This window comes from Lampetra planeri, chromosome 71 (assembly GCF_965212315.1).
Source record: "Lampetra planeri chromosome 71, kcLamPlan1.2.h2, whole genome shotgun sequence".
NCBI classification, from domain to species: domain Eukaryota; kingdom Metazoa; phylum Chordata; class Hyperoartia; order Petromyzontiformes; family Petromyzontidae; genus Lampetra; species Lampetra planeri.
The window spans coordinates 1,191,834-1,263,541 of NC_136176.1; the positions used below are offsets into that span (position 1 = coordinate 1,191,834).

At 51.4% G+C, this 71,708-nt stretch overlaps 2 protein-coding genes and 1 pseudogene across 8 annotated transcripts; 1 reads left to right on the forward strand and 2 right to left on the reverse strand.

The window, feature by feature from the left end:
- Positions 1–2,510: 2,510 nt before the first annotated feature.
- Positions 2,511–7,454, reverse strand: OST4 (oligosaccharyltransferase complex subunit 4, non-catalytic). Of its 7 annotated transcripts, none has more exons than XM_078620286.1 (3): positions 7,313–7,454; positions 4,440–4,610; positions 2,511–2,693 (listed from the first exon to the last, which is right to left on the reverse strand). In XM_078620286.1, exon 2 carries the CDS (start codon positions 4,555–4,557, stop codon positions 4,444–4,446), a length of 114 nt encoding a protein of 37 aa, XP_078476412.1. In that variant the 5' UTR covers positions 4,558–4,610; positions 7,313–7,454; the 3' UTR covers positions 2,511–2,693; positions 4,440–4,443. The 7 variants fall into 7 exon arrangements, with proteins under 7 accessions (XP_078476412.1, XP_078476409.1, XP_078476415.1 ...); XM_078620283.1 differs by having other exon boundaries at positions 2,511–2,640; positions 7,313–7,453; XM_078620289.1 differs by having other exon boundaries at positions 4,440–4,607; positions 7,313–7,428.
- A 730-nt stretch (positions 7,455–8,184) lies between these two features.
- ODR4 (odr-4 GPCR localization factor homolog) lies at positions 8,185–20,192 on the forward strand. The gene is made up of 4 exons (XM_078620260.1): positions 8,185–8,452; positions 14,748–16,085; positions 18,911–19,076; positions 19,956–20,192. Exons 2-4 carry the CDS (start codon positions 14,754–14,756, stop codon positions 20,078–20,080), a joined length of 1,623 nt encoding a protein of 540 aa, XP_078476386.1. The 5' UTR covers positions 8,185–8,452; positions 14,748–14,753; the 3' UTR covers positions 20,081–20,192.
- A 29,040-nt stretch (positions 20,193–49,232) lies between these two features.
- Positions 49,233–51,049, reverse strand: LOC144737527 (trace amine-associated receptor 365 pseudogene; annotated as a pseudogene).
- Between the last annotated feature and the right edge of the window lie 20,659 nt (positions 51,050–71,708).

Genomic DNA, 71,708 nt, shown 5'->3' on the forward strand with positions numbered 1-71,708 from the left:
CCAAGTCACATGACTCGAGTCCACATCTCATAGGTGGGACAAAGTCATTGTTATGCAAGTCCAAGTCGAGTCGCAAGTCATCAAATTCATGACTCGAGTCTGACTCGAGTCCAAGTCACATGACTCGAGTCCACACCTCTGCGTCTCTGTGCTCTGGGTCTGATTCTGCTTGGGCATGATGTGGCTGGGCATGCAGGCTGCTACGTAACCCAGCCAACGCAGCCTCACCTGCCGAAGGAGCTCGCTGATGATGGGGACTGTGTCCAGATCTACGAAATATCTGTAGGCGACTCGCACACTCGTGATTGGTTGGATAGCAAGGGCAGTCCATCTCTTCTCCATTCCCCCCCCACCACTCCATCCACCACCCCAATCACGACGACTCCTCTGAGACCCCCTGAGGGCCATGGGCTATTGCAGCTCTCCACTTTGCGAGTCTCCCTGTCTCTCTGTGTGAATCTCTGTGCGAGTCTGTGGCTCTGTGTGAATCTCTGTGTGAGTCTGTGTCTCTGTGGCTCTCTGTGAATCTCTCTGTGTGAGTCTGTGTATCTCTGTGCGAGTCTGTGGCTCTCTGTGAATCTCTGTGTGAGTCTGTGTCTCTGTGCGAGTCTGTGGCTCTCTGTGTGAATCTCTCTGTGCGAGTCTGTGGGTCACCGTGCGAGTCTGTGGCTCTCTGTGTGTGAATCTATCTGTGTGAGTCTTCGTGCGAGTCTGTGGCTCTCTGTGTGCGAATCTCTCTGTGTGAGTCTGTGTCTCTGTGCGAGTCTGTGGCTTTCTGTGTGAGTCTGTGTCTCTGTGTGAAAATCTCTGTGTGAGTCTGTCTCTGTGTGAATCTCTCTGTGTGAGTCTGTCTGTGCGAGTCTGTGACACTGTGTGATTCTGTGAGTCCGTGTCTTTCTGTGTGCGTGAAACGGCAAAAATTCACGAGTGGCCACGTGGAATGCTCAAACGCTCACTCCGTGGTATTCACAAAGTGAGCTTTGAAAATGTTTGATACTCCGACTGATGCTCCTGCTGTTGTGGAGTGACTCATGCAGCCAGCTATGGCTGCAGGGTTTGGTGGTACATGTTGTTTGTCGTTTATTGTGAAATTTCGGTCACAGTTCATATGATTACTGTTACATTGCTTTCATGGCTTTATTTTGGTGATTTCAAAGACGTTTTTTGGTTTGGCCATGTTTGTTTGTTGTAGTACGGAGTTAGACTGATGGCTTTAATCTAAGTTTTCTTGTGGGTGTTGTTGTTGTTTAATTTGCATCCCATTGGGATTTTTGCACACAGCGTTGGTGTACGGTGCTTTTTCTGGAAGATTTTTGCTGCTATTTCCTGGATTTTTCTGTTTGCGCATATTCACTTTAAAATGTTTTCTTGTTTTTTGTTTGTTGCGGTTGCACCCGATTCAAGAGCCGAATGGCTCACGGCTATACCAAATAAATAAAACTGAAAACTGAATTCAGGTGGTCCGCTGGACTGGTTCTGGCTCCTGTCACCATAAGAGGTGGACAGTCCTCTACTCGGAACAGGAGACTGCCGAACAAAACAATGAAGGGGGTGTGGTGAGGCGTGGGAAGCTGTAAGCCCCAGGTTACTGTGGGCTCACCTCCCCATCAACGAGAGGTGATGAATTGTAGTGGCTTACACCCCCCACCGAAGATGAACATCAGTGGAGGGATGCAAGCAAGACCGATGAGTCAGGTGCCTTCTCTAACCTCTTGTCAGAGGTGCTGGCTAAAGTGGCCCCTCGGGATAGTCATCATGTTGAGTGACTTTAATGTCCGAGTCGGTCACGATGCTGGCACCTGGGCTGGAGTGATTGGGAAGCATGGGCAACATCAGCTCAATAACAATGGGAGGCTGCTCGACTTCTGTGCAGCCCGTTGTGACCGCCACAAACTTCCCGGTGACGTCATCATGGCGCCTGTGCCAGGCTAAGTGCACTTTGAGGCCACATGAAGTGTTGACGGCTCAGGTGGTACCATAGGTTGACTGAGATGACTGGCTGCCCATTGTGCCAACTCGCTGTGTTTTAGCCGCCCGGCGCTCCGCTTGTTGTTGTGAGCGTCGCTCCTCCGCCCTCCGTTGTTGCTGGAGGGCGACTGCCCCCAACTGCCCAGCAGCGTCCTTCACGAGCCTCCTCCACAGAGGCCGATCTTGACACCGCTGGTATCGGTATTTGGCAAATCCACTCAGCTCCACATCCTCCCATACCGCATCAGTCCATCTCCTCTCTCGCCCGTGTCATGTCTGAGAATAAGTTTTCCCCTTTTATCTGGCAACAAAATAGGTGTTAAGTTGTTAAAACACCAAACTGAAACCTTTTACAAGGAATCATGTCTGCATTAACCACAAATACTTACTAACCACACCTTTGTCTCCCCAGTGGCGATGTTCACTACAACATACTGCTGCATCAGGGGAGGCTCAAAACCGGTTCAGATAATCGCTGTCACTGGTGTTGGTGGCCGTGAGCACACACACACGCACACACACACACGCACGCACACGCTGTGTCATATCACTCGTGTTTATTGAGGTCACGGTGAGTGGGCGTCACGAGCAGTGGAGTCCAACTCCTCCTCCTCCTGCTCCTCGTCATCCCTCCGAGTGGCTCGCCCTCGCGGCCGCTCACCCACACACGGCCTGCCACACAGGAGAGCAGCAATGACAGCAGCAGCAGTAGCCGCCATTCACCACTTAAGTGGAGGTGACATCAGCACGGCGCCTGTGCCAGGCCAGGTGCACTTCAAAGGCCACGTGAAGTGTCGAACGCCCAGCCGGGGACAGACTCAGCAGGCGCCATGGGTTGACTGTCTGAGGTGACTTGAAGGTGCACCCCATCTGTGCCAACTTGCTACGTTTTAGCAGCAGACAAAGATCCCCCGTATAGCCTTAATAGACTGTAGGGGCAAGTGCTGTTAGAAAGCACCTATAAAGGCCAGCACGGCACACGAGGGGGTGGGTGGCCAACACCACGCCCGGCCGCCTTTGTCTCCCTAGTGGCGATGTTTACACATCACACCAGGTACTCATTTGAGGCCGAGTCGACCTAGGGGAGGCCCTGGACCGATTTAGATCATCGACACTGGTAATGGCCGTGAGCGGGAATCGAACTCGGGTCGCCAGGTTTGTAGCGCAGCATAACACTAACCGCTACACTACCGCAGACACACACAGGTACACATACATAGGTACACATACCGACGGACAGTGACGCACACACAGTGACACACACACAGTGAGACACACATGCACAGCGACACACTGACACAGAGACACACACAGTGACACGACACACAGACACACACGCAGTGGCACAGAGAGACGCAAACTGCAAATTACAGCAGCAGGCGTCAGGGTCACAGGATCGAACCCACGACCTCCTGTGTACCTGGCGAGGTAGTAAACATCTCTCCATGGAGAGAGGGAGAGAGAGATACATGCAAACTCCAAATATAAAGCAGCAGTCGTCAGGGTCACGGGATAGAACCCACGACCTCCTGCGTACCAGGCGATGAAGATAACATCTCCAAGCCACAGCGGTGCCCCCTTTAATAAATAAATGAAGTTGATCAATTCGAATTCCGTCATCAGAAGCGGTGGCCTGCGCAGAATATTGGGGAGAGACCAAGTATAGGTGGGACAGGAGACACTCCAAGGTAGACGGGACAGACCCAGCAGGTGCCATGGGTTTACTGACTGAGCTGACTGGAAGATGCACCATTGCTGTACCCCCTACTGTGCCAGGCTAGGTGCAGGAGGTCACGGGACAGACCCAGCAGGTGCCATGGATTGCCTGAGATGACTGGAAGATGCACCACCAGCTGTACCCCCTACTGTGCCAGGCTAGGTGCAGGAGGTCACGGGACAGACCCAACAGGTGCCATGGATTGCCTGAGATGACCGGAAAATGCACCACCAGCTGTACCCCCTACTGTGCCAGGCTAGGTGCAGGTCACGGGACAGACCCAGCAGGTGCCATGGATTGCCTGAGATGACCGGAAGATGCACCACCAGCTGTACCCCCTACTGTGCCAGGCTAGGAGAGCACCCAACCACTCGCCCACATGGTATCCCTCACCCCACGTGCCCCCTCCTCAGCCCCTTACCCACTCCTCACCCCGCACCTCACTCCCCCACTTCCTCACCCCCCTAGCTCACTCTCCCATCTCCTGAACCCCCCCTCCTCAGCACCCTCTTCATCTCCTCACATCCCTCTTCACCCCCCATTCTCAAAATCCTCCTCACCTCCACTCATCATCCCCCACCTCACTCCCCCACCTCCTCACCCCCCAACCTCACCCACCTCCTCACCATCCTCCTCACCCCCACTCGTCATCCCCCACCTCACTCCCCCATCTCCTCACCCCCCTCCTCGCCCCCCCTCCTCACCCCCCTCCTCACCCCCCTCCTCACCCCACCTCCTCACCCCCACTGCTCACCTCCTCAGGCGCTGCGCTTGGGGTTGTTCACGGCCACGTAGTGGTACAGAACCACGAGGAGGAAGAGCGACACTCCCAGAACATTCGCAAAGATCGCGAGCTGCACGTCCGTGATCATCGCCGCAACTGATGCTGATACTGCTACTGCTGATGCTGCTGCTGATGCTGCTGCTGAACAGAGGGAACAACGGGGGGAGAGAGGCAGAGGGAGGGAGCGAGACACACGCACAATTATCTTCACTCTGTGGCGAGTCTACGGGTCTGTGTGCGATGAGTCTATTGGTGCCTGTGCCACTTCTGGCAATAAAAACAGGAGGTGTTAAGATGTCCCAACACGAAATAGAAACCTTTTGGTCAGGAATCACGTCTGCATTTACCACAGACAGTACTTGTGGTGAACATGCAGACAAAACATGGCTCTGACAATATATGATGCATTGTCCTTCTCTGTTCTGACACTGGTTAGTGAGACCAGGCCCTGTTTCTGGTGTAGCCCGATCCGTTTCAAAGACAATGCCATCAAATATTAACTAGAGCATGTTTTATTTGCATGTTCACATAAAAAAGTGCTGCGTGTGGTTAATGCAGTGACTCGATTCCTTGGAAAAGGTTGTCAATTTGGTGTTTGAACATTCTTGAACACACTTTCTGTTTTACTGCCAGAAAGGGTGAAACCCATTCTTGTTTTTCACACTTTGATACTGCCAACAAGGCTTCCCATGACAGAGTTGCTACTCACCCCGACCTATAAATGCACCGATACGTGTAGCATTGTCCTTGTACTGTTCGTCCTGTGGCGGTGTTCTCTCGGCGGTAGTGAGACGAGGCCATACAGAACAAGGCTCTCAAAGACAATGCCACACCACACTATTATCGGAACCATGTTTCCCATAACAGAGTTTTTTTTTGGGTTAGATCGCTTATAAATATATAAATGTGTCCATACTCTTTGGTTCTGTCGGTAAAGTCACGTGTGGTGTAGTCGTACCTGGCAGATATGATAGTCTCCCCGACAGACCTGGTCTTCACCTGAGGACGGCTGCTTGCGTTGTGGCCGAAACGTCGTGAGAATTATTTTATTGTTTTATTTTTATTATTTTATTATTTCCCTTCTACGTGACTTTACCGAAAGAACCAAGAAGAGCAATACAAAGCAGTTCGGGTTTTACCTGGTTAATAACATCCTTCCAATGATTGCTCAATGTGTATCCATCTTCTTACGTCTGTGTTTATATATTTGGATTTTATTTTATACCTACGTCACTTTACCGAAAGTTCAAGTTAATTTATTAGGTATAGCCCTGTGAGCCATTCGGCTCTTGAATCGGGTGCAACCGCAACAAACAAAAAACAAAAACATGAACAAGAAAACATCTGACTGAGTGCAAACAGAAAATCCAAGAAAAGACAGCAAAATATTGCAGAAAAAAACACCGTACACCAACGCTGTGTGCAAAGAACCAGAGTATGGATCCCTGCAGTCACGAAAGCTTCAATTCTACATATAAATGTGTCGTTAAAACCCGCCACCACCCAACATAGACAACTAGTAAGGGTTGTCGCGTAAACAAAACGTGGCCAATTCGTCACTTGACAACCCTCACTAGACGGCTGTGATGGGTGGTGGTGGATTTTAACGACACATTTATCTAATCACAAAACAACCTCTATCATGGATGATATTGGTCGTGCAAGCCTGCCACGTGTTATAGAGCCGTGTGTGTTTTGCATGTTCACAAGTACTGCGTGTGGTTAATGCAGAAACGTGATTCCTTGCTAAAGCTATCATCTGTCGTCGTGGTGTTTGAAGTTATAAAATAAAATACTTTCACACCTGATGACGGACGCTTGGGTTGCGCCCGAAACGTCGTGATTTATTTTATTTCATACCCTACGTGACTTTACCGACAGAACCAACGATCGTCTATCGCGGTGTTTGCGCAGCTTGACACGACTCCTGCTGCGTTACTTCCAAGAGCTTTACAGTTCGTCGGATTTTCCTTCCAGGACGAATGCAGATGATGAGATTGGAGAACCGGGAGCTACTCGGCAAGAACAGCAGAGGACCACCCAGTGTACAACACACGACTTACTGTACACAACACATCCACTGTACACAGCACCCACTGTACATTGCATCCACTGTACACAGCACAACACCCACTGTACACTACACAGTATCAGCTGTGCACTGTGCACAATAAAGTACTCACTGTGCACTGTACACAATACAGTACCCACTGTGCACTGTACGCGATACAGTACTCACTGTGCACTGTATGCAAGTGCTGTACAGTAAGGAACGCGGTGTTGGACCGGAAGTTGCTCGCCACGTAGTACAGTACGGTGCTGTACAGTGTTAAATACTAAGAGGTGATCAAGTGTACTTATTACAGTACTGTGTGGTACTGTACGGCACAGCGCCGCGTACAGTGCGACGCCGCGTACAGTGCGACGCCGCGTACAGTGCGACGCCGCGTACAGTGCGACGCCGCGTACAGTGCGACGCCGCGTACAGTGCGACGCCGCGTACAGTGCGACGCCGCGTACAGTGCGACGCCGCGTACAGTGCGACGCCACCACGCCCGCCCGGCCGCCTTTGTCTCCCCCAATGGCGATGCTCGCTGCTCCCCACACACATCGCCACTGCACCGCCAGGTGAACTCGGATCGAGGACCCAGAGGCGGTCTCAGGCAATCGTCGCCGCTGGCGGCTTCGTCGGTGGCCGTGAGCCCCCCTACAAGACTCTAGGGTGGCGAGCAGCGGCACCCACTCCCCCACGCACGGCCGCCTTTGTCTCCCCCCCCCCCACCCCCTTGCCACCAACTGCCACAAACTGCCACCCTGCCGCGCCGGGAGGTCGGCTCGCTCACCGCGGGCCCGGATCGGAGGGGGTCCACGTCGCTCGACTTCGCCGCGGGAGGAGGAAGAGGAGGAAGTGACGAGACGTCTCGTGCGCGGTGACGTCACGGCGCACAGACAACTTGGGCGGTGACGTCACCACGCACGAATATCAAGGGTGGGGGGTGAACGTGACGCAACGACGCGCCGGATGTGACGTCACGACGCATCGTTACCTACGGGGGAAATGTGACGTCATGATGCCTCGCGCGTGTTGTGGAGTGACGTCACTACGCACAAGGGGCGGGGGGAGCAGAATGTGACGCCATTACGCAACGGATACCGTAGGATGTGACGTCACAACGTCACGTTCCTCAACTCCCCCAAGTAAGAAGGCCGCTTCTGTCACGTGACGACTCGCATCACGTGACCCCCCCTAACCCCCTCCCCCACCTCGCCCCGCACACTGCTGACGTGTCACGTGCCGGCAGCGGACCGATCCGATTTTTTTATGCGAATCGCCGAAACCGATCCACTCCGCGATGTTTGCGATCACTCTGCCCACCGGGGGCGCAAAGTAGTCCCCTCCCCCCCCTGCAGCGTCTCAGTCACAACTCGCGACATTCACATCGCGGGCGGCTACACAGATCGTGGGCGGTGAGGCGAGGCGTGAATTCGACTCCGAGTTCTCGTTGCATCACGGACCGCGGGGGGTGGGGGTTAATCAAAGAGATCGGCACTACTTTTTGGGGCCAATTTGGTCAAGAATCGAATATTTAGACAGCGCTGTTTTCGATTAAATTCATCGATTCCTCATAAGAAACGGTAAGGGTATGGCTATCGATTCAGCCTTGGTGAATCGCCCTTTGCAATTGTATTTACGCGAACGAGGAAAAATTTACGCGAACGAGGAAAAATCGATTCCGAGACGATCCGATTTCAAATACGTTCCAATAAGGATATCGATCCGCGTCCATGCAAAGTAATAGCGAATTTGGGAATCGACACAGTCAAGCCTGCAACTCCGTAATATCGATTCACCGCGCTCTATTTGAATTGGGAATCGATTGATAAATGTTCGGGGTGGAATCGATTCCTCCACGTGTGGCTTGCTCCGCTCTCAGCGCGGCAACAGCTGCTGGACCGGGAGCTGAGACAGCGGCACCCCGCAGGTGACACACACACAGAGTGACACACACACAGAGTGACACACACACAGAGTGACACACACACAGAGTGACACACACACAGAGTGACACACACACAGAGTGACACACAGAGTGACACACAGAGTGACACACAGTGTGGCACACAGAGTGGCACACACACAGTGTGACACACACAGTGTGGCACACACACAGTGGCACACACACAGTGTGACACACACACAGTGACACACACACAGTGACACACACAGTATGGCACACACACAGTGACACACAGTGTGACACACACAGAGTGACACACACAGTGTGACACAACAACAACCGCCATTCGCCACTAAGTGGCGGTGACGTCACCACGACGCTTGTGCCAGGCCATGTGCACCCTGAGGCCACGTGAAGTGTCGAACGCCCGCTGGCAGGAGGTCACGGGGCAGACCCAGGTGCCACGGGTCGACTGACCGAGATGACCGAGACGAGTGGCTGATGCACCACCTGTGCCCCCTACTGTGCCAACTTGCTGTGCTTTAGCCACCCAGCGCTCCGCTCGTTGTTGTGAGCGTCGCTCCTCCGCCCTCCGTTGTTGTTGGAGGGCGACTGCCTCCAACTGCCCAGTAGCGTCCTTCACGAGCCTCCTCCACTGAGGCCGATCTTGACACCGCTGGTACCAGTCATCGGCAAGTCCACTCAGCTCCACGTCCTCCTGTACCACATCACTCCATCTCTTCTCTAGCCCGTGCCGCGCCCGTTTAGCCCCCTCGATCCGGCCGAACAAAAGCTGTTTAGGCATGCGGTGGCTGGGCATGCGGGCTACATGACCCAGCCAACGCAGCCTTGCCTGCCGGAGGAGCTCACTGATAGGACTTTGCCCAGATCTTTCAAGGACTTGTGAGCTCCTCACACAATCCAGCCTGGTTAAACCCAGGATGGATCGTAGGCAGGCCAGCCTAAATGTTTCCAACCGGCGAAGATGCTCCACTAGGGGGGTCCACGTTTCGCAAGCGTAGAGAAGGGAGGGAATGACCGTGGCCGAGAAGACCTGAAGCTTCGTGCGGAGCGACAGACCAGGTAGCTTCCACACAGCGTTACGCAACCGATGAAAAGATATTGCCGCTCGACTGATTCGGAGTGAGACCTCTGCTGATAAACTGGAGCCGGTCATAAGCACACTGCCCAGGTATGGGAAACTCTCCACTCTCTCCACAACTGCCCCATCACCGATTGGGAGTTGTGGGGGTGGAGTGCCAGATGGTACAAAATACCCAGGCAGGTGCTTAGTTTTGGTGGGGCTGATGGTAAGGCCCCACCTCTTAGTGGCACGCTCCAGTCTCAGCAGCAGCGTCTCCAACTCCTCTTCTGAATGAGCAGCTATTACCAAATCATCGGCATACATAACGTGGTTGACCAATAGGGAGCCATCCCTTGATCGCACCCGGGCGTCGATCAGCCTCCCATTATATCTGTACCAAATGGTAATTCCCCCGGTACAGCTATTGAAGGCTTCACGAACTACGCAGTCGAAATAGATGTTAAATAATGTGGGAGCCAGAGGACATCCCTGTCGCACCCCAAGGTGTACAGGGAAAGGCTCCGACTCCCGGCCACGTAGTTTTACCCGGGCCCGCTCACCATCATGAAGGTCCTTAATGATCGTGAGCAGAGGGTCAGGGACTCCGAAAGCACGAAGAACAACCCAGAGCCCAGTCCGACTGATGGTATCATAGGCCTTGACCAGGTCAATAAAGCAGAGATGTAGGTCTTTTTGGAATTCCCTACACCTCTGCTGTAGCAGACGGACAGAAAATATGGCATCTGTGCAGGACCGCCCTTTCCTGAAACCGCATTGGGGCTCCGCAAGCCTCTCCTCAGCGTGCCTAGCAAGGCGATGTTGAATAATCCTTGCCAGGACCTTACCCGGCACACTGAGGAGTGAGATGCCCCTGTAGTTGTTACAGTCGGTACGGTCCCCCTTCTTAAAGAGGGGGACCACCAGGGCATCCTTCCAGTCCTGCGGAACCCGTCCAGTGGTCCAGACTGTTGTTATGATGTCATATAGGGCAGTCTGTGCACAAACGCCACCCTCCCTCAGCATTTCGCTTGGGAGATCATCTCTGCCCTGTGCCTTCCCTGGTCTCAGACTCCGGATCGCCCTCAGTACTTCCTCAACAGCTGGTACCTCAGCCAGCCACTCACAGGGGGTGACCTCTTCCAATATTTGAGGCACCGCAGCCTCAGCAGGGTTATCCCCACTTTGTGCCATGATGTTTTCCTGGCTGAGAGATTTTCCCTCCCCCAGGACCTCACAGAAATGCTCAGCAAATCTGCAAACCAGTTCCTGGGGGTCGGAGATTGGATCACCGTTTTTTCCTCTAATGATGGTAATAGGTGTGGCGCTGCAGGTTACTTTTTTGATGGAGTTAAATAGTGATTTGTGATCGCGGGCCACTGAGGCAGACTCCATCTCCTCAGCAACCCGCGACCACCACCCATCCTTACAGCGCCTTACGGCTCTCCGAACCTCCGAGCGAAGGCTGCGGTAAACCTCCTCATTCTCTGACGTGGGATGCTGTAGGCGATGAGAGTGGGCCTGTCGCTTTTTCTCAATTAACCTGAACACCTCCTCCGTCAGCCAGGGTTCCCGGGGAGGTCTGGACCGCGTACCCAAAGCAGCCATTGCAGCTGCATGAGTCACAGTCTTAAACCTCGCCCATTTACCCTCGACATCAGGTGGAGTGGGGGACGATGCCAACCCCAGCTGCAAGCGATGATGAAATTCTCGCTTGCAACTTTCATCAGCTAACTTAGACCAGGCCACTTTTGGTTGGAATGGGATCCTGGGTGTACACCCACCACCGGAGTGGAAGAATGGCAGGCGCATCTTACAGATGACTAGTCGATGGTCAGAGGGCAGATCCGCTCCACGGTAGGTCCTGGTGTCAAGGACATGGGCTCGCATCCGCTGGTCCGTCACTATGTAGTCCAGCAGATGTTCTTGCTTGGACCCGGCATGCATCCATGATGTTGTGTGGATGCGCCGATGCCGGAAGAGCGTGTTGGTAATTACAAGCCCATGGGCTGCACAAAAATCTAGCAGCCTCCTACCGTTATTATTGAGCTGATCTGGCCCATGCCTTCCAATCACTCCAGACCAGGTGCCAGCATCATGACCAACTCGGGCATTGAAGTCACCCAACAAGATGACTCTGTCCCGAGTGGCCACTTTAGCCAGCACCTGTGACAGGAGGTCATAGAAAGCGTCCGACTCATCGGCTTTGCCTGCATCCCTCCACGGATGTTCGTCTTCGGTGGGGGCATAAGTAACCACGACCACCACTCCTCGCCTCTGGTTGATGGGAAGGCGAGCCCAAAGTATCCTGGGGCTTACAGCTTCCCACACCTCACCGCCACGCTCCCACGCCCCCTTCATTCTTTTGTTCAGAAGAAGAGCCACACCCTGTTGTTTGGCAGTCTCCTGCCCCGAGTAGAGGACTGTCCACCCCTCATGGTGGCAGGAGCCAGAACCGGTCCACCGGACCTCCTGAATGCCACAGAGATCCAGGCGGTACCGGTCCAGCTCCCGACAGAGGAGTGGCAGCCTCTCCTCCGCAGTGAGCGTTCGAACATTCCACGTGGCCATCCGCAATGGTTTTTCGTTGTTTCTGGAGAAGCCCCGAGGGTTAAAATTCAATCTCCTGGCTCCGCCAAATGGGGTTTGGCCAGGAGACGTCATAAAAGCCTGACCCCCCGGGGCCTCCGGCACAAGCTTATTAATTACAGGTTTATGTTTAATTCGTAGTTTAGTGGTGGTTAATTGAAGGTGGAGGGGTTACCAGCCCCTCGCACCCGTCCAGAGCCCCCGTTTAGCCACTGTGGTGGACACACACACACAGTGACACACAGTGTGGCACAGTGTGACACACACACACAGTGACACACAGTGTGACACAGTGTGGCACACGCACAGTGTGGCACACGCACAGAGTGATACACGCGCAGTGTGACACACGCACACGCGCAGTGTGACACGCACACGCGCAGTGTGACACACACACGCGCAGTGTGACACACACACAGAGTGACACACAGTGACACTCACACAGTGACACACACACACAGTGGCACACAGTGTGACACAGTGTGACACACAGTGTGACACACACACAGTGACACACATACAGTGTGACACACAACAACCAACAACCGCCATTCGCCCGCTGGCAGGAGGTCACGGGGCAGACCCAGCAGGTGCCACGGGTCGACTGACCGAGATGACCGAGATGACTGGCTGATGCACCACCTGTGCCCCCTACTGTACCAACTTGCTGTGCTTTAGGCACCCGGCGCTCCGCTCGTTGTTGTGAGCGTCGCTCCTCCGCCCTCCGTTGTTGCTGGAGGGCGACTGCCTCTAACTGCCCAGTAGCGTCCTTCACGAGCCTCCTCCACAGAGGCCGATCTTGACACCGCTGGTACCAGTCATCGGCAAGTCCACTCAGATCCACGTCCTCCTGTACCACATGACTCCATCTCTTCTCTAACCCGTGCCGCACCCGTTTAGCCCCCTCGATCCGGCCGAACAAAAGCTGTTTCGGCATGCGGTGGCTGGGCATGCGGGCTACATGACCCAGCCAACGCAGCCTTGCCTGCCGGAGGAGCTCACCGATGGGACTGTGCCCAGATCTTTCAAGGATTTGTGAGCTCCTCACACAATGCAGCCTGGTTAAACCCAGGATGGATCGTAGGCAGGCCAGCCTAAATGTTTCTAACCGGCGAAGATTCTCCATTAGGGGGGTCCACGTTTCGCAAGCATAGAGAAGGGAGGGAATGACTGTGGCCGAGAAGACCTGAAGCTTCGTGCGGAGCGACAGACCCCAGGCAGCTTCCACACAGCGTTACGCAACCGACGAAAAGATATTGCGGCTCAACTGATTCGGAGTGAGAGCTCTGCTGTTAAACTGGAGCCGGTCATGAGCACATTGCCCAGGTATGGGAAACTCTCCACTCTCTCCACAACTGCCCCATCACTGATTGGGAGAAGTAGGGATGGAGCGTCCGATGGTACAAAATACCCAGGCAGGTGCTTAGTTTTGGTGGGGCTGATGGTAAGGCCCTACCTCTTAGTGGCACGCTCCAGGTTCAGCAGCAACTCCTCCTCTGAGTGAGCCGCAATTACCAGGTCGTCGGCATACATAACGTGGTTGACCAATAGGGAGCCATCCCTTGACCGCACCCGGTCATCGATCAGCCTCCCATTGTATCTGTACCAGATGGAAATTCCTCCGGTACAGCTACTGAAGGCTTCACGAACTACGTGGTCGAAATATATGTTAAATAATGTGGGAGCCGGAGGACATCCCTGTCGCACCTCAAGGTGTACAGCGAATAGCTCTGACTCCCAGTCACGTAGTTTTACCCGGGCCCGCTCACCATCATAAAGGTCCTTAATGATTGGACTCCAAAAGCATAAAGAACAACCCAGAGCCCAGGGCTATTGATGGTATCGTAGGCCTTGACCAGGTCAATAAAGAGATGTAGATCCTGTTGGATTCCCTATACCTCTGCTGTAGCTTAGTTTAATATGCTTCACGTGGTCCTCTGGTAATTAAATGGAAGGTAGAGAGGTTGCACTGAGAGATTGAACTGCGGTTTTGTGACGTGGGAGGGCGATGTGTTTCTGGTCGCTATTGCAGACACGCCACTTGCCCTACAGAGGAACACTTTGCAATAAAGTTGTTCCATTTCACACCCCCCCACCCCCCTGGAGCGCACCCTAACTTCTCCGGAGGACGGAACACGACGTGGAGTAAATCTACTCATCATCGACTCCAAACTTTATTATTATTGTTGTCTCCTTAGCTGGACCTGACTATCCCCCCTCACAAGGATTCATGACTGAGTGAGGAGAGGGGACTGGGCGGACCGGCTACAATAAGTGGCTGTTATCATAATTGGGATTTGGGCGGACTCTGTATTACGGAATTCAGCTGCGGTGTTGTGGACGTGGGAGGGCGATGTGTTTCTGGTCGCTATTGCAGACACACCACTTGCCCTACAGAGAAACGCTTTGCAGTAAAGTTTTTCCATTTCACAAACTGCCCCACTGGTGTTCAGCTGTTGTGGAGTCACCCCAACTTCTCTGGAGGACAGAACACGACGTGGAGTAAATCTACTCCTCATCGTCTCTGAATTGTTGTCGACCTAGCCGATCTGTCCCCCCTCGTGAGTATTCATGACCGCGGGATGAGAGGGGACGGAGCTAAACCGGCTAGACTCACACGGTACCCCCCCCCCCTCCCACCTCCCTTAGGCCCCGATGGCCCAGACGGCCCGGCTCTTCGTGGCCGAGGAGGCGGCCGAGCGAGCTCTGAGCTCGGCCGCCGCCACGGCTCCGGCCGAGGGCCGCACCGGCCTCCTGCTGGGCCTGGCCGGCAACTCATCCACCTCCTTTGCCTCATCGCCGTCGAACCGCGACGTGGTGCTGCTGGCCGTGCCCACCCCGGCCCGCGATGATGACGAAGAGGAGGAGGAGGAGGACGGGGAGCGTGCGGGGGAGGCGTGGGCGGCGGAGCACGCCCGCCTCGTCCGCCGAATGCTCCCGGGGGGCATTGCTATCCTCGGCGTTTTCCTCGCCTTCCCTGGCGGCGACGGCGACGGCGGCGATACCGAGAAGCGGCAGGCCAAGCTGCGGCGGCTCCTGTTTGTGGTGGAGCGTGCCCTGGCCCGGGGGAGGCCTCCACAGGGAAGAGGAGGAGGAGACGACAACGACGACGACGATGACGACGAGGCAGACGGGAAGCACCGAGCTGCGCTGCTCGCCGTTGGCCCCGGCGGCCGCCGCTGGTGCAGCTCCTACGACGTTCGCGACGCCCAGGCGGCAGTGTCGCGCGCCGAGTGGAAGCTCCGGCCGAAGCCGCCGCAGCACCAGCAGCAGCAGCAGGGCGCGACGCCGCTCCTCGTTGAGCTGCGCTGCACCCTGCACCTCGAGCTGCGCGCGCCGCTCTCCCCGCCCGGCGGTCGCGGTGGCGGAGCGTCGGCCGCCGGGGCCCTGCGCGCCGCGACGCGCCAGCTGGCGGGGCAGCTGCGGCGCGCCGTGTGCCTCGTGGACGGGAGGTTCCTGCGCGACGATGAGGCCATCGGCCTTGCGGACGGCGGCGGCGGCGGTGGCCGGCGGCGTCTAAAGCAACAGCAGCAGCAGCGCCCGTCCCCGCCCATCGCCGTGCGGATGCTGCTACCGCCCCCCCGGGACGCCACCGGGGCCGCCGCCCCTGGTGCTGGGGGACCGTGCCCCCACGGCCTGCTGCAGATCGTCGGCTCGGCGAGCTGCCGGGCGCTCGTCAACCCCCAGCAGAGGCCGCTGCTGGCGGGGCCGGCGCTGAGGGCGCTCAAGGCGGACGCCGTGGCCTCGCTGTGGACGCGCTGCGAGCTGCTGCTGGAAGAGGAGGAGCTCGTGGGGGTGGGGCGCGAGGCCGCGGCCACGGCCAAGGTCCTGCCTCGCCGAGTCTTCGTCCCCGTGCCGGGCCTGTGGGGTGCCCGCCTCTGTCACTTTGCCTTCCCCGACGAGACGGCGGCCGACTGCGCCGCAAGGGTCGGCGAGGTCCTGGGCCTGGGACTCGCCGGGGCGGAGGAGGTGGAGGAGGCCGAGGAGGTGGGGACTGTTGTTGTGTGTTTTCTGCCACTATAAATGTCCACGCGATGATGATGATGATGCTATTAGGCACTTGTTTGAGCTGCTATCATTTGTAATGGCCTCTGATAAAGAGCTATGCAGCAGCTCAGTAGTGGGGCCTCACACCTGGTAACATAAAAATATTTTAGTTTTAGTATGGGTATCAATGAGGATGAGTCTCTGTGGGTCTCTACCAGTCTGGTTCTCTGTGGGTTAGTGTGGGTCTGTATAGGTATCTGTGGGTCTGTATGGGTCTCTGTGGGTCTGTATGGGTCTCTGAGTCTGTATGGGTCTCTGAGTCTGTATGGGTCTCTGCCGCTCTCTATGATTATTGGTCTCTGTGGGTCTGAATGGGTCTCTATGAGTATGGGTCTCTGAATATGGATTTTTATGTGGCTGTGTGGATTTCTATGGGTCGCTAAGTCTGCATAAACATGCGTTTAGAGCAGGGGTGGGGAACGTCCGGCCCGCGGGCCGTATAAGGCCCGCAAAATCATGTTGCAGTTCCATCCATCACATTAGGGGTGAGTTAATTAAATGTTTGACCAAATATAACAGGCTAATCTTTAAGTTGATCATTTTGTATGGCCCACGAATGATGTTATAAATGTCCCAATGGCCCTTGGCAAAAAAAAGGTTCCCCACCCCTGGACTTTAGAGTATGTGGCTGCTCCTATAAATATCCACTTGATGATGATAAGCCACTTGGTTTAGCCGCTATTATTTGTGATGGCCAGGTCGAAAATGAGCTAAATAGCTCAGTGGGGCCTTAACCTGGTAAAATAAAAAATGTCTTATAGTTGTGAATGCCGCTGTAAATCTCCAAGCGATAAGCCACTTCGTTGAGCTATCATTTTCAATAGCCAGGTCGTTCCTGTACGTACGTATGCGTGCGCGTTGAACTTCTCTTGTACCGTACGTAGCCAACTGTGCTAATCGGAGATGTTGTCGGGGAGTGAGTGGGTAGGTGAGTGGGTGGGTGAGTGGCTCAGTGGGCCTTCTTACCTGGTGAAAGAAAATAAATTAAAAATAAATAAATTAATTGCATCACGTTGGATAGAGACGCCACGGAGTTATTCCTTAACATGTTGAGCGAGTGCTGGACGCAGCCATCTATTTCAAAATGTGATTTGTGACTTTGATCCTAACCACCCCACAATTACTTGCAGGAACTAATTACATTTACATATTCCCTCAAGGTCCTTAAGATCTTCCAATCTCCCAACTGCTCAGCATTTTTAAGGGTCTCTAGGGCTGCACTCTATGGGCGATTGGTTTGCTAGCGTGGCACCCGCATGCTATGGAATGCCCTTTTCCGCTTTAAATCAGGGCAATCGGAGTCAGTGGGTATATTTAAGTCTTTGATTTGAAATCCCATCTCTTTTTAAAGTGGCCTTCCCTCTCTAGTTTGGTCAGTTGCCCCCTGGTTCTGTTTTTGTTTCCTGCTTTTCATGCATTGGTGCATTGAGATCCTAGGATGGAATGCCGCACTGTGAATTTTATTTTATTATTAATAATAATGTGCAATTTTATTGAGGGTCTGGGACTGTAGCCTTTGCTGCCTTGCCCAAGCTTGGGAATTGGTGCACGAATGCAATTTGAGATTTGAATGCGGGGACTCCTCTACTTATGAACATTCGACTTATGAACTGTCAGAGATACGATCACACCTGGTCCCGTGTGGTCCATTTGCCTGTTCAGACTGAGAGTCTTAAGTTCAACCGCCCTGTGTAACAGAAGGCAGTGGTGGCATCTAAATCTGCAAAAGTGAAGAAACAGTGGCATCTACATCTGCAGAACGTGAAGAACCAGTGGCATCTACATCTGCAGAACATGAAGAACCAGTGGCATCTATATCTACAGAACGTGTAGAACCAGTGGCATCTACATCTACAGAACATGAAGAACCAGTGGCATCTACATCTACAGAATGTGAAGAACCAGTGGCATCTACATCTGCAGAACGTGAAGAGCCAGTGGCATCTACATCTATAGAACATGAATAACCAGTGGCATCTACAGAACATGACGAACCAGTGGCATCTAGAGAACGTGAAGAACCAGTGGCCTCTATATCTACAAAACTTGAAGAACCAGTGGCATCGATATCTACAGAATATAAAGAACCAGTGGCATCTACATCCACATAACATGAAGAACCAGTGGCATCTACATCTGCAGAACATGAACCATTGGCATCTATATCTGCAGAGCGTGAAGAACCAGTGGTATCATCTACACCTGAAGACGATTGCTTGTGTGGCGATCGAAACGTCATGATCTATTATTTTTTCTACCTACGTGACTTTACCGAAAGAACCAAAGAGTATGGATTCCTGCAGTCACGAAAGCTTCAAATCAAGATTGAACTAGTGGCATCTCCATCTGCAGGACATGAACCGGTGGCATCTATATCTACAGCAGATTATACAACTTTTAAAGCCATTCCCCGTGTTTAGTGTACACGCCGTAACAACACGTTTAGAATTGACAGAAGTAAAGTTGGGACTTGCGAACAAATCGACTTACCAACACAGACCTCTGGAACCCAACTCGTTCGGAAGTAGAGGAGTCTCTGTACTGTATATACTTGATCTATTTTTAAGTATTTATTTTGCATTGAGGTGCTTACCTTTCCCACACTTTGGCACTCCTATCATTGTATGCGTTGTGTCGTGTGTTGTGTATTCTCTGTATGTGTTAGTCTCGTAACTTTTTTTTACATCTGTGAGAACAATAGAGCTTTCTTGCTTATCAGATTGCTCCTCCGGGAGATTAATCAACATTCCAATTCTCATTCCGAGGTGGTGGCCATGGTGGTGGAGGAGGAGGAGACCACGGGACCCATCGTCACCGCCGATGGCGCTGATGGTGATGATGGGAGTGGAGGAGCGTGTGGACCGGAGGCGATGAGGAGGAGAAGGAGGAAGGAAGAGGAGGAGGAGGAGGATGGGAGGGGTGGTGTGCGAGGTTTGTGATGTGCGCATGTGTGTATAAGTTGAACTTTAGTATAGTGCTGTAGTGTATAGCGTGTGTGTAGTGTAGTGTATAGTGTTGTGTGTGTAGTGTAGTGTATAACGTAGTGTATAGTGTAGTGTATAATGTCGTGTAAAGTGCTGTGTATAGTTGTGTATAGTGTAGTCTTTGTTCAATAGCTAAGCCAAATCTGATGCTGCTGCTGCGAGGATGATGAGCGGAGTTGACGTGATGATTGTTTATTCTTCTTGATGAGATCAGCAGTGAGGTAACCATGGTTCATTTGATGTGACGTGCACTTTGTGCATGTAAATTAGTGCGAGGAGTGGGGATTATTGGTGTAATGCACGACCATTAGACTACAAGGCCAGCCTAACCGAGGTAATATACATTTTAAAAAATGTTTTATTTGACCAGGTGTAAGGCCCACTGGAAAACCAGCTCCGTAGCTATTTTTCAGAAGTGACCTGGCCATCACAAATGATAGCAGCTCAAACAGGTGACTGATATCACCGTCATCTGTGGACATTTCTAGCAGCAGCCACATACTCTAAACGTGTGTTTCTAAATATGGACCCGGAGAAAAATCCACGCGACCATGGGGAGAGAGAGAAACGCCAACTCCAAATATACAGAAGGGAAAGATAGGGTCAGGATCGAACCCACGACCTCCTTTATGCCAGGCGAGGAAGTTCACATCTCCTAGCCATCGTGATGATGATAGAGAGACATGCAAACTCCAAATATACAGCAGAAGGCATAGTCAGGGTCGGGATCGAACCCACAACCTCCTGTATATCGGGCAAGGTAGTTAACATCTCCTAGCCACCGTGATGCTCTTGAGTGAAATATTGTGGGGACTGCTCATTCCAGGTGAAGTTGGCACTGCCGGGAGGCTGTGCCGCTCACCGGCCTGGCTGGTGGTGGGCGCCGGAGTGGCCGTGGTGGCTGTGGTGACAGTGGTGCTGCTGCTGCTCTACGCGACGGTGGCCGACTGAGTGACGAAGAGGAAGAATGAATACACGGCAGTGGCGGCGGTGGTGGTGGCGGTAATTTGCGTGAAATAATGAAGGGGCCGATGATAATGAATAAATAATAATGCAGAAGCGAGAGAGAGACAGAGTGGGCTGAGTGACGCGAGCGTGGGTGAGCGATGAGATCGGCAGAGCGCGGATATAAACTTTTTGTTGTTACCAGGAGTAAGGCCCTGCTGAGCAGCTGTGCAGCCCTTTTTCAGCAGCGACCTGGGCCATCACGAATGATAGCAGCTCAACCAAGTGGCCGATAGCATCGTCATCATCATCACGTGGACATTTATAGCAGCAGCCAAATACTCTAAAATGCGTGACGTCGATTTTTCTCCTCCTGATGCCGAGGATAAATGGGTGAGGTTCAGGACTGTGGCTCACGCAGCTGCAATGGCTGCTTTGGGTACACGGTCCAAACATCCCCAGAGACCCTGGCTGATGGAGGTTCCAGCTGGCTGAGAAAAAGCGACAGGCCCACTCCCACCGTCCGCAGCATCCCACGTCGGTGTTGTATATACCAGTGGTTAAAATAATGATAAAATAATGTATTAATGTAATTATAAAAGTGTAATCTTAATAGCAGCATTATTTATTTAATTCTATACAATTACAGTAGAACCCCTCTTAATAACCACCCCTGTTAACGTTGAATCGCTTAATGACGGACTTCCATAGAGACAAATGTGTAGTGTATGGTAGTGTAATGTATAGAAGTGCAGTGGAAAGTAGTATAGTCAATAGGCCTGTGTGTCTCGAAACAATTATTTAGCACCTTACGAGGTTAGCTGTAGGTTTTGCAGCGCCTAGAATAACTTAGTAGGCCAATCCTTGAGTGGCGATCCTTGCCACAGCAATTGCAAGTGAATGCGGTGGCAGCTCCAGAGGTATGTGTTGCTTTATCTTTATGTCGCTCCCTCTTGGTCTGCTAAGCAGTGTGTCTTTTCTCCTTTTCTCTCCTGAGGCCTGTTTTCACAGCCTGCTGCCATCTGAGTCGGTCGCCGGCAGTTTGCTCCCAGTCACCTGGGTTGATGTCGCAGCTCTTCATGTCCTGTTGGCAGACATCTTTGAAGCGCAGGCCTGGGCGACTAGTGGCTCGTATGCCTGATGCCAGCTCGCCATACAAGACAGCCTTGGGTATTCTGCCATCCTGCATGCGGCGCACGCGTCCAAGCCATATCAGGCGCCTATGACTGAGTAGAGAGTACATGCTAGGAATGTTGGCCAAGTTGAGGACTGAGGTGTTGGGAATGCGATCTTGCCATCTGATACCGAGGATGCGCCTGAGACAGTGGAGGTGGAATGTGTTTAGTCGATCTTCTTGATGGGCGTATGTTGCCCAGGACTCAAACCCATAGAGGAGGGTGCTAAGGACGCAGGCCCGATACACCTGTACTTTGGTGTTGAGCGTTAGTGATTTGTTCTCCCACACTCTTTTGGTCAACCTGAACATAGCTGTGGATGCCTTCCCAATGCACTTGTCAATCTCTGTGACGAGGGACAAATTGCAGGTGATGGTGGAACCCAATTAGGTGAAGTCCTGAATGGCTTGAAGGGTGTAGCTGCCAATGTTTATGGAAGGGGTGTCTGACATCCTGGCCCATGACATTGGTCTTTTTCAGACTGATTGTCAGGCCAAAGTTGTTGCAGGGATTGGCAAGGTGGTTGATGACCTTGTTCTGTGTGAGCTGTCAGCACGGCATCGTCAGCGAGTTGCTAGGGGCTTTACAGCAGCAAGGGCAGCTTCTGACACACCCATAATCAACATTTTTGGGTTAGATCGCGTTATTTATAAATGTGTCGTAACCCTCCACCACCCGACACGGCCAATCAGCAAAAAAGTGTCACGTTGACAAAAGACAAATAGTTCACTGCTTTAGCCTACCAGTGTGTTGAAGCGTGAAACCACAACGTTTACAATTTTTTTTTTAAGTACGACGTTTCGCTGGTAATTGCGATTTAAAAGTTTTTATTAACTTCTCAGAGGAAATAACAAACCCAAATAAAGCACACCTCAGTAGGCCAGTTAAATACACACGGCCACCCCTCACCGTCCCTTCCCCATACCCACGGGCCCTCCCTACCCCGCCCCGGGTAGGGTCCACCTCCACTTTACACCCGCGGCCCTGTGTCCCAACCTTGCCCGGTCCACTTCCATCACCCTTTCCAGCAACCTCCTCGCCCATTGACATACCCCCACAGGCAGCACAGGGGACCCGTCCAGCTCCTTTCTGCGCACACCCCACACAAAGCCTCCTTTCGTCACACCTATTACGGCCCAAGCCCGGTCTCTGTCTCCCTCCCCCACCCCCCTCAAGGCACCCCACATAATGTCCTGCTCAGTCACCAGCGCCGGGTAGTACCGGTTCAGCAGTGGGCGGTTCCTCCTCGATACCTCCCGTGCAAAGGGGCAGCTCACCATTGCGTGTACCACATCCTCATCCTTGCCGCAACCTCTCGAGCATTTGGGGGAGTTTGCTAATTGGCGGGCGAACACGAAGCTCCTTGTCCATAGCCTATCCCGCACCGCCAACCATGACAAGTCTCTTTGCTCCTTTGTGAGCGCCTTTGATGCGGTGTTCTTCCATACTTGCCGGTGTACTGCTCTCTTTACCCCTGCCACCTCCTCGCAGGCCTCCCCTTTATTCACTTCTGCCATCACTTTCTTGGGGGTCCATGGGCCCCTTTCCTGGTGCAAGCCATACTCCTTTATGTAATCCCCCACCACTGTATGCAGCCATCCCTGTGGCCAGGCCAGAGGCGTGCCCCTCGCCAGCTGGGACATCCCGAGCCCCCTCATTAACCACTCCAGACGGTACCTCAAGTAGCAGGCTGCCTTCCCACGGGGTGCTTCTGAGTAGAACAGCCTCAGCGAGTTGCACACAAAGGTTGAGAGCAGGACCCACGCCACATCTGTGGCCCCCCTCCCCCCGTTCTCTACACGTTTGCACATCGCTACCCTCTTTACCCTATCCACCCACCCCCCCAGATTAACCTAAATAATGCTGACATCAGGCTCTTATCTCCCCCTTGCCTGGTGGGTATACATATGCTAGATAATTAAGGGTCGGCATCACCTCCGTCCTCACTACCATGATCCTTCCATCGACAGCTTCCTACCTGCCCACCTTCGCAGCTGCTCCCTCACCTGTCCTATCTTCCTTCCCCAGTTCCTCTCTGCTGACTTCTCTCGACAGAAGTCTATTCCTAATATCCTGACCTCCTCTGTCCTCATCTCCAGCTCTGGTGGCCACCCCTCGAACAGTCTCGAGTCTCCAAAGACCATCAGCACACTTTTCTTGGCGTTTACCTTCGAACCAGAGGCCTATCCGAATCGTATCATCTCTTCCCCGGCCCCCCATACCGATGCCACTTCCCTGCAGAGGATGACCACGTCGTCCATGTACAGCACTACCTTCCCCTGTTCCTTGTTCCCTGGGACTGTCACTCCCCTGATCCCCTGGCTATTCCGTATCGCCTGTGCGAGAGGTTCCATGCCCATTACGAACAACACCGGGGACATCGGGCAACCTTGCCTTACCCCCGACTCCACTAAGATCGTCTCTGAGAGTTCTCTGTTCACCATCACCCTGGTCCTGAGTCCTTGGTATATGCATCTCACCCATTCCATCAGGGTCTCCCTCCCATTTTGTCTAGCACTGCAAAGACGTACTCATGTGAGAGCCGATCGAATGCCTTTTTCAGGTCCAGACTTAGGAGCCCCAGGGGGCACCCTCTCTCTCCCTCCACCTCGATCGCCTCCCACAATAGCACCAGTGAGTCCGAGATCTTTCGTCCCGGCACCGCGCGTGTTTGTCGGGCTCGACCACCTCTCCCACCACCCTCCCCAAGCGTGTCGCGACTAGCTTTGCCATGATCTTATAGTCTGAGTTCAGAAGCGTAATTGGCCTCCAGTTTCCCAAATCTCTCCGGTCCCCCTTCTCCTTATACATCAGTGTGATCAAGTTCAAGTTCATTTATTAGGTATAGCCCTGTGAGCCATTCGGCTCTTGAATCGGGTGCAACCGCAATAAACAATAAACAAAAACATGAACAAGAAAACATCTTAAAGTGAATATGTGACTAAGTGCAAACAGAAAATCCAAGAAAAGACAGCAAAATATTGCAGAAAAAACACCGTACACCAACGCTGTGTGCAAAAATCCCAGTGGGATGCAAGTCAAACAACAACCACAAGACAACTTAGATTAAGGCCATCAGTCTTACTCCGTACTACACCAAACAAACATGGCCAAACCAGTAAACTTTTCGAAATCACCAAAATAAAGCAATGAAACAGTGATCATAGGAACTGTGACTGAATTTTCACAATAAACAACAAACAACATGTACTACCAAAACCCTGCAGCCATAGCTGGCTGCATGAGTCACTCCACAACAGCTGGAGCATTAATCGGAGTATTATAATTTTTCAATGCACCTTTACGATCAGCACACTAAATAAAAACACAGGTCATACTTTGCAGCGATCATCCGGAGCGAAACATTTTATTTTAGGCCACTGAATAGCACTGGCAGCTAGGGGTGTACAACTCCTCTAGAGCAGTTTTGAGTGAAGATCTCATACGTAGTGACTCAAGTTGCAATTTATTGGCTGAGCCCCTCACTCATGTCTTCTTGCACCAGGTCGCCCTCCAGCATCTCCCTGCACATTTGCAGCATATCCTCCTTCAACAAATCCCAAAACGTGATGTAGAATTCCGCCGGGATTCCATCCAGTCCCGGTGGCTTGTTCCTGTTTTGCCTTCTCAACGCCTCCCCCACTTCCCCCATCTGGATCCTCTCTTTCAGCCCCTCTGGGTTCCTAACTTCATGTCTCAGCTCTCCCAGCAGAGCTGTTTCCTTCCTCCCATACAACTCCCCATAGTAATCCCTCGCTATCTCTATCATTCCCTCAGTCGTTACCTGCCTGCCTCTAGTCGGGCTCACCAATTCCTTAACCATGTTATCTCCTGTCCTGCATTTCTTAAAGAAGTGTCTCGTAGACTTTTCCCCCTCTTCCATTGCCCTGACCCTTGCCCTGTATACCAGCTGCCTGGCTCTCCTCTCTAATACCGAGGATAGCCTTCCCTTCAACCTCTCTATGTCCTCGCCCACGGGGAACCCCAGCTCCATTAATCTGTACTTCTTCTCGATCCTGGCATTCCATAACTGCAGCTCCCTCTTCACGTTCCTCCCCCTGCTGTATGTCTAGAAGAGAGCCTTTATCCTGCCCTTCACCATACTCTACCACTCAACCCTCGTGGCGAAGCATTCCTGGAGGGTCGTCCAGTCTTTGTACCACTTTACGAAGTCCTCCACCACCTTTCCGTCTGCCAACAGGCTCACATTCATCTTCCAGGTCCCCTTCCCTATTTTCAGGCCGCCTGGAATGCCGAGTTTTGTCTTTACCAAATTGAGGTCTGAAAGGGGGAAAGGTTCCAAATCTGCCCCTTCCACCCTCACATCGGCAGACACAAAAAGGAAGTCTGTTCGCGATTGCGTTCCACCGCCCTTATTCGACCACGTATATCCTGGTCTCATCGGGTGCACCTTTCTGAAGGCATCCGTCATTTCAAAGTCCTCCATCAACTCTTTCAGCTTCCGAGAGGATGGGTCAAGCTTCCTCCTCACGGCAACCGATAACAAGTCTGTCAGGTGCAATTGGCAATTAAAATCGCCCCCCATTATGATCTGCCGTCTCGTGGCCAGCAGGGCCGCCACGTTATTCCACATGTCCATCCTTCCTGCACATGTCGTGGGGACGTACACATTTATCAGTCTCAGTTCCGCATCCCCATAGGATACGTCCACATAGTGGAGACGTCCCGAGATCACCTCTTGGGACCCCGTTATTTGTGTACCCCTCCTGCCTAGGAGGGTAACCACCCCTGTGCATCGGTTTTCATTGCCCCCTCGCCAGAAGTAGTACAAATCCCAGCCCGCCAACAGCTCCTCCCGGCCCAGGGTATTTGGTAGGTGACATTCTTGGAGGAAGACCACCTCCCCCTTGGTAGCCTGCAGCAGTTGCATTATCGCTCCTCTCCTCCCCTTTCCCTTCAAACTTCTCACATTCACGGATGCCACGGTAAGTTCCATGTCGGGATGTGTCTCAGTCTGACTCCACCCTCTCCACTCGCCCTCCGTAACAGCTTTCGTTCGCCAGCTCCCGCAGCTTCATCTTGCCCCTTGTTCTCAAGGGTTTCCCCCTGCGCCTCCATTTCCTCCCTCGAGGCCTCAGTGTCCGGCGAAGAGTCCGAGGGTTCAGTGCTACCTGAAGGGGCAACTCTTTTTGGGGCTCTCTGTAGCTTCCTTTTCCTTCCGGTTGGTCCCTCCCATGTCTCGCTGCCACCTTCCTCCTGCTATCGTTCCCCTTTTCCTTCATCCTCCTCCACCGCCTCCGCCCAGTCTTCCACGGTCGTCTCGGAGATGCTGCCCATGCCGTCGTTCCCCTCCCCCGCCAGCTCCCCCTCCTGCTCGCTCGATGTCGATTCCTCTCATTCCGCGGGCCTCTCCCCTTCTCCCGCTACGCCCGTCACCGGTGGCCGCTGCTCGGCCACCTTAACTCGCTCCTCCCTCTCCAATTCCCTATCCGGCCCCAGTCTGGTCTCATCCCCCGCCGCCCCCCCCCCCCCCCCCCATACGCCCTAACCCTGTTGGCATACGATTCCGGACAGTTTCTGTATAGATGTTCTTTGCTACCGCAGAGATTACATTGTGCCGGGACACTGCACTTTTCCACCACGTGGTCCAGTGCCTTGCATCTATAGCAGACCCTCGGCTCGCACGCTGCGGCCAGGTGTCCGCGTCCCCCACACCTCCTACACAGTTTGGGCTGTCCCGCATATACAACATATCCCCGGCTGCCTCCTATATTCAGGGCACTCTGGATGTGTCTCAGGCCCCCCCCCCCCTCTGTCTTCAGCCGCACCCTCCATTGTCTAGCCCCTGTCCATATCCCCACCGAATCCCTCACCTTCTTACAGCCCGGCAGTACCAAGCAATGCTGTCTCAACCAGACCTCCACGTCATGGTCGTGTAGAGCTTCATTATACAGGAAGACAGTCACCACCTTCGTATCCAGCTCCGATAGCAGCTACAACTTCATTGATGCCAGCGGCTTCTCCGCCTTCTCCTCGAAGTGGGTCAAGAATCTCTGTAGCAGGGGGCTTGAGTTGAAACTGACATCAAAAGCCCTCCCTCCCGGCAGGCCGTCCACAGGGCCTCTTTTATGGCGCCTATGACGGCCCACGCCTGAGCCCAAACCTCGCCCGCCCTCTGTCTGAACTTCCCCCAAATTATATTAGGCACTGTGGTCTTTACGGGGCAAAAATGGGACAGCAGAGGCCGGCATAACTCCCACACCTCCTGGGCAAATGGGCACTGTATGAGGGCGTGAGCAGTGTTCTCTCAGGCCGCAGCCTCTCGGGCAATCCGGAGAGTAGGCCATTCTCCGGGAATACATAAACAGTCTGCATTCCAGCCTGTCCCATGCCGCCAGCCAGGATATATCCCGCTGTCTTTTCGTCAGGGCTGCCGATGTTACATTCTTCCAAATTTGTCGGTGCCCAGCACCCCGTGCACCTGGCACCTCTGCACAGACCTCCTTTTTGGACATTTCCGCCAGGACTTCCCTGGGGACCCAGGACCCCCGTGTCCGGACCGGCTCATACTTCGTAATGTATTCGTTCACCACGGTGCACAACCACCCCTGGGGCCAAGCCAGGGGGGGTGCCGCGCGGCAACGAAGCCATGCCTAGCAGCCGCAGGAGCCACGCCAGCCTGTACTGTACGAAATACGAGGCTTTCACCTGGAGCCGCTGGAGAAGTACAGGCGCAGGGTGTCACAGACAAAGATCGTGTCGAGAATGCACGCGACATTCGGGGCCCCCCTCCCACCGTTCTCGGCATGTTTATACATTATTTCCCGTTTAACCCGGTCCATCCCATTCCCCCAGATGAATCTGAAGAACAGGCGCTCCATTATTTTCGCCATTTGCGTGCCCGGCGGGAAAACGTAGGCCAGGTAGATAAGTGCCGGGAGGATTTCTACCCTCAAGACCAATATTCTGCCTTCCATTGAGAGGCACCTGTCTGCCCAGCCAGCCAGCCTGCCCCTCACCATGCTCTCCTTTCCCATCCAATTCTTTGTCGCCGAGTCCTCCCTGTAGAATGTGACCCCTTGGATTTTGATCCCCTCCTCCTGGACTGTTATACCTGGAGGGCGGCCCTCGAATAACCTGGGGTCACCAAATATCAGCATCTCACTTTTTCTTAGGTTCACCTTAGATCCCGAGGCCAAGTAGAATCTATCCGCGAGTCCTAGGGTCTCCCATACTGAAGCGACGACATCGTCCATATACATGGCAATGTTTGCTGGTTTAGTGCACCCTGACATGCACACCCCTCTAATCTGCCGACTTCTTCTGACAGCCTGGGCGAAAGGCTCCATGCACAGTATGAACAGCACTGGAGACATCAGACACCCTTGTCTTACGCCGGACCCAATTGGGAAGCTCTCCAATAGGACCCCATTAATTAGCAGGTTGGCTGCGAGGTTGTGATATAGTTTCCTGATCCAATCGATCAGCCGTTTCCCCACCCCCATATGCCCCAGAACCGCGAACAAATAATCATGTGAGATGCTATCGAAGGCTTTTTCCTGATCTAAACTTAGCAGTCCCAATGAGTTACCCCTCTCCAGTGTGACTTCCACTATCTCCCTCAAGAGGACAAGGTTGTCAGATCTTCTCCTCCCTGGGACCGCGCACTTTTGGTCTGTCCCAATCACCTCCCTCACCACCTTCCCCAGCCGCGCCTCGATAACCTTGGCTAGGATTTTATAATCGGAGTTCAGCAAGGTGATGGGGCGCCAGCTCCCAAGGTCGCTGCGCTCCCCCTTGCCCTTGTATACAAGAGTTATCACTCCTCTTGTCATCGATTCTGGCACTGGGCCTTCCTCCAATATTTCCTTATACATGTGCCACATATCCTCTTTGATGGTACTCCAGAATGTGATATAAAATTCTGCCGGTATCCCATCCTCCTCTGGTGCCCTTTGCCGGTGTAGCCCTCCTACCGCCTCTTACAGTTCTGCCATCTGGATATGCTTGTTCATCTCCTCTGGAGTCCCAATAACCCTATCTACCTCCCCTAGCAATGTGCTCCGTGCCCCCTCGTCTGACGGCCTACTCCTGTACAATTCCTTGAAGTAACCCCTGGCGGCCTCCACTATCTCATCTGTGTGCTTGAGTCTACCTAATCTGGGACATACCAATTCTCGGATTGTGTTGTCCGCTTTCCTGCATTTCTTAAACAAGAAACGCGTGCCAGCAGTGGTCGCGGCTCACCGGACTGTAGAGGAAGCCAGGATAGTTGCGATTTACGGTTTTTATTTCCTTTCAATCAAGAGCAGGCCTCTGCCTTGTACAGCCAAAATAACAGCAAAAGACCGGCAAACCACATGAACGTAACGGGAACCGGGGATCCTTTTTACAGCCGATGCACCGAGTACGCCGCGATCGAGTTCCCCGCTTTCACACCCTTTACTCAGAAAAGACAAGAAGTCACCGTCGCAACGGAGGAGGGGGGGGGGGGTACGTTCATCCACCCATTCTCGTCGAAGGGGGGGGGGACGCTTCGAATTCAGCCTATCCCGCACTTGGGTGGCGGCCATCGCCACTTAGCGTTTGTGGCTGCTCTGCCCGTTGTCGCCCGCTCCACCTCCACCACCCTCTCTAACAGCCTCCTGGCTAGTCGGTATACCTCGGGAGGCGACATATAGACGCCCTTAATCAGCTTCTGGCGCGCCGTCCACAGGGCCTCTTTTACGGCACCTATGACGGCCCATGCCTGAGCCCAGACCCCACCCGCCCTCTGCCTGAACATCCCCCAAATCATATTAGGTGCTGTGGCCTTTACGGGGCAAAAATGGGACAGCAGGGGTCGACTTAACTCCCACACCTCCTGGGCAAATGGGCACTGTACGAGGGCATGAGCAGCGCTCTCTCCCAGGCCGCAGCCTCTCGGGCAATCAGGAGAGCGGGCCAATCTGCAGGAACACATAAATAGCTTGCACTCCAGCCTGTCCCATGCGGCCAGCCAGGATAAGTCCCGCTGCCTTTTCGTCAGGGCTGCCGATGCTACATTTTCCCAAATTTGTCGAGCCCGGGTACCCCGAGCACCTGGCACCTCTGTGCAGACCTCCTTTTTCGACATTTCCGCCAGGACTTCCCTGGGAACCCACGACCCCCGTGTCTGGTCCAGCTCGTACTTCGTGATGTATTCATTTACCGCGGTGCACAACCACCCCTGAGGCCAGGCCAGGGAGGTGCCGCGCGGCAACGATGCCATGCTTAGCCGCCTTAGGAGCCACGCCAGTCTGTACAGAACATAATACGAGGCTTTCACCTGGAGCCCATTGGAGAAATATAGTCGCAGCGTATTACAGACAAAAATCATGTCGAGGATGCACGCGACATTCGGGGCCCCCCTCCCACCGTTCTCGGCCCGTTTGTACATTGTTTCTCTCTTCACTCGGTCCATCCCTCCCCCCCCAGATGAACTTGAAGAACAGGCGCTCCAACCTTTTTGCCATTTGCGCCCCCGGCGGGAACACGTAGGCCAGGTAGATAAGTACCGGGAGGATTTCCACCCTCAAGACCAACATTCTACCTTCCATTGAAAGGCCCCTGTCTGCCCAACCAGCCAGCCTGCCTCTCACCATGCACTCTTTTCCCCGCCAATTCTTAGCCGCAGAGTCCTCCTTATAGAACGTGACTCCTAAGATTTTGATCCCCTCCACCAGGACCGTTATACCTGGCGGGCGGCCCTCAAACAACCTGGGGTCACCGAATATCAGCAACTCACTTTTGCTTACATTCACCTTTAATCCTCAGCCCAAAAATAATCTATCCGCGAGTCCTAGGGCCTCCCATACCGAAGCAACATTCCCACAGAAAATGACAACATCGTCCATATACGTTGCAATTTTTGCTGGTTCCGTACACCCTGGCATGCTCACCCCTCTAATCAGCCGGCTTCCCCTGACAGCCTGGGCAAAAGGCTCCATGCACATTATGAATAACACCGGCGACATCGGGCACCCCTGCCGCACACCGGACCCAATTGGAAACCCTTCCGAGAGGACTCCATTTATTAGCAGGCTACCTGTGAGCTTATGATATAGTTTCCTTATCCAGTCAATAAGCTGTTTCCCCACCCCCATTCGCCTCAAAACCACGAACAAATAATCGTGCGAGATGCTATCAAATGCCTTCTCCTGATCCAAACTGAGTAGTCCCAATGAATTACCCCTCTCCACAGTGGTTTCCACCACCTCCCTCAACAGAACGAGGTTATCGGATATCCGCCTGCCCGGAACCGCACACTTCTGGTCAGACCCCACCACCTCCCCCACCACCTTCCCCAGTCACGCCGCGATAACTTTGGCCAGGATTTTATAATCGGTGTTCAGCAGGGTGATCGGGCGCCAGCTCCCGAGGTCACTGCGCTCCCCCTTCCCCTTGTATATGTAGTGGGTTCGAATTAGGTGCACACACACGCAGCTTGGAGGCAACACTTTATTAACGGTAAGTAATATAACACTGTACATGAGGTGGTGACCACTTTCCTCAACTCACTAACACTCTGGAACACGACACAGACTGGACCAGGCAGGCAACGGCCTGCCTGGCCCAGGACGACGACTCGGGACTTGACGACCGATGATGTCTTCACTTCGGAGTACAGTACAACAGCCTCGCTCTGCGTTCACACCACGCTTATATCTGGTTTGGCGTGGCTGGCTCCGCCCCGGCGTGGCTGGCTCTCTTCAGGCCACGCCTCCCTTCCCAGGACACGCCTCACTTCCCCCACCTCTGGGAAGGTCCGGATCCCTCCACCACGTGACCCCCCAGGCACCCCCTTGGGGCCCCCATCCTTCGTACAGGCCGACACAGTAGTGACCATTCTATGTCACTACATATACAAGGGTTATGACCCCTCTTGTCATTGAATCTGGCACAGGGCCTTCCTCCGAAATTTCCTTATACATCTGACACATGTCGTCGCTGACGGTATTCCAAAACGTAGCATAGAATTCAGCCGGTATCCCATCTACCCCTGGTGCTCTGTGCCGACGTAATCCCCCCACCACCTCATCCAATTCTGCCCTCTGGATATGCTTGTTCATCTCCTCTGGAGTCCCAATAACCCTATCTACCCCCCCTAGCAGTGTGCTCCGCGCCCCCTCGTCTGACTGCCTACTCCTGTACAATTCCTTGAAGTAACCCCTGACGGCCTCCGTTATCTCATCTGTGTGCTTGAGTCTACCTAACCTGGGAAATACCAATTCTCGGATTGTGTTGTCCGCTTTCCTGCATTTTTTAAAGAAAAAACGCGTGCAACGCTCGCCCTCCTCGACCGCCTTCACCCGAGCCCTGAAAGCAAGTTGCGCGGCCTGCTTCTCCAACACCGCAGAGATCCAATCTTTTAGTTGCTTTATTTCTCCCATGACGGGGAATCCCAGTTCCATCAGTTTATACGCCCCCTCCAATCTCTCATTCAATCCCCGCAACGCAACCCCTACGCTCCTCCTTCTGCTCTGGGTCTGGAAAAAGGTCTTAATTCGCACCTTCACCATACCCCACCATTCAGCTATAGTGCCAAAGCAGCACCGCAGGCTCCTCCATTCCTCGTACTGCCTGACAAATTCCTCCACCACCTTTTTGTCCTCCAGCAGTCCCGTGTTCATGGCCAGATTCCCCTTCCCAACCTCAGCCCATCCGGGATTCTGAGCCTCCCAGCTATCATCTTATGGTTGGAAAATGAGAAGGGTTCGTTTTCTACCCTCTCCGCCTTACCCTTGGCAGAGACAAAGAGGAAATCAATCCTCGAGTGTGAGCTTCCCAAACAACTAGACCACGTGAACCCTGGTCGCTTTGGGTGTAATGACCGGTAAGAGTCATTCAAATCAAAATCTCTAACCAAAGCCCCCAGCCTCCTAGAGGAGGGGTCCAACTTTCAACTTCCGGCGACTGGCAGCGTGTCCGACAGGGTTAGCGGGCAATTAAAATTGCCCCCCATGACGATGTGCCTTCGTGTTAGCAGCAAAGCTGCCACGTTCTCTAATAACTCCACATGTTCCTGAGAGCATGTGGGGGCGTACACGTTGATCAGCCGGACCGCCGCCCCATCATATGAAACATCGACATAGTGGAGTCGTCCCGGGGCCACTTCTCGGGCCTCCTGCACCTCTATGTTCTTTCTACCTAGGAGGATGACCACTCCTGAGCACCTATTAACATTACTTCCGGACCAGAAGCAGTGTCCTTCCCAGTCCCTAGCTAGCTCCTCTCGACCAAGGGAGTATGGCAAGTGGCACTCCTGTAAAAATTAAACGTCCTTTTTCAGGGACCGTAGGTAATGTAGAATGGCCCCCCTCCTAGCCCTGCCCCACATTCCCCTCACGTTTACCGATGCTATGGTGAGGTCCATACTCAGAATTGCCTCTCCCTACCCAGACACGTCCAATAGTTCGTACAGGTTTTTATCGGCCAATCCCTGCAACTGTTCCGCTCTCCTAAGCTCCTTGGGCAGCCCTCTTCCCTGGTTGATCTTAGCCGCCACGGCACCATCTTCCGAAGTCCTCGTATCTGTCGAGAGGAGCCTGACGTTCCTGGGCCGTGTGTGGGGGTAGCCCTCGTTGGGGCGCGCGGCGCCCTCCGTTTTCTTTTCATTATCCTCGTAAGTTTCTCCCTCTTGGTGCTCGCCCTCTGCTGCTCCTCCCCTTCCTCTCCCACATCCACCGCCTCTGCCCAGCTAACCATCGGTGGTTCGGGGGGCTTTTCCACGAACTCCTTGTCCTCATCCACGGGGTGCTCCGCCTGCCGGCCCGTGGGATCTGCGCCTTCCTCCGACGTCATCTCCCCCTCCTCCTTCTCGTCCCGCAGCGGCGTACCCAGCCCGTCCTCCTCTCTACTCCCGTCCCCCATCGTCCCCTCTGGCTGTGTTTGTTTCCGCCAGACCTCGGCCGCCTCCCCTTCTCCATCCGCCACCTTGCTCTTATGTGCCCGGACCTTATTGGCATATGATAGCGGACAATTTCTATACAGGTGGTCCTTTTCCCCGCATAGATTGCACGATGCCGGGGCGCTACATTCCGCCACAACGTGGTCCCGCGCCTTACATCGGTAGCATATCTTCGCTTCGCACGCTGCGGCCAGATGGACGCTTCCCCCACATCTTCTGCAAAGCTTGGGCTGCCCAGCGTATACCACGTAGCCCCTATTGCCACCAATGTTCAGGGCGCTCGGGATGTGTTGTAGGGCTCCTTCTGCCGTTTTCAGCCTCACTCGCCATTTCCTGGCGCCCGTCCAGATCCCTAGAGAGTCTTGGACTCGTTTACCATCAGATAGCACCAGGCAGTGCTGCCTCAGCCACACCTCGACGTCGTGGTCTGGCAGAGCCTTGTTGTACAGGAATACGGTGACCACTTTTGTATCGAGCTCGGAGAGCAGCTGGAGCTTCAGCAGTGACAGTGGCCATTCCCCCGCCTTCTCCTCGAACAAAGTCATAAAACGCTGCAGTAAGTTATTTGTCTTAAAGCTCACGTCAAAAGCCCTGCCACCCGGCAAGGCTATCAAGCAAAACAGATCTGACGGATCTACCTTCAGAATTTCGACCATCACTGTCCGCACGAACCTCGGTCTGTCGATCGTGACCTCCTCTGGCACGTCCTCCTTGAAGGACACCCGCACGCAGTTATGCCGCTTAGCGTGTATCGGGGTGAAGTTCCCCCCCGATCCTCCGCACCACCGCCCTGCGCGCTCCTGGGGCCGTCCTGCCCCCACAGGTCCAGGACTTGCCTGGACAGCGTCACTTTGTGCACCTTGCGCCTGCAGGCCCGCCGAGCTCGGTGCTTCCTCCACCTCTTCTCCTGGGCTGGCCGACACCATTCCACTCCTTGTCGGCTCCTCTCCCTTCCTCGCCCGCTCGCCTCGAAGTCGACGCTCGTGCCTCGTCCCTCTCCTCTGCAGGTCTCCCTCCTCCAGGCAGTCCCATCACACCATCCTCCTCCTCTGCAGCAGCCAAACCGGCCTGCTCACCTCGGCTCACCACCCCAGAGCGCTTGGTCGCCATGCCCCCGAGGGTCTGCGAGGCTGCCACTGGCCAGGCAGCCAGGGAGCCGAGACTAGGCACGACACCAGCAGAGACACAGCAGTGGTCGCGGCTCGCCGGGCTGTAGAGGAAGCCAGGATAGTTGTGTGATTTAAAAGTTTTATTAACTTCTCAGCAGGTACAAAAAAACCAAAAAACCAAAAAAGAGTACTGAAAAACACTCCTTCCCGGGCACCTCGATCGGCCCCTTCGAGTCTCCGTCACATCCCCGGGCTCCACTCACATACAATTCAGCAGAAAAAAGCTCGCCGCCATAACGCACACCGTCCCATGCCCCTTATATACATTCATTACCACCATACACCCGTGCGCTGTTCCATCGCATCGCCTTCCCCGGATCGAACACGTATATTCCTCGCCCACATGATTTAGCAGGCCGGTTAACATGTGCATGGCCCTCCTCTATCCCTTCCCTATACCCGCCGGTCCCCTTGCTACTCTACGCCGGGTAGGGGCCATTTCCACTTCACACCTGCGGCTTTGTATCCCAGCCTAACCCGATCCACTTCGATCACTCTTTCTAGCAACCTCCTCCCCCAGTAGCACACCCCCAAAGGTGATATAGGGGACCCATCCAACTCTTTTCTGCGGGCTCCCCATAAGGCTTCCTTTGTCGCGCCTATTATGGCCCACGTTCGATCTCTGTTATCTCCCCGCACCTCCCTTAAGACTCCCCACATAATGTCCTGACTTGTCACCTGCGACGGGTAAAACCAGGACAACAGCAGACTGCTTAGTCTCCACACCTGCTGTGCGAAGGGACACTTCACCATGACGTGCACCGCGTCCTCGTCTTGCCCGCAGCCCCTCGGGCATTTGGGCGAATGTGCCATTCGGCGGGAAAACATGAAGCCCCACGTCGCTAATCTATCCCATACTGCCAACCAGGACAGATCTCTCTGTTCTTTTGTGAGTGCCATTGATAAGATGTTCTTCCACACTTGGCAGTACATAGTCCTCTTTGCGCCCATCACCCCCTCGCAAGCCTCCCCTTCGTTTATTTCGGCCAGTACCTCCTTGGAGTTCCACGGTCCCTCTCTCTGACTCAAATTGTACTCTTTTATGTAGTCACCCACCGCCGCATTCAGCCATCCTTGTGGCCAGGCCAAGGGCGTGCCCGCCGCTAATTGGGTCATCCCAAGCCCCCTCAGGAGCCACGTCAGGCGATACCTTAAATAACAAGCGGCCTTCCCCTGGGGCTCTTCGGAAAAAAATAACCTCAAAGTGTTGCACACAAATTGAGGACAGCACACGTGCAATATTTGGGGCGCCCTTCCCCCCGTTCTCGACGCGTTTACACATCACCACCCTCTTCACTCTATCCATCCCGCCTCCCCAAATGAATCTAAACAACAGCGATTCCAGGATTCTTGCCTCCCTCCTACCTGGCGGGTACACATATGCGAGGTAGTTGAGTGTTGGTAAAACCACCACCCTCACTACCAGAATCCTCCCTTCCATCGTGAGCCGTCTCCTGGCTCACTCGCCTAACTGTCCCCTTACCTGCTTTATCCTCCCGTCCCAGTTTCGTTCCGCCGACCTCTCTCGGCAAAAGGAAACTCCCAAGACCTTGACTTCCTCCGTCTTTATCCCCAACTCAGGCGGCTGGCCCTCAAATAGTCTCGGGTCCCCGAAGGCCATCAATTCGCTCTTCCTCGCGTTCACCTTCAAGCCGGAGGCCAGGCCGAAGCGGTTTGTCTCCTTCATGGCCCCCCACACTGATGCCACGTCCCTACAGAGCACGACTATGTCATCCATATATAGCGCCACCTTCCCCTGTTCCTTATTCCCGGGGATGGTCACTCCCTTAATCTCCTCATTGTTTCTCATTGCCTGTGCAAGGGGTTCCATACACATTACAAATAGAACCGCGGACATCAGGCACCCCTGTCTCACCCCTGACTCTACTGGAATTGTCCCGAGAGCTCCCCATTTATCAGTAGTCTGGTCTTGAGCCCTTGGTAAAGACGCCTCACCCAATTGACCAAGGGTCCCCTCACCCCTATTTTTTCCAACACTGCGAACATATACTCGTGCGAGAGGCGGTCGAAAGTCTTCTCAAGATCCAGGCTAAGAAGCCCTAGGGGGCATCCCCTTCTACCTCTATTGCCTCCCTTAATAAAATCAGCAAGTCCGAAATCTTCCTTCCTGGCACCGCACACGTCTGGTCGGGTTCGACTACTCCCTCCACCACCTTCCTCAGGCGCGTCGCAGCTATTTTTGCCATAATCTTGTAGTCCGAGTTCAGGAGTGTAACTGGACGCCAGTTTCCCAACTCTCTCCGGTCCCCCTTCTTCTTATACATCAGTGTGATGAGCCCCTCACACATTTCTTCTGGCACCAGTCCGCCCTCCAGCATTTCCCTATACATCTGCAGCATGTCCCCTTTCATTAAATCCCAGAATGTAATATAGAATTCTGCTGGAATTCCATCCAGTCCTGGCGTCCTATTCCTATTCTGCCTCCTCACTGCCTCCTCCACTTCCTCCATCTGGATCCTCCCTCCCAGTACCTCTGGGTTCTTAACCTCATGTCTTAGCTCCCCTAGTAGTGCCTCCCTTATTCCCTTATCCGTTCCCTTCCTCCCATACAACTCCCCATAGTACTCCTCTGCTATCTCTATCATACCCTCTGTCGTTGCCTGCCTGCCTCTGACCGGACTCACCAATTCCCTAACTGTGTTGTCTCCTGCCTTGCATTTCTTAAAGAAGAATCTCGTACATTTCTCTCCCTGTTCCGTTGCCCTGACCCTTGCCCTGTATGCCATTTGTTTGACTCTTTTCTCCAATACTGAGGATAACCTTCCCTTCAATCTCTGTATATCCTCACCCAACGGGAATCCCAGCTCAAGTAACCTGTGCTTCTTCTCGATTCTAGCGTTCCACAGCTGCAGTTCCCTGTTTACACTCCTCCTTCTACTATGTGTCTGGAAGAGAGCCTTTATCCGGCCCTTCACCATGCTCCACCACTCCACCCTCGTGGCAAAGCATTTCTGCAGGGTCGTCCAGTCTTCGTACTTCCTTACAAAGTCTTCCACGACCCTTCTGTCTTCCAACAGGCTTACATTCATTTTCCAGGTTCCCTTCCCCATCTTCAGGCCACCTGGAATACCGAGCTTTGCCTTCACCAAATTGTGATCTGACAAGGGGAAGGGTTCCAGTTCTGCTCCATCCACCTTCACATGGGCAGACACAAAGATGAAATCTATTCGCGATTGCGTTCTACCGCCCTTATCCGACCACGTGTATCCCGGTCTCACCGGGTGTACCTTTCTGAAGGTGTCAGTCATTTTAAAATCCTCTATCAGCTCCTTCAACTTCCTAGAGGAAGGGTCGAGCCTCCTCCCAGCCACCGATAATAGGTCTGCCAGGCACAACGGGCAGTTAAAATCACCCCCCATTATGACTTGCCGTCTCGTCACGAGCAGGGTCGCTACATTATTCCATAGGTCCACTCTTTCTGTGCACGTTGTGAGGGCGTACACATTTATTAGTCTCAGGTCTGCCTCTCCATAAGACACATCCACATAATGGAGGCGGCCCGGGATCACCTCTTGGGACCCGACTATCTGTAAACCCCTCCTGCCTAGGAGGGTAACCACCCCCGTGCATCGATTTTCATTACTCCCGGACCAAAAGTAGTAGCCATCCCAGCTCTCCAACAGCTCCTCCCGGCCCAGGGTGTATGGTAGGTGGCATTCTTGGAGGAAGACCACCTCCCACTTGGTAGCCTGTAGTAGTTGTATTATTGCTCCTCTCCTTCCCTTTCCCTTCAAGCTTCACACATTTACGGACGCCATGGAAAGTTCCATGTTGGGATGTGTCTCAGTCCAAAACGGCCTTCTCCTCTCGCCCTCCGTAACAGTCTTCCCCCTGCGCCGGCTCCCCACCATTTCCTTCATCCCCTCCCTCGAGGCCTCTGTGTCCAGCGAGGAGTCCGAGGGTTCCGAGCTGTCTGAAGGAGCGATTATTTTTAGAGCTCTCTGTATCCTCCTTTTTCTTCCGATTGGTCCCTCCCATTTCTCGCTATCGCTATCGCCTTCCTCCTGTTGTCGTTCCCCTTTTTCTTCATCCTCCTTCACCACCTCCGCCCAGTCTTCCATGGTCTTCTTGGTGATGCTTTCCATGCCGTCGCTCCCCTCCCCCGTCAGCCCCCCTTCCTGCTCGCTCGATGTTGATTCTGCTCTTTCTGCATGCCTCTCCCCTTCTCCCCCTCCGTCCGTCGCTGGTAGCTGCTGCTCGGCCACCTCCCCTCGTTCTTCCCTCACCAGTTCCTTATCCGGGTCCAGTTTGGTCCCACCCCCTTCCTCATCCCCCGCTCCTCCTACCCTATACGCCCTAACCTTGTTGGCGTACGACTCCGGACAATTTTTGTACAGAGGTTCTCGGCTACCGCAGAGGTTACATTGTGCCGGAACACTGCATTCTTCTACTTCGTGGTCCAGTGCCTTGCATCTATAGCAGACTTTTGTCTTGCACGCTGCGGCCAAGTGACCGCTTCCCCCACACCTCCTACACAGTTTAGGTTGTCCGGCATACACAACATATCCCCGGTTGCCTCCTATGTTCAGGGCACTCGGGATGTGTCTCAAGGTCCCTCCCTCTGTTTTCAGCCACACCCTCCATTGTCTTGCCCCTGTCCATATCCCCACTGAGTCTCTCACCTTTTTACAGCCCGACAGTACCGAGCAGTGCTGTCTTAGCCAGACCTCCACGTCGTGGTCATGTAGGGCTTCATTGTATAGGAAAATAGTCACCACCTTCGTGTCCAGCTCTGACAACAGTTGTAGCTTCATTGATGTCAATGGCTTCTTCTCAGCCTTTTCCTCGAAGCGGGTCATAAATCTTTGTAGCAGGGGGCTTGAGTTGAAGCTTACATCAAACGCCCTCCCTCCCGGCAGAGTTATCAATTAGTACAAGTCTGTTGGCTCTATTTATAGCAAGCCCATCATTATTGACCGTACAAAGGTCGCTCGGTCGATGGTCACTTCTTCTGCTACCTCGTCCTTCATCACTACTCTGACGCAATTATGTCGTTTGACATGAGGTGGTGTCAGACTCACCCCTGCCCCACCTCGCCATTTCCCGGCTCGTTCCCGGGGCCTCCCAGCTCCCACCGGTCCAGCGTCCACTGTCGCGTTCTCCCTCCGGGCCTCCCCCTGCCCCAGGGTTGCTGGCGTCTCTCTGGCTTCGTTCCCCACCCTCCACTCGGGGGCACCCGCCTCTCTGCTTCCAGACGCCATACCTTTTTCTCCTCGGCCTCCCTCACCCACTCCATCAGCTCCCGCCCTCCCATCCATTTCCTCCATCCTCTCCTTCTGCCGTGCCTCCGCCGCGTTCCTCTCCATCCGTCTCCGTGCCTCCTCCACGCATCCCCCTGCTGCCGGCGGGTCGGTCTGGTTGCCCCAGTCTCCTCCGGCGGCGCAGGTGGTGTCGGTGGCCCTCTGCTTTCGCCGTGTCTTCTTCTTGTCTCCTGCAGTCACCGTCTGGACGACGCTGTCGTCCCTGGCTCCCTCACACGTGCAGGTGGCATTCATTTCTCTTGGCGCTCTCCCTGCTTCCTTTTCATCTGCTGCGAGCATAAGCTGGGCGGCTCGGTCATCCCGGTCTCCTTCAGCAACTCGGGTGGCCCTCGTGGTCCTTGACTCTCGCCGTTTCCCCTGTTCGTCTGTTGCGATTGCTGTCTCCATTATCCAACAGTCCCCGCTTCTTGGCAGCGTGGTCATCCCTGGCCACACGGTCAGGGCCCTCGCAGGCCTCGGGGCTGGTGGCTAGGTCTCACTTGAGATCCAGACGGGCTGGAAGGATCACCTCGGTGCTCCTGGTGTCTCCCCTGGCAAGCCAGGGTAGTTGTGATCCCCCACCTCATCGGGCAATTCGCCAGAATGGTGAGGCTCTGCTCTTGCTCCCGATCTTTAATAGAGCAGCAGCAGCAGCAGGGTGACATCATCATTTAACTCATCAGGTGCAACGATTTGAAGCGGAGGGGGGGATTCTTGTAATTATATACTAGATTAGTAATCAGGAAATTGTTATGATGTGAGTTGTAGATTAGTAATCATATGTAATGTGTGCTATTGTAATTATATGCTACGTTAGTAATCAGTTCATTAGTATTTGTTTCCCCTATAAGGAATTGTAATATATATTATTTAATAATACGCTTCCAGGCTGCACTAAGCCTGTAGCTGTCTGAGTGGTTAAAGTTATTTCTGTTTCTCTCAATTTCAATGGATTCTCTAATTAGTCTTTGCCAGTAGTAACTAGTTTTACATAACACTTCAACGTTATCAAAATCAATTGAGTGTCCCTGTTGGCAAGCATGTTCTGCAACTGCCGACAGTTGTGTTTGAGATAGTTTAATATTTCTCTGGTGTTCTTTTAGTCTTACACTAATGTTTGGAGCGACTATTTAAGCTGGGATGGAGGGGCGAAGAGCGCCTTGACAAAATAATTTGCATATCAATAGGAATTTAGCATATTTATGGGAAATGCAGATATGCGATTAGTAGTACTAATGGCATATCTGCATTTCCCATGGGGCTTGTCATTCAGACTCTGTCTCCTCGACAGACCTGTTCTCCACCTGAGGACGGCTACTTGCGTTGTGGCCGAAACGTCGTGAGAATTATTTTATTCTGTTTTATTTTTATTATTTTATTATTTCCATTCTATGTGACTTTACCAAAAGAACCAACAAGATGAATCCCTGCAGTCTCGAAAGCTTTAAATCGAAATGTATTTGTTTAGTTATATATTTTGCTAATTTATATATGGCAGAGTCAATTGTACTGACTATGGGTCATAATGGGATGCCGATTTTATGAATCTTTGGTAGCCCATACAGTCTAGGTGGTTTTGAAGCTATTGGCTTAATTAGGAATTGCTCATTTTTCGGGATTAATGAATTTGCAATGATTGCAGTAGTCTTACGTTCCAAAGTATTAGTTGGATCTCGTTTAATTTTAATGTAGGTACTTTCCTCAAATAAATCTTAAATTTTATTATCATAATCAGCTTGTGACATAACTACAGTAGTGCGGCCTTTATCAGCTGCCAGGATTTTAATATCTTTATTTAAACGAAGCTCTCTTAAGGCTTTTGCTTCATTCGTGCTAATATTTACTTTTGGTACTTTACTATTCTTAATTATTTTGGCAACCTCGTGTCTAGTCATCTCTGCCTCATTATGTGGAAGGAGTCTTACTGCTGATTCTACCTCAGCAATTATCTCATCCACTGGAATTGTGCGTGGGGTAACGGCAAAGTTAAGGCCTTTAGAAAGGACAGAAATCATGTCACTGGTTAAATCAGTGTTAGTCAAGTTCATTACGGTTTTGTTTTAAAATTGTTCGTTTTAGTAGGGATTTGTTTATTATAAAGTCTAGAGAATTGATTAATTTGGTTAGTTTTTGTTAGATTAAACATATTATCAGCCGATTGTTGTGTTATGGTATCGATTATATTCCAATCATGCATGGATACACTATTGCTTATATCTGCTTTAGCGATTCTGAAATGTCGGATTATTCACTCCTGTTGTGTTGTATTCTCTCTATTAATAATAATTTGCTAGCTTTGTGTAGTATTTGGTTAGCTTTAGAAGACTTTATGTGATGTGTTATTTTGACTGCGTTTGGTATTACCTTCGAATCTCTGCACCTTTGAGGAACGCCAATGAAGATATCAATTCCATCCGCTTAATGCGGAGCTTCTCCAATTTTCTGGTTTTAAAAAAAGTATCCTCCCCATAGAAGTTAGTCAGTTTAACACGTAGGCTTTCGCTACCAATATTATTGGCTATGTTAGAATGATTGAGTGAGCTCTGGGAGGGAGATCTTGGTAGAGTTGATGCGTAGGTAGCACTTTTGTTTGAGGTAGTGTATCTTTTTAGGGCGTAGTCTGACCTGCTGGATACCAGTGAGTGATCGGTGTCACAGCACTGTGGTTGCTGCGTGTGATGAGTACTGAGTTGAGAGGTCGTCGGGTGATGACGAGGTCCAGTTGGTGCCAATTAAGAGACCTTGGGTGTCTCCATGACACTTTATGGCAAGGTTTTGTGAGAAATAATGAGTTTGTGATACAAAGATTGTGGTATGAGCAGAGCTCCAGTAGTCTTTGGCCACTGGCATTCAGTGTATAGTAGTGTAGTGCCTCCATAGAGCACAATGTGTTCACTTACCAACCATTCACCTGTTAACGATGGGCTGTTATAGGTACAGTAATTATAATTAATACATTGATTAACCACGCTCCTTTTAATATTATGTGTTTATAATGTCGTTAGTATCCTTATGTATTAATATCAGTTGTTTAAATATTATAAAGTACGTTCTTTGGGTGAAAAAGGGGGTAACCTTCAATGCTATCGGACAGAATTAAGCCTTTTAATACGTAGGCTTTCACCACCAATATCATCCATAATAGAGGTTTTTTTGGGTGAGATGTAAATATATAAATATCTCGTTAGAACCCACCACCACCCGACAAAGCCAACTAGTAAGGGATGTCACGTAAACAGAACATGCCAATTTGTCACTAGTACAGCACACCGGTAAGTTGGAGAGCCAAGCCACAACGGTAATTACTGGTGAAATGTCGTACTCAGATTGCAAATGTTGTGGCTTGGCTCTCCAACACAACGGTGTGCTGTACTAGTGACGAATTGGCATGTTCTGTTTACGTGACAACCCTTACTCGTTGGCTGTTAGATGGGGGCGGGTTTTAATGACACATTTATATATTTACACGATCGAACCCAAAAAAATCCTCTTATGGAGAATTAAGCTTTTATAACGTGTACTTCCCTATACTCGTTTAACGACCAAATCACTTAACTACCGGTAATGTGGAGATAACTACCATCGTTAAGAGGCGTTCTACTCTATTAGGTGTTTTAGTGATTATTATCGACTATCAAATCAATGGCAATTATTAAAGTGGTCATCAACAATTGTTATTCTGACTCATGAATTCAAGAATCATTCAGTGAATTAAATTAAATAACTAATTAATATGATCTCGCATTTATCACAAGCTATTGATATTATTGGCTTTCACGTTGATGAGGGGGTTATGTATTGTCATTCGTGATAATATCAATGATTCTTGCTTTATCAACTACAGGGACTCCTCCTCTGTCACCGTACGATCCAGTTGCTTGTTCGAACTGAGAGTCGTAAGTTCAACTGCCTTGCGCAATATATGGCGGTGGTCGCATCTACATCTGCAGAACATGAAGAACCAGTGGCATCTACATCTGCAGAACGTGAAGAACCAGTGGCATCTACAGCTGCAGAACGTGAAGAACCAGTGGCATCTAAATTTTCAGAAGATTATACAACTTTTAAAGCCACGGCATAAAACACGTTTGGAATCAACAGGAGTAAATTTTGGACTTGTGAACAAATCGACTTAGGAACAGACCTCTCGGAAGCTAACTCGTTCGTAAGTAGAGGAGCCCCTGTATAGGCGACTAAGTCAGGTCTCCGAATATGGATCTCACCGCAGAATACAGTTGACGAAAATTGGGACGTACAATGCGCCAGTTCAGAAGGAAGAACTCAGGACCCTCTTCGTGATTGGAGCAACTTTAATATCAACTTCCACTGACATCCAAAAATACTTAACAGAGTGGAACTACAGTGCACGCACAAATGTGTCTACTCTTCGCTTTGTACTGAACGGGTTAGGAAAGCGTCGACGATTGATTAAATGCCACACAGCAACAAGGCTAACATCTTTGTGTTAGCGTGACGATATCCAATTCTGAAAAAATAAGAATATTAATAGGTTTTTTCTCCTTTTTTCTGGCAACAAAACTGAAACCTTTTAACAAGGAATCATGTTTACATTAACCACAATACCTGGCCTCAGAATGCAAACAAAAAACACACTAATAATGTATGCATTGTCCTCGAAATTGATTGGTCCACACCAGAGACCGCTTTCCTTAGAGCCGAGTCTAAAGGGGAAAAAAACCTATTATATTTTGGTACTGGCAAAGGAGGCCTTATGATGAAATAAGAATAGGTTTTACCCTTTCTGGTAGTATAACAGGAGGTGTTAAGGGGTTTAAGCACCAAATAGAAACACATTGCAAGGAATGACGTACTTCATTAACCACACACAGTACTTGTGGTGAACATGCAAACAAATATTCTCTGATAATATATATGATGCATTGTCTTGAAACTGATTTGCCTACACCAGAGACAGCCCTCTTTTGGGCCAAGTCTCACCAGTATCAGACCAGAGAACGCCAAAAGGCGTACAGGCCCCATGTTGATACCCAATTCGTTCGCCATGGTATTGTGATATTCATAAGCTTAGACGTTTTAAATTCTCCTGTACCAAACTCGGCCTACAAACCTGTACCGAGGTACAGTTGAACATGGTGAGTGGTAAAGTTTAAAGTGTGTCCCATCTTCTGCCTTCTCTCTGACACGAAACAGACTTCCCAGTCCCCCACAAGGGAGTGTTGAATGCCAGGCTCGATCCACAGCGGGAGCACGCTGCGGCCCTCAAACCGACAAGCTGCGGCAGTTATTTATCAGTCATCAGCTCTGCCACTCGCTCCCAGGGTTGTCTGCGTGCCAGGCTCGATCTGCAACTGGAGCATGCTGTGGCCACGCTCGCCCGGCGCTCGTTGCTCGTCGGGAGATCAAGATGGCCTGGTTTGCGAGCCCCTGTTGTCAGCGGCGTGCTGGTAGCCTGAACGTCACAATTCTCACCACGCTCCCGGCCTCTTCGCACCTCATGTGCAATGTCTGGTTGACTTGACGACAAACAGAACTCTTCCAGTCTATAGCTTGGACAATATTTATGTGCACACTCGATATTGGTGGAGAACTCAAGTCTACATTTCGGCAAGTTGCTTTATGCCACAACGGACGTTTTGCCAACAAATTCAACCGACTCACTCACCACCACCACCACTCGATCCCTTCCCGCACCTCTGATTAGCCCAGGTGGCTACTTACAGTGTGAAAGAAGTTCAACATACATACCCTTACACACTCGCTGACTCACCCACCACCCACCTACTCGCCTACCCACTCCACTCCCTTCTTGCACCTCCGATTAGCCCGGTCGGTTACGTATGGTGCGAAAGAAGTTCAACATACATACCATACCCCCCCCCCACCCACTAACTCCCTCAGCCAACCCACTCACCAACCCACGAATTCACCCACCCACTCCCCTCCTGCACCTCTGATCAACCCGGTTGGCTTCTTAGGGTGCAAAAGGAGTTCAACATACATACCCACCTACTGACTCACTAACTCACTCACCCACCCACTGACTCACCCACCCACCTACTCACGAACTAACTCACTCAACTACTCACCCACTCAGCCACCCACTCACCCACCCACCCACTCACCACCCGCACCTCCGATTAGCCTGGTTGGCTATGTGCGGTATGAAAGAAGTTCAAAATACATACCCCACCCACCAACTCACCCAACCCACTCACCAACCCATTCACTCCCCTCCCGCACCTCTGATTAGCCCTGTTGACAATGTGCGGTGTGATAGAAGTTCCACATACAGCAGTAGAAGCAGCAGCGAGATGGAGTTGGATGTGGAGGCCCTGCTGCTGCTGCTGCCACAACGGGAGGGAGATGGTGGAGCTCTGCCACTCTTCTTCCTCTATTGAAGAAATGCAGACTACAAGGGTTTTACGACACAGTCTCTTAATAATATAAACACCCAACTTTATCTGTGATGAATATGATGAACGCTGCACTTCCCGTTGTTTTCATGCAGGGGGCGCTGCAAACCTACGCGCCCCCTGCATGAACGACGGAGGCGCAGGGACAGACGTTCGATTATGTTGGAATCGATCTGCAGACGGCGCTCCTCTCGCACGGCCAGCAGCTCCGTGTCGCCTTGTCTCGACCCTGCAATCCCAAACAGGTGAAAGTCCGCATCGAACCGAACCCCCAGCAAGGACATCTACTTAACGACAAGAGAAGATTCACGTGAAATGTCGTTTTCAATGAAGTCTTCCAGATAATAAAATGATATTCATATAAAAACAACTTTCTCTATCTATGATGAATATGATGACTGCTTGAGCGAGAGAGAGAACGAGGCGATTCGGTGTTGATTCCCAGAATCGACATGGCCCCCACCAACACGACTTTGCCATTTGCTTTACGACGACGACAATTTCCCATTCTCCCCGCATACGCTATCACATTCAACAAGTCGCAATGGTAAGCATTACGTAATGGTAATGCTTACCATTACGTTGGTAAGCCCAACAACCTAATGTATCTATATGAGTCTATCTGTGGGTCTATTTATATGAGTATCTCTGGGTCTCTGTTTCTGGGTGTGTCTCTGGGTCTATTTTATATGAGTATCTCTGGGTCTCTGTTTCTGGGTGTGTCTCTGGGTCTATATGAGTCTCTGGGTATCTATAGGTCTATATTCCCGAGTCTGTATCTATATGAGTCTATGGGTATCTATACGAGTTTGTATCTATATGAGTCTCTATGGATTTCTATGATTCTCTTTATCTATAGGAGTCTATATGAGTCTACGGGAAATATTTGGGCTTCTATCTAAATGAGTCTTTGTATCTCTATGGGTCTGTATTTATATGAGTCTGTATCTATATGAGTGGATATATATGGGTCTATCTCTGGGTCTTTGAGTCTCCGGGTATCTATGGGTCTCTGTATCTATATGAGTGGATATATATAAGCCTCTATCTCTATGTCTCTGGGTCTATATGAGTATGGGTATTTTTGGGTCTCTGTATCGATATAAGTCTCTATGGAGATATATATGGGTATCTGTATCTCTGTGTCTCTGGATCTATATTAGCCTCTATAGGTATCCTTTGGTTGTTTGTATCTATATGAGTCTGTCTCTGTAGGAGTCTCTGTCTCTATATGACTCTTTGAGTGTATATGGGTATCTGTATCTCTGGGTTAATTTGAGTCTATATGGGTATCTATGGTTCTCTATATGAGGCTCTGTAGCTATATGCGTCTCTGGGAATCTTTGGTTTGTATCTCTGTGTGTCTCTAGGTCTGTATGAGTCCCTGAGTTAGTGATGAGTATCTATGAGTCTCTGTCTATATGAGTATATGTAGCTATACGAGTCTCTGGGTATCTATGGGTCTCTGTATCTCCGTGTGTCTCTGGGTCTCTATGTATGCCTATGAGTCTCTGTACCTATGGGTCTCTATATCTATGGGTCTATGGATCTACAGTATATGGGTATCTGTTTTCTATGGGTTATCTGTGTCTCAATGGGTCTCCATAAACCCATTGTGGTGAGAATAGGTTTTTTCCCCTTTTTTATGGCAACAAAAAACACCTTTTACAAGGAATGATGTCTGCATTAACCACAACACTTGTGGTCAGAATGCAAACAAAAAACATACTCTGATAAAATATGCATTGTCTTTGCCACTGATTGGTCCACACCAGCTTTATTTTTAGCCTCGTATCGAACGGTGTTAGACCAGAGGACACCAAAAGGCGTACAGCACAAAGACAATGCACTATCGGAGTAATGAGAGCTCGGTTGAGCATCTACATCATTGGACCTCCTTTGCCAGTACCAAAATATGAGAATAGGTTTTTTCCCCTTTTTCTGGCAACAATAAACACCTTTTACAAGGAATCATGTCTGTGGTGAGTCTGTGTGTGATAAGTCTACGGGTCTCTTGTGTGGTGAGTTTGTGCCTCTATGTGATGAGTCTATGGGTCTCTAATGAGTCGATGGGTCTCTGTGTAATGAGGCTATGCCTCTGTGATGAGTCTATGCCTTTGTGTGATAAATCTACGTGTCTCTGGTGAGTGTATGGGTATCTGTATGCTGATTCTATGGGTCTCTGTGTGGTGAGTCTATGGGTCTCCATGTGGTCGATCCTGTGGCCCACGATTGACGGTCTTAAACCCCCCACGAGCGCCTGTTCCCCTCAGTCCGTGAAGTCGGCGTTCCTCCTGCCCTTGGCCAACTCGCGGGGGCTGAAGAGGATGCCGAAGGCACGCCGGAACGCGCGGTTGAGCGACGCATAAAGCAAGGGGTTCACCGCCGAGTTCACGTAGCCCAGCCAAGTCACGCAGTGCCACGTCGTGCCGTCCACGCGGGGCCCGCCGGGCAGGCCGTCGGCTACTGCCGCCGAGAAGAAGGGCAGCCAGAGGGCGAAGAAGGCCCCCAGGATGACGCCCAGCGTCTTGGTGGCATTGTACTCCTGCCGCCATCTCCGTGGCGCCGACGAGGACGATGAGGCCGCTGCCATCCCCTTGGCCCCGTCGCTGCCACCAGGGGGTGCCGGCGGGCGCAACGCAATGCTCCGTGCGTGCCTGCGCGCCACGCGGTAGATGCGAGCATAGGCGGCCAGCATGATGATCATGGGTGCCACGAAGCTGCAGGAGGTGGCCGCCAGCGAGAAGGTGGCGCTCATGACGAAGGGGCAGTCGTCGGGGCAGGCGAGGGCGAGCAACGCCTCGGCACCGACGCTCTGCAGGCCCAGCATGATGGGCGCCACGTAGAGCAGCGGCCCCAGCCAGCAGGCCACGAGCATGGCCGCGACGGTGCCGGGAGTCACGCGGGCAGTGTACCTGCGGGTGAGAGAGAGAGGGGGGGGTGAAAGAGAGGGGGGGGGGGGTGAGAGAGGGGGGGGGTGAGAGAGGGGGGGGGGTGAGAGAGGGGCGGGGGTGAGAGAGAGACGGGGGGATGAGAGGGAGGGGTGAGAGGGAGAGGGGGGTGAGAGAGAGAGAAGGGGGGTGAGAGGGAGGGGTGAGAGGGAGGGTGAGAGAGAGGGGGGGGGGGTGAGAGAGAGGGGGGGTGAGAGAGAGAGGGGGGGGTGAGAGAGAGGGGGGGGTGATAGAGAGGGTGGGGGTGAGAGGGGGGGGGTGAGAGAGGAGGGGGGGGGTGAGAGGGGGGATGTGAGAGAGGGGGGGTGAGAGAGAGAGGGGGGGTGAGAGAGAGGGGGGGGGGTGAGAGAGGGGGGGGGGGGTGAGAGAGAGGGGGGGGTGAGAGGGAGGGGCTTCGCCGAGCGTGTCCACAACGACATGCTCACATGAAGAGCCATAGCCTCATACAGACTCACACAGAGCCATAGACTTGTCAAACAGAAAGCCATAGACTCGCACAGAGACCTTCAAGCTCACAGAGCGAGAGGCATAGACTCACAGAGAGAGTCCTACAGACTCGCAAAGATGCCCGTAGACACATCATACAGAGAGCCATAGATTCGCCACACAGAGGAGCATCCCTCCTTCATCCCTCTCTCTTTCACCACACGAGGCACGCGCACCCCTCTCTACCCCACCCACCCCACCTGAGTGGGTCGCAGATGGCAACGTAGCGGTCGAAGGCGATGCAGCTGAGGTGGACGATAGAGGCGGTGGAGAGCATGACATCGAGGCACGTGTGGAGGCGGCAGAAGGTGGCTCCGTAGAGCCAGCAGCCGCGCACCGCCCGCGTGGCGCTGAACGGCACCACGACGGCGCCCACGAGGAGGTCGGCGACTGCGAGGGACAGCGCCAGGGCGTTGGTGGGGCTCTGCAGGCGTGCGAAGTAGGCGACCGCCAGCACCACGAGGGCGTTGCCCAGCACGGCGGCGACCGACAGGAGGAGGGCCGCAACGAGGGCGAGGGCGGCGAGGGGCGACGGCGGCGGCGGTAGCAGCGGACCGGGACCCGTGCAGTTGAAGCCCCCTTGGAGGACCACACACGTGGGGCCCGGCTCCGCATCGACGGGGGTGACGGTGGAGTTGGTGTAGTCCATGTCTGCTGCTGCTGCGTGGTTGGTTTGGTGTTTGTCCGTCACTGCGAACGTTGGCAAATTACAAACCACATACACAGTCACAACACACGTTTGGTGATGGTGGTGATAGTGATGGCGTTGGTGGTGTCGATGGTGGTGTAGTCCATGTCTACTGCTCCCTTGTTGGTTGGTTCATTTGTCCGTGCCTGCGAACTTTGGAGTGTTACAAAGCACGCATCACGTGTGTGGTGGTGGTCGTGATGATGATGATGGTGGTATATGTAGCCAGTCCGCCCTGCCCCTCTCATCCCGCGGTCGCGAATCTTAACGAGGGGAAACAGATTGGCTACGTAGACAACGACAATAAATAATAAAGTTCGGAGATGAGTAGGTATACTCAGCATTGTGTTATGTCCTCTGGAGAGGTTGGAGCGACTCCACAACTGCCGACCACCAGAGGGGGCAGTGGTTTGTGAAACGGCAAAACTTTATTGCAAAGCGTCCTTTGCAAGGGCAGTCGCGCATCTCCTTTAGCAACCAGACACATATCGCCCTCACACGTCTACAACACTGCAGCTCAATTCCTCAGTACGGAGTCAGCCTAAATCTCAATAATTTTAACAGTACGCTTATCACATCTAAGAACATTTAACGTACGCGTAATGACTGGAATTAGGAAGCGCTCGCCCCAAGCAAATGTTCAGCCAAACGGACTTCCAGGAAGTAGGCCAAGACCTATTTCCGTAGGGAGGCCTCCATGATGATTGCTAGGGAGGAAAGGTTTTGAAGGAATTGGAGGAGAGGTTCAAACGGAATAAGGTGGGAATCAGAATTAAACCTAGAGGCGACGGTTGAGTAGCGCCAAGAGAGAAGGAAGGGGATTGGCTTGAGAAACCGTGACAAGGTTCGAGAGAAAGGGCTCGAGAGGGACAAAAGGGGAGAGCACAAGGGGTGGTGATGTCCGGGAGAAGGGAGAAGCTTCAGGACACAAGAAGAAGCCGGGCCTAGAGTTGGTGCTGTGTCACAAAATAAAGATGCTCTGAGCATGCCGTGTGTCAGTGTCGTCTCATCCGTATTGTTTAACAAACATTTAACGAGAAACATTTGCATATCTAACATTAAACGTTTGCCCAAAGCATCTGCAGTGCCTCCTCCACTTCCTGGCAATACTGCATCAATGAAACAATACGTACTTAGATAGCAAGTAATTATAATGTTTAATATCAAATTATATTAATATTTAAGTTAGGGAAGTCGTATCTTTTTAACTTGCGATAAACATATGAAGCAATTATTCTTTCTTATATAATGTGACCTCTGCATACCTCATGGGACCTCCTTTGCCAGTACCAAAATATGAGAATATGTTTTCCCCTTTTTTCTGGCAACAAAACAGGTGTTGAGATGTTAAAACACCAAACTGAAACCTTTTACAAGGAATCATGTCTGCATTAACCACAATACTTGTGGTCAGAATGCAAACAAAAACATTCTGATAATATACGCATTGTCTTTGAAACTGATTGGTCCACACCAGAGACAGCTTTCTTTTGAGCCTAGTCTCAAAACGGTGTTAAACCAGAGGACGCCAAAAGGCATACAGCACAAAGACAATGCACTATCAGAGCAATGAGAGCTCGGGGTGAGCAGCTACATCATGGGACCTCCTTTGCCATTACCAAAATATGGCATCTTCTGGTCTAACACCGGTTTGAGACTAGGCTCAAAAGAAAGCTGTCTCTGGTGTGGACCAATCAATTTCAAAGACAATGCATATATTACTATTTTGGTCTTTCGGTAAAGTTACGTAGATAGAGTAATAAAAAAACGACGTTTTGATCGCAAAACAAGCAATCGTCTTCAGGTGAAAAAATACAGCCGATGGACTGCTGAGGCAGGAAGAAATATAGCGAGAGAGCTACTTCAGCCATAGGTTATAAAGGTTTGAGATGGGTATAACCCAAAGGTAAGTGGGCGGGGCTAGAGATAGAATTTGCAAGTAAATGTAAGATCGCAGAGCTAGGTATTCCTCGGCCATTGTATTGCTCAAGATTAGCATGTCAATCTTTTAATGTAACCCAACGGTTACGGTGCTGAAGAAGCCATTGTGTTGCTCGAGATTAGAGATTATCAGGTCAATGTGAGACAGTTCCCGTAGCAGCGGCTGTGTTAATGAGAGACATTCAGCCTATTAAACAATGAGCGCCACCGCCGCATCGAGGAAAAGGGAGCAGCAGCTATGTTGGCGAGACATTTAGCCTGTTAATGTAAGGACATTTAATAAGGTAACGTAACTTAGAGAGTCGTAAATAACTGCTAACATAGGAAGGTCGGATGAAAGCATCACAGCCAGTTATGACGTTACCTGGTTAATAACGTCCTTCCAATGATTTCTCAGTTTGTACCCATCTTCTCCGTTGAAATTGTGTCTGTGTTTATATATCTTGATTGCTTCATGAACAAATATTTGTTGATAGCCAGTGGGTTTGCATAGTACCTTCGTCTTGGAGAAATCAAGTTCATGTGTGCCCACAGCATTTAAACGATGATCAGCCACGGCAGAGGTGTTGGTCCTACCGTGTTTCAGATCTACCTTATGTTCACGAACATGGTCTGAGACATGTCGCTTAGTTTCCCCAATGTAACTACTGCCGCAGACACAGCTTAGTTTGTAGACACCAGGGTATTGCATGTCAGGGATCACATCCTTTACAGATGGGATCAGATCACGAATTTTATGTACTGTGTTGAATCGGACCTGTCTCTTGTGTTTGCTCATGATTTTGGAAATATTTTGCTGACCTCTGCTTTGTATGGCAAGGTGATGGTTTTGATTGGGTCCTCAGGTGGTTCTCTACCAACGGTTGGGGTGACAGCTTTACGGATTGTGCGATTCGAATATCCATTTATCTTGAGGGCTTGGTGTGCGCGCTCTAGTTCACTGGCTAGGTGGTGATGGTTGGAAATGCAATGGACCCTATGGTGTAGAGTTTTGATGAGGGAATTTTTCTGGGCTGGATGGTGGTGGGAGTCAGGTTTTAGATAGGCATCTGTATGGGTGGCTTTCCTGTAGACAGAGTGTCTCAATGAACCATCTGGTCTTTTTTCGATTAAAACATCCAAGAATGGTAGCTTGCTATCCTTTTCCACCTCCATGGTGAATTTGATGGCTGGGTATATGGAATTGATGTGGTTGAATAATTGGTTCAGAGCTGGCAGGCCATGTGGCCAGATGACAAACGTGTCATCTACGTATCTCTTCCACAAGGAAGGACATAGGATGGATGCTTGGATAGCATCTGTCTCAAAATTGTCCATTAAAACATTGGCTACCACTGAAGATAAGGGAGAACCCATTGGGGTACCTTCAGCTTGTTTGTAGAATGATCCATTCCAGGTGAAGTAAATGTTGGTGAGGCAGTGTCTCGCCAGGGCCAATACATCAGCATTCAGTCCTTGTTGGACCAAATCTTCAATGATTGCAATGGTGTCAGGCACATGAACTTTGGTAAACAAATAAACTACCTCGAAACTAACGAGCAAATCACCTGGAGATAGCGAGATGTCCTTAATTAACGATACCAAGTGAGCTGAGTTAAGTACAGCCGAGGTGGTCTTGCCAGTGAATGGAAGCAAGGTCTCAGACAGAAATCGGGCCAGTTTGTCGGTCGGTGAGTCAATGGTGGAGACGATAGGACGGACTGGTGTACCTTTTTGGATTTTTGGTAAGCCATAAAATCTGGGTGGTATAGCAGCAGAGGGTTTTAGAGAGAGCTGCTTGGTTGGTTCGATTAAAGATGTCGAATCAGTAATGATATTGTTGGTTTTCGTAACCAGGCGGTTGGTAGAATCTCTATTGATTTTGGGATAGCTTCCATAATTAAGTAGGTCTTTAATGTTATTACTGTATGTGGTTTTATCAATGATGACAGTGGCATTACCCTTGTCGGCTGAGAGGATGACTATGTCATCTCTCTTTTTCAGTTGAGCAAGCTCAAAGCATTCATCCTTGCTGATATTGCTAATGGGTTTCTTAGCGTTTTTTAGGATTGCAGCGATTTCCGATCTCGCCACATCTGCAGGAATGTGTCCCAACCCTTTAAGGGCTACATCGACCTGGGCAATAATATCATCAACTAGGATGTGTTTAGGGGTGACTGCAAAATTCATCCCTTTAGCTATATTACCGATTTTAGGCTGTCGGAAATTGGGCTGTTACTCTGATAACATTCTTATCAACGTCTAAAATATTTAATGTGTGGCTCTGGCTTCTTAGACAGGAGGCTGAACTTGGAAATCAGGTTCTCTTTGCATTTAGCTGACATCGAGGCGGCTGAAAAGGCTGTCATATTACCTACATGGTCCCAATCAGATGTAAACTTTTTTTGTTAATGCAAAGTGTGACTGTAAGAGAGTCTTGTCTAAATTATCTAGTTCAAATCGGAGCAATCTTATTCTCTCTCAAATCAGGGCTAGGCCGGCCCTAAAAAAGATCCGTTTAGCATTAGGAGACGTGACAGCAGCAGAAGTGAGTGTCAAGGCGATCGGTATTACCTTGGTGTCGCGGCATCTCTTCAGAAAAGTGAGCGACTCGATCAGATGAGCCTTCTTGTCTCGAAGTCTGTTAAAAGATCTAAGAGTTGTGTGGAAACCCTCTCCGTAGAGGCGGTTAAATCTCGACTTAAAGCTTTCATGACTGCAGGAATTAATACTCTTTGGACCTTTCGGTAAAGTCACGTAGCAATCGTCTTCAGGTGAAGACGAATGCTACACAGAGAGTCGGCTAACAGAGTTAACGCATAGGCTGGTTGATTACGTTCTCCAGAGATTGCTAAATTATAAGTTAAGTGTGAAACTGTGCATGGAGTTTAACACGTAGGCTTTCGCGACCAATATCATCCATAATAGATGTTTTTTTTGGGTTAAATCGCGTAAATATATAAATGTGTGATTAAAACCCACCACCACCCGACACAGTCAACTAGTAAGGGTTGTCACGTAAACAGAACATGCCAATTTGTCACGAGTACAGCACACTGGTGTATTGGAAAGCCAAGCCACAACATTTATAATCTGAGTACGATGTTTTGCCAGTAATTACAACTAGCTTCATCAGGCGACAGCCAGATTTATGAAGAAATACACCTGTTTCGTTCCTATATAGAGACGTAGATGTGGTGACCACGCTTCTGCACTCTTGTGCAAAGTGGGGGGGATTAATGAGTCAACGTACATTATGCATGCGCATTATACGAGCCCTTTGATATTGTCCTTCCTGTCCATTGTGTGTGTAGTGAGTCCAACTGAGTCGCAGACGTTATTCTTTGGAGGCAACACATTTATTCGCAACACATATATACAAAGGGGTAACTGCCCCTTTACCAGATACAGCCTAGGGTGGTGACCACCCAGCTAACTACACGATACGTAGGAGTTACGGCTACGATGGATCGGACCCTCACTCGGGTTCCCGGCCACGTGTTGGTGCCTCCTAGGATGTAGAGCTTTCAGCTTGTAGACGTGGAGCTTCCAGCTTGTAGAACGAAGCGACCCCGGTCCCTCTCAGGGACCCACCTTATATTCTCCCGGGTCGGGGCCGGCTCCGCCCTCGGCCCCGCCCACCTTCGTGAGCCTTCTAGCTCCCTCTCGATCCATCTTGAGAGCTCTCCCCAGACACGTGATCACCCCCTAGCCCCCCCCCCCCACCTGGGGGCCTCTCTGTGGACACTCCGGATCACGTGCCTTCGGGATCAACCAGAGTGCCATGGCCCGGCACAACCCTGTCCCTGGGCTGACACTCTCTCGCTCCCCCTTGTGGGAGCTCGCACTACACGCCATGCGTGGTGCCCGCGCTATCCCAGCGCTCACCAAGCCCCACTAGGGCTGGTACTACACCCACCTACGGGGTGTACGCGATGACGGTGCATCGCATGCCGTGCTATGCTCGAGCCGGCCTCAGACAGTAACACACACGGTGCTGTCCACGACGTAAGTACATCGCACGCCATGGCTCTCCCGGGCCGGCACCACACAGTGACATCCCCGATGTCACTACATCACCCCTCCCCCCCTTCATAGGAATCAGCCATCCTGGCTGTCAACTCCCCCTCCGAACAAACAAATTAGTGAAAGGCAAGAGAGAGAGAAAGAAGAAAAAAAACAGTGTGCCTCAACAATAACAAGAGCAGCAATAGATACCCCAACCCAGCTGTACAAAAATTACACTATCCACAAATGTACAATACTAGCAGGGAAAAGGGTGTAAACCAACGAACCCATAACAACACCACAACAACAACAACAACAAAAACGCGTGAACCCTCGGGATCCCCTCTACCACCACACCTCCCACCTTCACCGTGTAACGACGCTCGTGAGCTCAATAGCGGCCAGGATCAGCCAATAACCGCCACGACTCAGACTCAACAATCCCCACAGACTTAACACTGCAACATAGATTCAAAACTGCCTATACACCCAACACTACATCATAGACTCAACACTACACCATATCCTCAACACATCCTACATACTCAACACTGTCCATTGACTCAACACTGCACTATAGACTCAACACTGCACTATAGACTCAACACTCCCCAGAGACTCAACACCGCACGATAGACTCAACACCCACCTACAGGGTGTACGCAATAACGGTGCATCGCACGCCGTGCTATGCTAGAGCATAGCACGTCTGTCTATGTGTCTATGTTGTGTGTCTCTCTCCGTGTGTCTCTGTGTTGTCTCTCCATGTTTGTGTGTCTATCTATGTGTTTTGTCTCTATCTCAAATTTAGCAATCTTTGGAAGAACGTAATCAACCAGGTAGGGTGTTGACTGTTGTGTTAGCCGACTCTCTGTGTTGTATTGCATTATATTTCTAAGTTTACTAGGGTTTTCTACCTGATGACGATTGCTTGTGTTGCAATTGAAACGTCGTATTCTGTTATTAATTTATTGTCTTTCAACGTGACTTTACTGAAAGAACCAAAGAGTAATTCCTGCAGTCACGAAAGCTTCAAATCAAGTTTGAACCACCTATACGGGGAGGATTTAAGTTTGTTTTCTCTCTCTCTCTGTGTCTGTTTGTCTCTCTCTGCTTGTGTGTCTGTTTTTTGTGTCTCCGTGTCTGTGTTTTGTCTCTCTCTCAAATTTCACAGTTAACTTCTAATTTAGAAATCTTTGGAAGAACGTAATCAACCAGGCTATGCGTTAACTGTGTGTTAACCGACTCTCTGTGTTGCATTGCATTACATTTCCCAAATTTTGCGAAGTTTGTTTTCTCAAACTTCCTTTTTATCTCTCTAAAAATTGCCAGGCTTGTATAGGTCCATTTTCTCTTTCTCTCTCCGGCCGCTATAGGGTGGATTTCCACACAACTCTCTCATTGACATGCTAATTTCTCTACCCCTCCCCTCTCTCTATTTAAGGCCTCGACACAGAGGTGTTGTTTCTCTGTGTGTCTATGTGTGTGTATCTGTATGTCTCTGTGTTTTCTCTCTCTACTTGTGTGTCTATCGATGTGTCTCCGTGTCTGTGTTTTGTCTCTCTCTCAAATGTAGCAATCTTTGGAAGAACGTCATCAACCAGGTAGGGTGTTGACTGTTGTGTTAGCCGACTCTCTGTGTTGTATTGCATTATATTTCTAAGTTTACTAGGGTTTTCTACCTGATGACGATTGTTTGTGTTGCAATCAAAACGTCGTATTCTATTATTTAAGGTATTTTCTTTCTTCGTGACTTTTCTGAAAGAACCAAAGAGTAATTCCTGCAGTCACGAAAGCTTCAAATCAAGTTTCAACACTGCCCATCGACTGAATACTGCCCGTAGACTCAACACTGCCCTTAGACTCAACGCTACCCGAATCTTTAACAATGCTTATAGACTCAAGACTGCCCAAAGACTCAAAACTGTCCATAGACTCAACACTGCACCATAGGCTCAACAGTGCATCATAGACTCAACACTTCCTACAGACTCAACACTTCACTATAGACTCAACACTGCATATAGACTCAAAACTGCACAATATACTCAACACTGCCAAACGACTCAACACTGCCCATCGACTTAACACTGCCCGTAGACTCAACACTGCCCATTGACTCAACGCTACCCATATCCTCAACACTGCTTATAGACTCAAGGCTGCCCATATCCTCAACACTGCTTATAGACTCAAGACCGCCATTGACTCAAGACTGACCATAGACTCAACACTGCCCGTAGAATCAGCAGCGCAAAGACTCAACACTGCCCATAGACTCAACACTCCACCATGGAATCAACCCTGCACCGTAGACTCAACACTCCCTTTAGACTCAACACTGCCCAAAGGCTAAACACTGCCCTTAGACTCAATGCTACCCGAAACCTTAACACTGCTTATCGACTCAACACTTCCCACAAACGCAACACTCCACTATAGACTCAACACTGCCTATAGACTCAACACTCTCCACAGACTTAACATTGCTCCATAGACTCAACACTGCCCATAGACTCAAGACTGCCCATAGACTCAACACTGCCCAAAGACTCAACACTGCTCATTGACTCAACACTACACCATTGTTCAACCCTGCAATCGTAGACTCTAAACTGCCCATAGACTCAAGACTGCCCATAGACTCAATACTGCCAATAGACGCAACACTGCCCAAAGACTCAACAATGCATAAAGACTCAACACTACCCTTAGACTCAACGCTACCCGTATCCTCAACACTGCTTATCGACTCAACACTTCCCACAAACGCAACACTCCACTATAGACTCAACACTGCCTATAGACTCAACACTCTCCACAGACTTAACATTGCTCCATAGACTCAACACTGCCCATAGACTCAAGACTGCCCATAGACTCAACACTGCCCAAAGACTCAACACTGCTCATTGACTCAACACTACACCATTGTTCAACCCTGCAATCGTAGACTCTAAACTGCCCATAGACTCAAGACTGCCCATAGACTCAACACTGCCAATAGACGCAACACTGCCCAAAGACTCAACAATGCATAAAGACTCAACACTACCCTTAGACTCAACGCTACCCGTATCCTCAACACTGCACATAGACTCAACGCTAACCATATCCTCAACATTGCCCATAGACTCAACACTGCCCATAGACGCAACACCGCCCATAGACTCAACATCTCACCACGGGGAGAGAGACGCAGACTCCAAATATACAGCAGGACCCACGACCTCCTGTATACCAGGCGAGGTAGTCGACATCTCCAAACCATCGTGGCGCGCATAGACTCAACACTCCCTACAGAATTAACACTGCACCATAGACTCAACACTGCCGTAGACTCAACATTGCAGCATGGACTCAACACTGCCTATCGACTCAACACTGCTGATAGACTCAACACTGCCCATAGGCTCAACACTCTCCACAGACTTAACACTGCACGATATACTTCACACTGCACAACACACTCAACACTCCCCACAGACTCAACACTGCCCGTAGACTCAACACTGCCCATGGACTCAATTCTACCCGTATCCTCAACACTGCTTATAGACTCAAGACTGGCCATAGACTCAACACTTTAACATGCTATTTTTAACATTCTATTCTTTGTTACACATAGACTGACATTAACTTGCTCATTAAAATACATATTCTAATCCTACATGTAAATCTGAGTTCGTGTGCGCTACGGAAGCTTTTTAACTTTACACTATAATCCAACAGGCTAATCTAAGTTAATTTCCTTTAACATGCCACGCTATTTATTACCTTAACATAATAATACCCTATTAACACTACTTCGGCTACCTTTGTTCTCAAAACTTATATAAATTCTTGCTGGTAACAGCTTCTCTTCACAAGGGAGCAGACATCGTGCTGCTCGCAGCAGACGTCGCAATTTTCACCTGAAGACGGGCGCTTGTGTTGCGTTCGAAACGTTGTGATTTATTTTATTTCTACCTACGTGACTTTACCGAAAGAACCAAAGAGTATGGATTCCTGCAGTCACGAAAGCTTCAAATCAAGACTACCTGTAGACTCAACACTGCCCATAGACTCAACACTGCCCTTAGACTCAACGCTAACCGTATCTTCAACACTGCCCATAGACTCAAGCCTGCCCATAGACTAAACACTGCACCATAGACTCAACACTCCCTAGAGGCTTAACACTGCAACTTAGACTCAACACTCCACCATAGACTGTTAATGCTTTTAAACGTTGTTAAATTTGTAAAAGCGTTGAATATAAAATAAGATAAAGATCCTATTTTTATAACAACAAATTACAATCGTAGTCAGAGGCGACCTGGTCACCTGGCGTTGTGACGTTGATTCTCAATGTGGAGAGGAAAACCGAGAGGACCCCGAGAAAAATCCACGTGACCACGGGGAGAGAGACAGACGCAGACTTCAAATATACAGCAGCAGGCATCGTCAGTGTCGAGATCGAACCCACGACTTCCTGCGTACCAGGCGAGGTGGTTAACATCTTCTAGCCACCATGGCTCCATGGATCTTCAAGCAGTGACACCAATGGAACCAGGGTTCGCTTACCTCTCATGTCTTGACCTCTTGTCTCCACAGATCCACTTGCCTGTATATATACACACACACAGACAAAGATCCCCCGTGTAGCTCACAAGGGGCTGTCGGGGCAATTGCTGTTAGCGAGTAACAGCAGTGCCTTTGAAGGCCGGCACTGTGGCACACAGAGGCGTGGGTGCCGAGCACTACCACGCCCAGCTGTCTTTGTCTCCCCAGTGGCGATGTTCACTACACACCACTGCTACCCATGTGAGGCCGAGTCGGCCGAGAACGAGGGATAGCCCTGCGGGATCTGGTGCAGATTATCGGGGGTGGTGATGGTGGTGATGGTGTTGGTGATGATGGCGATGGTGGTGGTGATGGAAGTGGTGGTGATGATGCAAGTGGTGATGGAAGTGGCGATCGTGACGGTGGTGGTTGGTGGCCTTGAGCGGGAATCAAACTCGGCTCTCCGCCGGGTCCGCAGCGGCAGTGGCAGCAGAGTGCTAACCGCTGTGCCACCGCTCCCGATGGACACTTCGTGGTAATTGTTCCCTCGGTAAGCAGCGAGGATGTCCCGGTGGTGGTGGTGATGATGACCGTGATGATGGCTGGCTCTGACGGGGTGTTGTCACATCCGTGGGTATTTTTAAATCCTTAGGATAATTAAAGAAAAGTAATAAGAATAGGAATTCACACCCCACACCCTTCCCGGCAATAACACGGGAGTGGTGTTGAGATGTTCTAACGCCAAATTAGACACAGACGGCTATTGCAAGGCATCGTCAAGTCCCCATTAACCACACACGTGTCTGTGGAAAAACATACAAATACACAATGCTCTGATGAATATAATATAAATAGCGTTTACCAAATATTTTTGACACTGATTGGCCTACACCATAGACACAGCCTTTTGTATGTCCTTGTCTCACTGCCGGTGTTAGACCAGAGAACAACGCCAAATTGCGAACAGGACCAGGACAATGCCAAGTATCGAAGCATTAATAGCTCTGGTTGAGCAGTGATATCTATAGAACCATTAACTGCTCATCCCGAGCAGTAATATCTCTGGTCTCTAACACCGGTGGTTAAACAAGGCCATGCAGGAGAAGGCTGTGCAGCTCTGGTGTAGGCCAATCAGTTTCAAATACAATGTATTACATGATTATCGAAGCAATGTGGGTGTGGTTGCGTTTGTCCTGGTACTGGTCGCCTTTAGGCGTTGTTTCCCTGGACTCTAAGACTGGCGGTGAGACAACACCATATAGTTGAAGGCTGTGCAGCTCTGGTGTAGGTCAATCAGTTTGAAGGACAATGCACGACATTATTATCGAAGCATCTTTGTGAGAATAATTTTTATCACCAGATCATCAGCACACATAACACGGTTGTCCAATAGGGAGCCATCCATCAACGGCACTCGGGCGTCGATCAGCATCCCATTTTTATCTGCTGTATCAGATGGAGATTCCTCCGGTACAGCCATGGAAATCTTTCTCGAACTATGTGGTCTCAGAAGATATTAAATAATGTGGGGAGCCAGAGGACATCCCTATCGCACCGCAAGGTGAACAGCGAATGGCTCCGACTCCCGACCACATAGTTTTACCCGGGCCTGCTCACCATCACGAAGGTCTTTAATGATTGTGAGCAGAGAGTCAGGGTCTCGGAAAGCACGACGAACAACCCAGAGCCCAGGCCTACTGAGGAAGGTAAGATGTACAATTGCTACTGGCAAAGGAGGTCTCATAATGTAAATGCTTACCCCGAGCTCTCAATACTCTGATGGTGCGTTGTCTTGGAGTTGTGAGCATTTTGGCATAATCTGGTCCAACACCATGTGAGACTGGGGTTTAAGAAAAGCTATCTCGGATGTGGACCAATCAATTTCAAGGACAGTGCATACATTATCAGAGTTGTCTTTTTTGTTAGCATTTTGACCGCAAGTGTTGTGGTTAATGCAAACATGATCCCTTGTAAAAAGGTGTCAGTTTTGTTGCCAGATAAAAGGGTAAAAACCTGTTGCTACTAAGATGTACAATTATTGCTCGGAAATGTATGTTATGAAAAAACATTTAACTGTTAAAGTTTTACATTTTCAAATGTTTTACAATTTTCAATGTTATTGAAGAAATATAGACGTAAAAAATGTTGCGAGAATCTCTTACACATTCGTTATGGGTGAAATAAATGTGTTTTTGTAGGATGGTACAGAGGGGAAAAGAGAGCCATTAAGTTCGCTATCCTAATAATTTGGCGGGAGCCCACTGGCCACTCAAGCAACTGCTGCTTCTGCATGGTGGACCATTCCAAACGTCGGACTGGCAAGAATGCACCTGCTATTACGTATCCGGACCTTCCTTCATCCATCGCCCCGGTGCCACACTGCCATGAGCTCCCCGTACCCACTCCTCCAGAGAGAGAGCAGCCATCTTGAGAAGAGAGTAGCAAGTCAGAGAGCAAGGAAGACGTTGTAGATCCAGATGACAATTTCAGAGGTGGAGCTGAGGAGAGAAACCCATGCTACCCTAACCAAAAATACGTCAACGCCTTGATTAGAGATCTTGGACTCACCAAGTCCAATGTCGAGCTTTTGACGTCTAGTCTCAAGCAGTGGAACTTGTTGGATGAAAGTGTGCAAGTCGCATATCAGAGGAAGCGTCATCAACCTTTTTGCAGCTTCTTCACTCGTCAAGATGGGCTCTGCTTCTGCCACAATGTGGCCAGTCTGTTCGAGGCAATCGGAATCACCTGTAACCAGAATGAGTTGCGCTTCTTCATTGACAGCTCATCCAGGAGCCTCAAAGCCATGCTGCTCCATAATGGTAACAAGTACCCGTCTCTTCCTCTGGCTCACTCGGTGCACATCAAAGAGGATTACAACAGCATCAAGACCTTGCTGGATGCCTTGAAATATGATGAGTACGTCTGGGAGGTCATTGGAGACTTCAAAATGGTGGCATTCCTGATGGGTCTCCAAGGCGGTTTTAGCAAGCTTTCCTGCTCACTTTGCCTTTGGGACAGCAGGGACACCAAGGCGCACTACCACAGGCGGGACTGGCCACAGTGGACCAAGTTTTATGTGGAAAAGAACAACGTCAAGTGGGAGCCACTGGTGGTAATCGTAAATCTCGAAAAACTACTCACTTCTAAATCTTTGTAGTAAAATTTTTCATTACTTTGGTATAAATATATGTTAATTTTGATTCATAAGTAGTTTTTTTCTGACTTTATGTGAACGAAAAGACACAAATTCGCCCGTTTTAACATTGAAAATAGATACATTTCTAAATATCACTGCCCTGGTCACAAAAACAAAAGTTCGTGAGGAATGATAGCCATTTTCTATACTTTTTAGGCATAAGCAATTACGAAATAACACTTACTACTCAAGAACAAAAATTTTGTTACATAGTTATCTTTACTAGGCCCTTTCCTCACACACTCAGGAGGGAGATGCCCCTGTAGTTAGAATCAATGTGGCGGTGATGATGATGTCTCTACCCTGCGTGTGTTCTCTAATCCACGTGTTCCACTCTCTCTCTGTCTCTCCGTGTAATCACCATCACCATGGTCTATCCACTGCTGGATGAAGATCAATTCGGTGATGATTGTGTCGTTCCACCCGATTGTGTTCGCACCGCGGTTGCGAGATGTTAACTCCCTCTCCTGGTTTACAGGAGGTCGTGGGTTCGATCCCGACCCTGACGACGCCTGTTATATATTTAGAGTATGCGTCTCTCTCTCTCTCTCCACGTAGTGATGACTGCGTGGATTCAACATCACTACGCGTTTATAGGTCTCTCTTGGGCTCTATGGGTCTCTGTTGGGCTCTGGATCTCTATGGGTTTCTGTGAGTCCGTAGAATCACGCGTTTAGAGTATTTGCTACTATAAATTTCCACGTGATGATGATGATATTAGCCACTAAGTTGAGCTATCGTTTGTGATGGCCAGGTCACTTCTGAAAAATAGCTATGAAGCTCAATGGGGCCTTACACACCTGGTCAGATAAACATAGTTCAGTTTTTATGCTTGGTTCTTTCGGTAAAGTCACGTAGAAGGGAAATAATATTTTTTATTATATTATTATTTCCCTTCTACGTGACTTTACAGAAAGAACCAAGAATATGAATCCCTTCAGTCACAAAAGCTTTAAATCAAAATATAGTTCAGTTGGTTTAACACATAGGCTTTTCGCGAACAATAACATCCACAATAGAGTTGTTTTGGGTTAGATCGCATAAATATATAAATGTGACGTTAAAACCCGCCACCACCCAACACAGCAAATTCGCAAGGGTTGTCACGTAAACAGAACATGCCAATTCATCACTAGTACAGCACTAGTGTATAGTAGTGTAAAAAATCAGGTCGACGACAAGCGACTGTGTCTTCGTCTGTTTATTTCTTCGTTATCTAGACAGCTCGCGTTCCGCTTCCTCGATCATTCCGCGGCACGTCGCAGGAGCTGACGTCCCGCTCTTGCGTTGCTCTCTCTCTCGCTCTCCGCGCGTCACGTGAGCTGGTGTCCCGCTTCCGCGCCGCCTCTCGCTCTCGCTTCCCCGCTCCCGCGCACCGCTGGCAGACGGCGCGCTGGGAGCTGTCTCCGCGTCGCCACGTGGCCGATGGCTCGCGGAGACCCCCGACGTGGCCCAGCTTCCATCTTCCGCCAACTCACCCCTGAGCCCCTTCCGGCTCCCCCTTATATCCTCTTCCCACGTCACCCAGACTCTGCCCTTCGCCACACCCCTTAAGAACTTTCCAGATAATACCACCCCCTAACGCCCGTGGGCTCCGCCCTTAAACCCTGCCCCCGATGGTTCGTGGCGCCTGGTTGGCTTAGGGGCTGGGGCGGTGAAGCCCAGCATACGCTCGCATTACAGTAGTGTAGTAGTGTAGTGTATAGTAGTGTAGTGTATCGTAGTGTAGTGTGTAGTAGTGTAGTGTATAGTTTATAATACTAGTGTAGAGTGGTGAAATACGTGTTGGCCGACGGCAACCGAGGACAAGCACGTGCGCGTGTGCGACACGAGGTTGCAGGGCAAACCGCCACCTAATTTGTAAGAGTAGCTGGTGCAGACCAGGTCGGCCCGGTGTTGCACGCTGACACCGGAGGTGTTGCCAGGGAGACGTGCGATAAGGGGTGATTGATGGCCTGACAGGCGCCAGCCTGTCTGACCCTAAAGAGACACAAGGGAGGAGCTGGATAATTGGGAATGTGGATATAAGGACGTGTGTGAGGGCGGAGCAGGAGTTCGTGTTGCTGGGGACCAGAGAGAGAAGACGTCTTACCGTTGCCGCTCAAGCCGGGAACGGACCTCAACCCTCACGAGTCACTGGGCGGGTGATGGTAGATTCCCCGCGCCCGGGAAGGACGAGTGAGTGGGTCTGAGGTAACGTAGGTGAGGGCGGCGGTGGAGTGGGGGAAGCTGTGTGAGAGCCTTTGTGTAAGAGGTGCTGAGTACAAGCCTCGGTGTGAGAGGCGCTGAGTGCAAGCCTCTGTGTGAGGGCTGCTGAGTGCAAGCCTCTGTGTGAGGGCTGCTGAGTGCAAGCCTCTGTGTGGGAGCTGATGTGTGCAAGTCTCTGTGTGAGAGCCTCTGTGTGAGAGGCGCTGAGTGCAAGTCTCTGTGTGGGAGTTGCCTTGTGCAAGCCTCTGTTTAAGAGGTGCTGAGTGCAAACCTCTTATGTGGGAGCTGATGTGTGCAAGTCTCTGTGTGAGAGCCGCTGTGTGAGAGGCGCTGAGTGCAAGTCTCTGTGAGCGCTGCTGTGTGCAAGCCTCTGTGTGAGGGCCGCTGTGTGAGAGCCTCTGAGTGAGAGCTGCCGTGTGCAAGCCTCTGTGTGGGAGATGCTGAGTGCAAGTCTCTGTGTGACAGCCTCTGTGTGAGAGCCTCTGTGTGAGGGCCTCTGTGTGAGAGCCTCTGTGTGAGCACTGCTGAGTGCAAGCCTCTGTGTGAGCGCTGCTGTGTCCAGGCTTCTGTGTGAGCGCTGCTGAGTGCAAGCCTCTGTGTGAGCACTTCTGTGTGCGGAGCTTTGAGTGCATAGCTGCTGGGAGCGAGAGCTGTTGTGTGCAGGTTAGTGAGGTGTAACGTAGATAGGGGTGGGAATTGGTTAACAGAAGTGACCGTATAGACAGCGATAGGAGTGCCTACAACTGGTGCGAGAATAGAATAAAGTGTAAGCAGGTGACCTGTTACAACATGTCAGTCTGAGTGCTTTTACAAGACACTACACTAATACAGTACACCGGGTGCGTTGGAGAGCCAAGCCACACCATTTACAAGTGACGAATTGGCACGTCATCTTCACGTGACAACCCTTACTAGTTGGCTGTGTCGGGTGGTAACGGGTTTTAATGACACATTTATATATTTACGCGATATAACCCAAACAACCTCTATTATGGATTATATTGGTCGCGGAAGCCTGCTACGTATTAAACCGACCACCTCCTGGAGCCGTGACCTGCTGCTACATTTTAACCTTTTGGCAGGACCCCGGGTCCCATAAGATCGCATATCTCTAGATTTGAAGCTTTCGTGACTGCAAGGATTTATACTCTTAGGTTTTTTCGATAAAGTCACGTAGGTAAAAATACATCATAATAAATTAATAAGAAAAAATAATAAGAAAAATAATATAAATAAAATAATATAATAATAAATCACTTATTTTATTTCTATTATTTATAATTCTTTATTTATTTACCTACGTTTTTTTACCGAAAAAACCTAATTGTATCGCATATCTCCTCTCGCATGAACTGCGTTGCGACGTCATTTTATGTTTGTCGAAGTTGAACGATACGGAAATCTATTCCTCTCGACGAGCTCTCTTCACGATGCGCTCGTCAAATTTTCAAAGTTTTGTTTCTTCTGCGCATTCGTCTTCGCTGCGCTTGGACGACATGACAACAGAATGATCCGCGCCAGGTGGGTTGCGGCGTTTATGTGCGGGACGGAGTCGCCAAAAAGTAAATTAACTAATTACGATTTTGACTTCCGTTTATTCGGGACCCCGGGGTCACCTGTGGGGGCCGTTGGCGCCCGGGTTCCCCCCCGCCTGCATCCCCTATTCCGTTTACGTTACCCCACCTCCCTATTACCCGCTACGGTTTCGCCGGCATTCGAACGCGACGCCCCTACTGTTACAGCCTCGCGCCGCGCTCCCACGCTGCGAGCATACGTGCGCACAGCATCATCAATCAAACGCCACACTCCCCCTCTTTACACCGCTACGTACAGCTCTCGCACACTGCGAGCGTGTGCCCGTCTATAGCCCTGTGCGGCACTCGCCTCCACGTCGAATAACCACGTTACCAATGCGCATCCGTATCCGACACGTAACGAACGTATGCGCACTCACGCACACAGCTCTCCGCGGCACTCACTCACCACTGAATACTCGCGTTATGATCGCGCACCTGTATCACACACGGAGTGAACACACGCGACACCCACTCTCGCACCGCACTGTGCAGCGCTTCCCCGAGGCGAGCCGCAGCGCTACAGAACCACTGTGTGCACACGCTCACCCACGCGCTCAGCTCCGCGCAGCGCTCACTCACGTGGCGAACCACTGTGTACACCCGCGCACCCACACGCTCACACTGCTCGACAAGATCACGTGAGGCCACGCTTCGCTATTAATGATTTATTATCTGCTACCTGGTAACTAATGTTGAATCAGTGAGTCGACGAGGCTGGCCTATTCCACTAAACCTGTACCTATTCCCTATCTATCGACTATTATGCTACTTCACCTTCTTACTCCCTGTTAGATGCCCACGGCGGTTCGTTGATCCCGTACTCACAGCGTGCCTCGATGCGTCTCACGGACGTTCGGGTCGCTGGACTGGAGAGCGTCCTGTCGCCTGGCGCTGGAGAGAAGAGAGCCCGATTTCCCCTTTGCGCCCACTATTTATCCTCCCTACCTCAAAGGGATGTGGCTCTGAACAATGGGCTCGCGCCCCTCTGGCACGCGCACCGCGGTTCCGGGCGCCTGTGATATGCTAATCAATGTGCGGCGTTGCGCGGCATAAATTATAATTAATCCCTTTCCCTCCCTAACAATGGTGCCTGCGCGCTCAAGCGTAATTATCCCAACCATCCGTGACTATGCGCAAGAGCCCCTGCGGTCCCGCTACTCATGCTGTCCCGTCCCTCCCCTGCTTGCCCCGTCGACACGTGGGTGGTGTGTGTGGGGGATGTGCTTCAACCGCGGTGGCCGAATGCCCCTCGCCGCGGCCATGCCATCTTAAGGCAGGTCGCAGCGCCGCGGTGCAACGTAGCGTCAGGGGAGGCCGTCCAATTCCCTGATCGCCGGAAACCGTGAGAGTTAATCCCGATAAGGGTTTCTCGGATAAAAACCGGTCGATCAGGTGACCTTCCCTTCCAGCTCTATGGGGGGGGGGAAATGCGTGCAGGTGTGTTCATGTGAGGTGAGGTGAGGGGGACGAGGGGTTGGCTCCGTTGCTTGGTGGTGGCGAGGTCGGGGATGGGGCGCCTGCTGAACGGCTTCGTGGTGGCGGCATCACATAGCCCCCCGAGGTGCCAGTCCCCGTCCCGGGTTGACTGGAGCACCTTGCTTGAGCCGCGCCCACGAGGAAACGTTGTGGGGTCCGGGGGATCTGTCCGGACCTGGTGGCTGGTCTCGGGGCGGGTGGCTCCATCCTCTGTAGCTCCTGCGGCGGCCTCCTCCTCCACTCCAGCGGCTCTCCCCGTCCTCCGGCACCTGTGGGCTGGGGCACAAACTCAGCAGCGGAAGGGTTTAGGGGCCGTCGTCCGCGTCGTCTCCTGACTGGATCGGGGCGTCTCGGGGGCCCGGCGGGGCCCATGTAGTGTGCGAGGCCCCCCAACACGAGGGGTGCGGGTACTCCGGGATTTCGGGGCCTTCGGGTGACGGGGTTCTCTCTCGCCGGGGCCGCTTTCCACGGTTTTAAGCGGCGGACGTTGACCACCGTCTCTCGATCCCTCTCCCCGCCATAAATTAGTACCGTCCAGGGGGAGATCTGTCGCACCACGGTCCAGGGTCCCCGCCAGTAGGTCGTCAGTTTCCCCACCTGCCCGGCCCCGACGCGAGGGGTGTGTAGCCACACCTTAGCGCCTGTCAGGAATAAGGGGGGTTCCATGCGGGGTCGGGTGCCCTGTTCCTGCCGCCGATGCGCGGCTTCCCCTTGCGGGTATGCTCGGCCTCGGGCTTCTCGCAGGGTCTCCAACAGGTGTTCCACGGGGCGGCTTCCCTCCTCCGGCTGGGGGGAAGGGACGCCGAATAGCAGATCTGCGGGTAAACGAGACTCGCGGCCGAACATCATTAAAAACGGGGTTTGTCCCGTCGACGTGTGTACGGTGGTGGCATAGGCGAAAAGGGCGTAGGCGAAAAGGGCGTAGGGGAGGTGTTCATCCCAATCCCGTTGATTTGCGGCTGCCATACATTTGAGTTTCCCCGCTAGGGTCTGATTCATGCGCTCTACCATACCGTTCGCTTGGGGGTGGTACGCTGTGGTTCGGTCCTTCTGGATTCCGAATTCTCGGCACAGTGCCTGGAACAGCTCGGCCTCGAACTCGCTACCCTGGTCGGTGAGGACTCGTTCTGGGATCCCGTGCTTCAGTACGTAATGTTCCACAAATGCCCGGGCCACCACCAAGGCCGTTTTATCAGGGATGGCCACTGCCACGGGGTAGCGGGTGAAATACTCTACTGCGACCAGGATATACCGGTTGCCTCGATGGGATCGCGGGAATGGCCCCTGTAGGTCGATCCCGACCAGCTGATTCGTGCAGCTGACGCGGAACGGCCTTAGGGGTACCTGGTATCGTGCCGGTTTCGGCCCGCACTGCTGACAGGCGCGGCAGCCCTGTACCCAGGCCGCCACGTCTTGTGCCAATTTGGGCCAGAGATACTGGCGACGCAGGGTCTCTAGCGTGCATCGTTCCCCATCGTGGCCCCCGAGTGGGTGGTCATGCACCAGCCGTAGCAGCTGGGGTCGCACCTGGGCAGGAACACAGATGCACCCCGGCTGGCCGGCCCCGGTTAACTCCCGTACCACTCCGTTCTGCACACACAACCGGGCATACAAACCGCTCCAGGGTCCTGGTAGGGCGCTCTTTTCCTCCCGCAGTGCCGCCTCCACTGCCGCCAGATCCGGATCTCGC

Coding starts and splice junctions, on each gene's coding strand:
- ODR4 (XM_078620260.1), top strand. CDS start 14,754: ATGGCCCAGACGGCCCGGCTCTTCGTGGCCGAGGAGGCGGCCGAGCGA. Junction 16,086..18,910: donor AGGTGGAGGAGGCCGAGGAG/GTGGGGACTGTT, acceptor TCTCATTCCGAG/GTGGTGGCCATGGTGGTGGA. Junction 19,077..19,955: donor TGGGAGGGGTGGTGTGCGAG/GTTTGTGATGTG, acceptor TGCTCATTCCAG/GTGAAGTTGGCACTGCCGGG.
- OST4 (XM_078620286.1), bottom strand. CDS start 4,557: ATGATCACGGACGTGCAGCTCGCGATCTTTGCGAATGTTCTGGGAGTG.